Here is a 72,089-nt window from a genome sequence, read left to right on the forward strand (position 1 = left end):
AGGCAAAAGAACGTAACTAAGGACTTTTCCCAAGGAACGCTTTGAGATCTTTATGTCAATTTGTGGTGTGACTTACCCACTTTTCAATTAAGGATTCTTAATTAAAGGAAAACAAGCTTATTTATAGGTTTGAATCAGTGTTATAGAACAATAGGTTTTCGACTGGGATCCGCAGCCCACCCGCATCAGAAACGTGTGGTCTGTGTTTACGTGAAAAACTGCAGACTCTAGGGCCTCACACCAACGAGACCTCCGGGGATTGGAGCCCAGGAAGGAGGTTCTGTAATCTCCACAGCTGATTCTCAGGCACTCTAAATGTAAGAACTGCCCTTTAATATTTTTAGATAAGGGGATTGTTACAAAATGACAAGAGGGTAAATCATTCTTTTAAACTTAGACTTCAAGCGTTAGACAGTGAGGTGAGCTCTTCGTGACAGTTTGTCTTTCCTATTCTTCCCCACTCAGCCTAGGGACTCGTGCAGAAATTGGAGACAAAGTAGGGGAAGAAAAACGTATTTCTTTACACACAGTTTGCTTTAATAGCCACCGAAAAGATTGTTTCATTTCCTCTCACTGACCCTGTCCACCAGTTATGTTGGCCTTTAACGTATCGCTGTAGCAGCATGTATAAATATATATCATACATTTACTCACACATACACACCTTCGAAAGCACTGTGAAGACACAGACTAGGCTTTAGCACAACTGGGGGCCGCTCACATGTCACTTAAAAATGATCCCTGGTTCATTTACACAAGACTCAACAGGCTTGGTGTGGCCAGTAGCCCCCAAGTCCCAGGGAGAAGTTAGGATGACAAAATCGGACAGTATATTTAGAGTGAGGTCAGCACACTTCTTGGATATCATAAAAGAATAGAAATAGGAGGTCTAGGCTAAGCACGAGGCGGCATCTGGGAGTCGCTGCTCTCACCACGTGGATTCAAAGGACTCAGGTGTTGCGGTGCAGACCGACGCCCAGCCTGACCGTGACCCGGCTGCGCTGGCCCCGGGTCAGGTCGTCGGGCCCCTGCCCACACTGTCCCGCAGGGCACCGCTGCTCAGTCCTGAGCTCCTCGATCTGCCGTGGAGCTCCAGCGTGGGGACCGCATGCTCCATCGCTGGGAAGCAGGTCCTATTTCCCCTGAGTTGACCCTCAGGATGAGGCGAGAAGTGTGCTGTTGCTGGTGCCCAAGCCCCCCAGAAGCGGTGCCACAGGGTCCTCTACAAACTGTGCCTGTTTTGCTCCGTGCTGGGCCCGGTGGACCTTGCCTGGTTATTCCTCAACTGCAGGAGAGGCCCTCTGCCTTTCGCCCTGCCCCACCAGGCCACGTCTCTGACACCTTCCAGACCCTCCAGCAGGTGTGGAGGAGTGGGGCCCAGATCCTCCTCAGCAGACAGGGAGCTGTGAAGAAGGGGGGCAGCCCATCCTTCCTGTAGTTTTAAGGACCTCTGGTGGCTTCGCTTCTTGCCTCTGATGGCTCCTGGTAGGCAAGGGTCACAGGACTGGAGTGCATGACAGAGCCCTTAGGGATTTCACCTGGAGGCCAAAAATACCACAGTCAAAGTAAGAGTCCATTATCAGGCACTGCTGGGGGCTAACTGAGGCTGGAGAGAGATCTGAGTGGTGACAGAAGCCAGGAGCACGGTGAGAGCCTGTCACGAGGATGAGCTGAGGGGACGAGCTGAGGTCTGGAGGAGCAACTGGGGCCACCAGGTTGGAGAAGAAGCTTCCCACCACCTCCTGTGGTCTTATCTCTGCTCAAAGCCACTGCACACCAGGTGGCCGGATCCTACCACTCCCTCTTCAGGGGCCAGTTCACTCTCCAATTTACTCTGAAGCAAAAGGATGGCTTTTGTGATTTCCCAGGAAAAGAAGTGCTTAGTATGAAACGTGCATACAGACATTGTCTTTTGTAGGAAGGAGAGAACATTTTCTAGGGTGAGAATAGCTATGGGAGTTTGGGGTTGCTGGTTCTGGGTAGCTCTGTTCTCTCCACCTTCTCTCTTTGCTTCTCCAATTGGTGACTCGTGTGGCCAGGGAGGAAAGGGGCCTGGGTGCGACCACCCACCTCTGGAAACATGATTGTGCTGAGCTGAAGCCTCTGGCTTTTGTGACTTCCCAGGAAAAGCCGTGCTTAGTATGAAACATACACACACAGACATGGTCTTTTGTAGGAAGGAGAGAACGTTTTCTATAGTGAGAATAGCTATTGGAGTTTGGGGTTTATTTTGCTCAAGAGTTCATTGAGAGTCTTCATTCTGTGTGTTTATACTTTTCCAAAAAGTTAGAAACTGTTGAGCCTTTATTTCTTCAAATATTTTTCTACCCCAGTCTCTCATCTCTTTTTGAGACAACAATTTTGGATATACTATATTATTTAACATCGTCCCACAAGTCACTAAAATTTTTTTTTCAGTCTTTTTTTTTCTTTGATTCATTTTGGATAAATTCTTTTTCTATGTCTTCAAATTTAAATGAAAATTTCTTCTGCAGTCTCTAATCTGCTATTAACCATATCCAGTAATATTTTTATTTCAGATATTTTGTCATCTCTAGGAATTCCATTTATACTTATATCTTCCATTTCTCTCCTTATGCTCATATTTCTTTTCATTTTTGACCATATAAGCATAATTATAATATATGTTTTCATATTTTTGCCTAACCCCATCATCTCTTTCATTTCTGAGTTTGTTTCTGTTGTCATATTTTCCTGTCCTATGTATAATACTTTTGGTTATGGGTCATATTTCCCTGTCCTATGTATAATACTTTTTATTAGAAGCTGGACATTATGAATTATACATTGTTGGTTACTGAATTTTGTTTTTAAAGATTGTTGAACTTTATTTTCCCCAGAAGTTGTTACTTGTGTTCAGTATGATTCTTTTGAGGCTTGTTTTAAAATTCATTCAGGGCAAGTCTATAGTAGTCTTTGCTCGAGGGCTGACTTGGACCCCCTTCTAAGGCATGGCCTTTTTGATGTCTCTATTGGATGCCCTGTATACTCAGTGAGATTTCTCCATTTTTCCACTCTGGCTGTAGTGATCTCCAGCACAGTGTGATCTCTAGGAATTATTTGTCTTCTTCCTAGTCACTGTTCTTTGCCTGGAATCGGTTCTTGCCCAGCCTCATGGAGGTTTACCCTACCATACACAGATTTATATTCAGCTATTGATTCATGGGGTGCATTATGTATATTTCAGTAACTCTTCTCTGTATGTCTCCCTCCTCAGTTACTCTGTGCAAAAATTCAAGATTTCTTGAACTGTGTTTATTTTCTTTAACTCAGCAATTTTCCCGCACTTTGTTGTTGTCGTTGTCGTTCCTACCCTGTGCCATATTCCAGAAATTGTCTGCAAGAAGAAAGTTTAGGTGTGGTAGGATTCACCTTGTTTGTTTTCTTTCAGGGGTCACAGTTCAGAGCTTCTATTGTCCAATGTCTGAAAACTCTTTTTCTATATTTTGTCCAGTTTTCTTTTTTTTAAAGAGTCACAGATTTATTTATTTATTTATGGCTGCGTTGGGTCTTTGTTGTTGCGTGTGGGCTTTCTCTAGTTGCGGCGAGCAGGGGCCGCTTTTCGTTGTGGTGCACGGGCTTCTCATTGCAGTGGCTTCTCTTTGTTGTGGAGCATGGCCTCTAGGTGTGCGGGCTTCAGTAGTTGTGTCACACGGGCTCAGTAGTTGTGGCTTACGGGCTTAGCTGCTCCGTGGCACGTGGGATCTTCCTGGACTAGGGCTCGAACCTGTGTCCCTTGCATTGGCAGGCAGATTTTTAACCACTGTGCCACCAGGGAAGCCCCTCTCTTGTCTCCTTAAACTAGCTTGTGTTCATCTGCCTTAGATGATGGAGGATTCACAAGTAGTAGAAAGCATGAGCCTCTGTTCCTGTGGCTCAGTGAGGCAGGGTGTTGTCTGGTTCCAGTGGAGTTACAATGAAGAAGCCTCTCTATCCTCCTTTCCTTAAGCTTTCCCAGTCTTGGGTGTGGAAAGAACTCAGTTGCTCCAGTTCAGCAACCCCTCAGCTCATTCTGCTTCACTAGTTGAACCAGCTTTTAAAATTTTTACAGCAGCATATTACTCCATTGTGTGGTTGTACCATAATTTTCCAGCCCATATCCTAGGTATGAATATTTAGGTAGGTTCAGTATTTTGCAATTAAAAATACTGCTCAAGGGTTTCCTTGGTGGCGCAGTGGTTGAGAGTCCACCTGCCGATGCAGGAGACACGGGTTTGTGCCCCGGTATGGGAAGATCCCACATGCCGCGGAGCGGCTGGGCCCGTGAGCCATGGCCGCTGAGCCTGCGCGTCCAGAGCCTGTGCTCCGCAACGGGAGACGCCACAACAGTGAGAGGCCCGCATACCGCAAAAAAAATTAATAATAATAATAATGCTCAAATAGGTCATGTGTATTTATCTTTTCTTAGTAGACATAGATCTTCAGGGTAAATTTATATAAGTGGGATTAATGAGTCAAAGAGTAAATGAATATGTAGTTTTGTTAGCTATTCCCCTATAGGGGAATTTGTATTCCCACTAGCAATATAATAATAGTGCCTATTTAGTTATATCTCTCTAAAAAAGCTTGTTGTCAAACATTTGAATTTTTGCCAATCTGATAAGTGAGAAATGACTTATAAGTGGAGTTTTGAGTTTCACTAATCATAAGTGAAGTATAATAAAATTCTGGTTAATTGTCTGCTCATATCTTTTGTCCATTTTTTTGTCATTTCTACCCTGATTTTTAAAAATTTATTTATTTTTGACTGCATTGGGTCTTCGTTGCTGCACACAGGCTTTCTCTAGTTGCAGTAAGTGGGGGCTACTCTTCATTGTGGTGTGCGGGCTTCTCACTGCGGTGGCTTCTCTTGTTGTGGAGCACGGGCTCTAGGCACACGTGCTTCAGTAGTTGTGGCATGTGAGCTCAGTAGTTGTGGCTCGCGGGCTCTAGAGTGCAGGCTCAGTAGCTGTGGTGCACGGGCTTATTTGCTCCACAGGATGTGGGATCTTCCCAGACCAGGGATCGAACCCGTGTTCCCTGCATTGGCAGATGGATTCTTAACCACTGCACCACCAGGGAAGTCCCCAGGGGTATTTTAAAGTTTTCCTTGTATACGTTTTACTCATTTCATGTTGATTTTATTCTTGAATATTTTATTTTTATTGTTGCAATTTTATTTTATTTTTTATTAAAGTATAGTTGATTACAGTATTGTGTTAGTTTCAGGTGTAGAGCAAAGTGATTCAGTTATGTATATATATTTTTTCAGATAATTTTCCATCATAGGTTATTACAGCATATTGGATATAGTTCCCTGTGCTATACAATAAATCCTTGTTGCTTATCTACTTTATGTATAGTAGTTTTTATATGTAAATCCCATACCCCTAATTTATCTCTCCCCTCTCTCCCTTTCCCCTTTAGTAGCCATAGGTTTGTTTTCTGTCTGTAACTCTGCTTCTCTTTTGTATATGGACTCATTTGTATTAGTTTTTACATATAAATATTTTTCCACATATAAGTGATATCATATAATATTTGTCTTTCTGTGTCTGACTTACTTCATTTAGTAGGATAGTCTCTAGGTCCATCTCTGTTCCTGCAAATGGTAATATTTCATTCTTTTTTATGGCTGAGTAATATTACATTGTGTGATGTATATATTACATCTTCCTGAACCACTCATCTGTTGATGGGCACTTGGGTTTTTTTCCATGTATTGGCTATTGTAAATAATGCCTCAATGAACACTGGGGTGTGTGTATCTTTTCAAATTAGAGTTTTCATCTTTTCTGGATCTATGCCCAGGAGTGGGATTGCTGGATCATATGGTAACTCTACATATAGTTTGTAAGGAATCTCCATGCTGTTTTCCATAGTGTCTGCACCAAGTCACATTCCCACCAGCACTGTAGGGGGGTTCTCTTTTTTCCACATCCTCTCCAGCATTTATTATTTGTAAACTTTTTGATGATGGCTATTCTGACTGGTGTGAGGAGATAACTCATTGTGGTTTTGATCTGCATTTCTCTAATTTAGTGATGTTGAGCATCTTTTCGTGCACCTGTTGGCCATCTGTTGTCTTCTTTGGAGAAATGTCTGTTTAGGTCTTCTGCTCATTTTTTCATTGAATTGTTTGTTTTTGATATTGAGTTGTATGAGCTGTTTGTATATTTTGGAAATTAAGCCCTTGTCAGTCACATCGTTTGCAAATATTTTCTCCCAGTCCATAGGTTATCCTTTTGTTTTGTTTATGGTTTCCTTTGCTGTGCAAAAGTTTTTAAGTTTGATTAGGTCCCACTTGTTTATATTTGCTTTTATTTCTATTGCTTTGGTAGACTGACCTAAGAAAACTTTGGTACAATTTATGCCCTAGAGTATTTTGCATGTGTTCTTTTCTAAGACTGTTATGGTGTCATGTCTTATGTATAAGTCTTTAAGACATTTTGAGTTTATTTTTGTGTGTTGCATGAGGGTGTGTTCTAACTTCATTGATTTACATGTAGCTGTCCAGCTTTCCCAACACCACTTGCTGAAGAGATTTTCATTTCCCCATTGTATATTCTTGCCTCCTTTGTCAAAGATTAATTGACCATAGGTGTGTGGGTTTATTTCTGGGCTCTCTATTCTGTCCCATTGATCCATATGTCTGTTTTTGTGCCAAAAATACTACACTGTTTTGATTACTGTCACTTTATAGTATTGTCTGAAGTCTGGAAGGGTTATACCTTCTGCTTTGTTCTTTTTCCTCAGGATTGCTTTGGCAATTCTGGGTCTTTTATGGTTTCGTATAAATTTTAAGATTATTTGTTCTAGTTCTGTGAAAAATGTCATGGTATTTTGATAGGGATCACATTAAATCTGTAGATTGCTTTGGGTAGTATGGCCATTTTAACAATATTAATTCTTCCAACGAAGAGCATAGGCTATCTTTCCATTTCTTTGAATCATATGCAATTTCCTTTACAAGTGTTTTATAGTTCTCAGCACATAAGACTTTCACCTCCTTGGTCAGGCTTATGCCTAAGTATTTTTTAATGTGATTTTACTTATTTATTTATTTTTGGCTTTGTTGGGTCTTTGTTGCTGTGTGTGGGCTTTCTCCAGTTACGGCAAGTGCGGGCTACTCTTTGTTGTGGTGCGTGGGCTTCTCATTGTGGTGGCTTCTCTTGTTGCAGAACATGGGCTCTAGGCGCGTGAGCTTCAGTAGTTGTGGTGCATGGGCTCAGTAGTTGTGGTGCATGGGCTCAGTAGTTGTGGCGCATGGGCTTAGTTGCTCCGCGGCATGTGGGATCTTCCTGGACCAGGTATTGAATCTGTGTCCCCTGCATTGGCAAGTGGATTCTTAACCACTGAGCAACCAGGGAAGTCCCTGATGTGATTTTAAAAGGGATTTTTTTTTACTTTCTCTTTCTGATATTTCATTGTTAGTGTAAAGAAATGCAACAGATTTCTGTAGTTAATCTTGTATCCTGCTATCTTGCTGAATTCTTTCATCAGTTCTAGTAGATTTTGTGTGGAGTCTTCAGGGTTTTCTATATATAGTATCATGTCATCTGCATATAATGACAAATTTTACCTCTTCCCTTCCATTTTGGATAACTTTTATTTCTTTTTCTTGTCTGATTGCTGTGGCTAGGACTTTCAGTCCTCTGTTGAATAGAAGTGGTAAAAGTGGGAATCCTTCTCTCATTCCAGATTTTAGCAGGAAGGTTTTCAGTTTTTCATCAGTGAGTATTATGTTGGCTGTGAGTTTGTCATAAATATCTTTTATTATGTTGAGATATATCCCCTCTATACCTACCTTGGTAAGAGTTTTTATCTGGAATGGATGTTGAATTTTGTCAAATATTTTTTCTGCATCTATTGAGATGGTTTTTATCTTTTGTTTTGTTGATGTGTTGTATCACACTGATTGATTTGCATATGTTGAAACATCCTTGTGACCCTCTGATTCATCCAGCTTCATCGTGGTAAATAATCTATTTTATGTGTTGTTGGATTTGGTTTCCTAAACGTTTTGTTGAGAATTTTTGCATCTATATTCATCAAAGATATTGGCCTGTAATTTTCTTCTTTGGTATTGTCTTTGTGTAATTTTGGTATCAGGGTGATGGTAGCTTCATAGGATGACTTTGGGAGTGTTCCCTCCTCTTCAGTCTTTTGGAAGAGTTTGAGAAAGATTGCCTAAGTTCTTCCTCGTATGTTTGGTATAATTACCTAGTGAAGCCATCTCGTCCTGGACTTTTGTTTGCAGGGAGGTTTTTTTGTGTTTTGTTTTTTGTTTTTATTACAGATTCTATTTCACTTCTATTGATTGGTCTGTTTAAATTGTCTGTTTCTTCTTGATTCAATTTTGGTGGGCTTCATTCTAGAATCTTGTCAATTTCTTCTAGGTTGTCAAATTTGTTGGCATCTAATTGTTCAGAGTATTTTTTTTTTGTATTTCTGCGGTATCAGTTGTTATTTCTCCTCTTTCTAAAAGTTTTTTTTTTTTAATATTTACTTATTTGGCTGCACCAGGTCTTAGTTGTGGCACAAAGGATCTTTGTTGCCACATGCAAGATCTTCATTGTAGTATGTGGGATCTTTAGTTGCGGCATGTGGGATCCTTTAGTGTGTCATGCAAACTCTTAGTTGCTGCATTTGGGATCTAGTTCCCTGACCAGGGATCAAACCTGGGCCGTGTGCATTGGGAGTGTAGAGTTTTAGCCACTGGACTACCAGGGAAGTCCCAGTATTCCTCATCTTTAATTTCTCATTTTGTTTATTTGGGTTCTCTTTCTTTTCTTCTTGGTGAGCCTGGCCAGAAGTTTGTCAATTTTGTTTACCCTTTCAAAGAACCAATTCTTGGTTTATTGATTATTTTTCTACTATTTTTTAAATCTCTATTTTATTTATTTCCTCTCTGATCTTCATTATTTCCTTCCTTCTGCTGACTTTAGTTTTTGTTTGTTCTTCTAATTCTTTTAGGTGGTAGCAAAGTATAACCCCAAGTCCTGTTTCATTCACTTCTCAGGTTATATAAGCGTGGCGTTCATATTAATTCTTTGATTACACCACAGAGATGGTACACCCTCTGCCAACGGCAACCTGATAAGATTAATAGTATCCAAACCATGTCAGTGATGGGCTTTGGCATATGCCAACCCTACCAAAACATGCATGATCGAGCACAGGTTAGTGGACAAGTTGTGTTTGCTGTCCGTTATGTCCCTGCTCTGTTGGGTCACAGCAGGACACTAGCTGGCAGCATCTAGTGAGTCAGATATGGAGCTTGAGTAAAAGTTGTGACCATGGGTGAAAATTTGTACAGACTTCTTCTTGAGTACATGGACTTAGACTTTTGGGCTCATGTTAGGATTACATCAGTGTCCTAGGATAGAAAATCACTGCACTAGGATGGAAGAGGCTATAATCTTAAGAACCCCCTTCTGCTGTGGTTGACAAGAGCCCAAAGCCAACTCATGACCTAACCCCACAAAGCTGGGTCTTAGGTTTGAAAAATGAGCACAACTGTTGCAGACATGTATTCCTGAGACAGTTATAACACTGACGCAAGGGAGATCTCCCAACTCTATCCCTTCAAACTACTCAAAATTGGCATGCACAATAAATATTCATAATCAAAGAGTTTTAACAATAAGAGAGTGCTTCTGGAAGGCCTATGATACACAGTAACTTATCATGAGGATAAAATAGCTACCCTATAATTGTGTTGTTAAAATTAAATGAAATAATTTTTTACAAGGAACAAAACACAAATTTGAATGTCCAGGATATTGTGAAGGAACAAAAACGTTAAGTTGGGAATGTGCCTGGTGATCACCTAAGTATCTACATCTTACCAGTGGAGACACAAGAAATCAGGAATTATCTCTCATTGTTGAGGTCCCATTGTAACCTCATTTGCTCGGGGAATCCTCAGGCAAATGTTCCATAGTGTTTTTCTCATATGTGTGGCCATAGATACGGATTCTGAAGGTAAATAGAAAACACACACTGACACACAGAGTATGGGATGTCTACTCAATGGTGGGGTCATGGGGTCATGGATAGCCAGCTTTGATAGATTGTATTACTGTTCCCAACTATTCACTTTCTCCCCTGTAAAATGACTGTACATCCAGCCCTTAGGTAATAGACTTCAGTGCCTCCCAATATGCAGGGTCCATATGATTTGCTTTGGTCAGTGGAATGCAAGTGGATGTGATGTACTCAATGTGAGCTAAAGCTTTAACTGTGCTTGCTTAGATTGTCCCTACCTTTTGCCAAGAGAGCTACAGAAACCAAACAGGGGCTGTGCTGGTTAAACTCTTTGCTAATCTTTCCATGTCAGTACAATAAATTCACCTCATTCAAAATAAATTTTTAAAAATATACTTAAAAAATATGTATATATTAATCTAGGGATTCCAAATCCCCTGGCCGCTGACCGGTAGTGGTCCATGGCCTGTTAGGAACTGGGCCGCACAGCAGGAGATGAACAGCAGGTGAGCAAGTGAAGCTTCATCTGCTGCTCCCCATCACTCACATTACAGCCTGACCCATGCCCCCCATCCGTGGAAAAATTGTCTTCCACGAAATCGGTCCCTGGTGCCAAAAAGGTTGGGGGCCACTGTATTAGTCTATAGTATGGTGTCCCATAATAGAGTCCTTGCCCATCTTGATGAACATTTATGAAGTTATTTCAAATTTTTCACTATTAATGCCACCTGATAACTTGAACTCATTGTGCCAGGCCATGTGCTGAGCACTTTACATGTATATTATTTTCTTTGTTCCTCACAACAATATACAGGGTAGGTAATATTCTATTCCTCATTTTACAGATAAGAAAACTGAGCCACAAAAATATTAAGTTGCCTGAGTTCAGAAAAGTAGTTAGTGGTAGAGTCCACATAGTCCAGCTCCAGCACCTAAGTTATACCCCCAACAATGCTACAATAAACATCTTTGTTTATACACATGTAACTATTTCTGCAGGAAATCCTGGAAGGGAATTGGTGGTAAAAGGAACTCACAGACTTGTAGCACATGAAGGCTTAATCAATTTATCTTCCATCCACAGTAGATGAGCATGCCCACTTCCACCACTTCTCCAGTTCTGAATATGACCAGTCTTTTTGTTTTGTTTTCCAATCTGATGAGGAAAAGATATCACATTACCTAAAATTTCTTTGGTTACATGTCTGATTGAAGATCATTTTATAAACTAATTGGCTGTTTTTAGCTCCTTCTATTTGAATGGCCTGTTCATATCATTTGCTTATCTTTCTATTGTCTTACTTGTCTTTTTTTAATAGTTGTGTGAAGCTCTTCACACATTTTGAATTTTAATCTTTTGTTGAATTCCTTATTTAGTATTATTTATATACAGAAGTTTTGAATTTGTATGTGTAAGACTTTTCCTTCACTGTTCTTGGATTTTCGTGTCTTACTTATAAATACCTTCCTTTTCTCCCAGATTATACAAATATTCTCTTATATTTTCTCCTAGTAGTTCTCTAGTTTTGTTTTTTATATCTATCTCTGGAATTTGATACAATGCAGAGTCAGGATCTAACCTTACCTTTTTCCCCAAATAGATAACAAACATTATTTATTGATAATTCGTACTTTCTTACAATGATTAAAAGTAACATCTTTATTGCAAACTAAATTCCTTTATGTACATGAGGTTATCTTTTTACACAACTATACCACACTTTCAATCACTATACTGCTAGTTTGTTTTTAAATATTTCTTTTCAATGTTTGTCTTTTAATTTTTTGACACATTTTCTTTTCCAGTATTCAATATAAATTTGAGAATCAACTCATCAAAGTCCATAAAAATTCAACTGAAATTTTGATTGGATTGCCTTGACATTACCAATCAATGTTGGGAGACTGGCAAACTTAATAATTTGTACAATACTAAGATTTCCTACCTGGGAACAAGATATTTATTCAAGTCATATTTTATGTCTTTTAGTCAGCTTTTATTGTTTTCTTCAAATAGGTCTTGCATATTACTTTTTTGTTTATTCTTAGGAAATGTTTAGTTTTTCCTGCTATAGGTTTTATCCGTTTTTGTTTTTTTATAATTTTTATTTGAGCTGCTACTTTTTCCATTGCACCTGCAAAGATAGGGACTCTTTTTTTTTTGGCTGCACTGCACAACTTGTGGGATTTTAGTTCCTTAACCAGGGATCGAACCCAGGCCCTCAGCAGTGAGAGTGTGGAGTCCTAACCACCAGACCGTCAGGGAATTCCAGGGACTCTTTTTCATTTATTATTATTTTGTTTGGCTGCATTGGGTCTTCGTTGCTGTGTGCTGGCTTTCTCTAGTTGTGGTGAGTGGGGGGCTACTTTTCATTGAGGTGTGCAGGCTCCTCATTGCAGTGGCTTCTCTTGTTGTGGAGCGTGGGCTCTAGGCGCGTGGGCTTCAGTACTTGCAGCTCGCAGGCTCAGTAGTTGTGGCTCGAGGTCTCTAGAGTGCAGACTCAGTAGTTGTGGCACACGGGCTTAGTTGCTCCGCAGCATATGCGGTCTTCCCAGACCAGGGATTGAACCCTTGTCCCCTGCACTGGCAGGCGGATTCTTAACCACTGCACCACAGGGGAAGCCCCCTTTCCTGCTATTGTTAATGGGATCTTTTATTCTCTTACTTTTTTAACTGGTATATAGGAAAAAACATCAAGTTGTGTATGTTGATCTTATATTCTGCCCCTTTATTGAACTGTCTTTTTAGTACAAATAGTTATTTAGTTGATTCTTCTAGATTTTTAAAATTTCCACTTATAAAAAATGTTACTGCATGTTACTGTGACCTTTAGTAAATGGCTTAAAAGGTAAAATAAATGTGTTTTCAGAGTAAGAATGAGTCAGTAATGCCTAACAGAATGACAGATAACCATTAAAATATACTGGCATATATGGGGCCAGAGAGGATAAATAGCAACTATCTTATTTTGTTGCACTACCAGCCATAAAATTGTAGGCTATGTGGACTTTCAGTTTGACCCAAGATGATGAGTCTAAACTCTCATGTTACCGAACCCAGGTCTGACTGCTTGCTGCTTGAAAGCCAATTCTTGAGAGACAAGTGTTGGTAGGAAAGGAAAGGTTGCTTTATTTCAGAGCCCAGCAACCGGGGGAGAGGGTGGGCTCCTGTCGGAGAACCAACTCCCGACTGCTGCTCAGGGGAAGGGGCTTTTAAAGGGGAGTTTCAGGGCTGTATAGGCAGAGGGAGGGAGCAGAACAGCACAGTCAGCTCTGACAGTCATCTTGAAACTGGTAATGTGGTGGTCTGATCAGTGTCACCTTGGTTGTTTTAAGTACAGTTAATCTTTAGTTCCAGAGTTTGCTCCCATTTCTTTGAGACCAGTTCTCGGAACTGTGGCAGCTTATGTCATGGCTTCAATTTGGTCATCATGTAGTCATCCTCCTCCACCTGGTGGGGGCTTTGGTATCTGCAAAACAGCTCACAGGACATGGCTCAGAATATTATCTATAGCCCTTAAGGAGGAACTAAAGGTCCTTGACTGTGCTTAATGATTAAACTATTATTATTTGGTCTCCTTTGACTGTTTTCCTTGGTTTCTGCATTTCCTCACTTCTCTGATCAAACCTATTCTTTGGCTAAAGATTTTCCACAGACAAAAGGCAGGCTGAGGACAGGGAGTGGGGCAAGGACCATAGGGTCCTGCTCCGTTTCACTAATACATCTCAACTTATTTATCTATTAATTATTTTAAAGTTTACACACAGCAAATTCACTCTTTTTTTTTTTCGTTTACTGCTTTATGAGTTTTAATAATGCAGAGATCCTTATAACCACCACCACAAGCAAGATAAAGAACAATTCTAACACTCCTTAATCAGTCTCTCAACCCACCCCTAATCCCCAGAAACCATTGATCTGTTTGCCATTACTACAGTTTTATCTTTTCCCGAATGTCATATAAATGGAAATATACATTATGTTACATTTTGAGACTGGCTTCTTCCACTTAGCATAATGCATTTCAGATTCATCCATGTTGTTTGTGTATTAATAGCTTATTCCTTTTTACTGATGAGTAGCACTCTGTTGTATGAATACACCACGGTTGTCTATCTATTCATCTGTTGAAGGCCATTTTGGGTTGTTTTCAGTTTTTGACAGTTACGAATAGTACTGCTATGAACCTTAATGTACAAGTTTTTGTGTGGACATGTGTTTTCATTTCTCTAGACTAAATACATAGAAGTAGGATTGCTGGGTCACATAGGTATTTGTTTAACTTTATTAGAAACTATCAACATGTTTTCCAGGATGATTATTCCAATTTGCATTCTCACAAGCAATGTAGGAGAGTTCCAGTTGCTATAGATCTTTACCAGCACTGGGTATTGTCATTATTTTTTATTTTAGCCATTCTAATAGGTGTGCAAGAGTTTCCCATTTGGTTTTCATTTTCATTTCCATAATGACTAATGGGTTCATGTGTTTTTTGCCATCTATATATCTCCTCTGGTGAAGTGTCTGTTCAAATCTTTTGCCCTTTTTTTTTTTTTTTTCTCCCGTTGCGGAGCACAGGCTCCGGACGTGCAAGCTCAATGGCCATGGCTCACGGGCCCAGCCGCTCCACGGCATGTGGGATCTTCCCAGACCGGGGCACGAACCCGTGTCCCCTCCATCGGCAGGCGGACTCTCAACCACTGCGCCACCAGGGAAGCCCCTCCCCTTTTTTTAAATTGTATTTTTTTTTCAAGTTTTAAGAGTTCTTTATATATTCTTGGTAAACGTTCTTTCTCAGATTTATGATTAGTAAACTTTTCTCCCAGCCCATGGCTTGTCTTTTCATTCTCTTAATGTCTTTTGAGAAGAAGAAGATTCAAGTTTCAACAAAGTCTAATTTATAAATTTGTTCTGCTATGGATTATGCTTTTGGTTTTGTATTAAGAAATTTTTGCCCCACCCAATGTCATGAAAATTTTCTCCTATAATTTCTTCGAAGAGTTTTATAGTTTTACATCTTACACTTAGGTCTATTGTCCATTTTAAATTCATTTTCTATGTGGTGTGAGATATAGGTCAAGGTTCACTTTTTTTTTTGCATATGGATGTCTAATTTTTCCAGGATCATTTGTGCAGAAGACTGTCCTTTCTCCATTGAATTGCCTCTATATCTTCATTAAAAATCAATAGACTGAATTTATGAAGGTCTATTCTGTTCTACTGATCTATGTGTCTATCCTTTCACCAATACCACCGTCTTCTTTACTGTAGCTTTATGATATATCTCAATGTGTAGGGTGTCTTCCAACTGTGTTCTTGCTTTTCAAAATTGTTTTAGATACTTCAGTTTCTTCACATTTCCATATAAACTTTAGAATTATCTTTTCTATATTTGCAAAGAATTCTGCTGGGATTTTAATAGGGATTACATTAAATCTTTATATCATCTTAGGGAGAATTGACATCTTAACTATACTGAATTTTTCAATCAATGAAAAGGGTATGTCTCACCATTCATTTAGGTCTTCTTTGTTTTATTTCATCAACATTTTTTGATTTTCAAAATAAAGATCCTGCATATCCTATTATAATTATACCTAGTGCTTCAATTATGAAGAGCTATTGGTACCATTTTTAACTTTTGGATTCCAATTGTTTATTACAAATATATAGAAATGCAAGTTAATTTTTGTATGTTGACCTTTTTTATACTGTGACCTTGCTAATCACTTGTAAGTTCTAGTAGCTTTTTGTGTAGATTCCTTGGAATCCTCTACATGGACAAATGTGTTCTCTGCAAGTAGGGACATTTCTTCCTTTCCAGTTTAAATACCTCTCATTTCTTTTCCTTTTTAAAAAATATTTATCTATCTATCTATCTATTTCTTTATTTGGCTCTTCCGGATCTCAGCCGTGGCACACAGGATCCTTGTTGCCGCATGAGGGATCTTCATCGCCATGTGTGGGATCTTTAGTTGAGGCATGCGGGATCTAGTACCCTGAACAGGGATCGAACCCGGGCCCCCTGCATTGGGAGTGCAGAGTGAGCCACAAGCACTGGACCACCAGAGAAGTCCCAGTTCTTTTTCTTATTACACCATCTAGGATTTTTTGTACATTTATGTCTATAAATTAGAATTCGTATTTTGTAGAATATTAAGTAAGAATCAAGCTCTGTGGGGTTTTTTCCGCCTAACACCATTTATTGATAAGCTGTATTTTCCAAGTGCTTTGCAGTGACAGCTTCATCATAAATCAAATGTCTTTGTGTGCATGAACCAGTTTCTGGATTCTCTGTGGTGCCTTATTTCACCTACTTGACTATTCTTAAACCAATACAACACAGTTGTAGCTTAGTACAGCAAGTCTTCCACCTTGTTTTTTTAACAAAAAGAATTACTGAAAAAAATTTTTTGATTCCATTTTTTTAGACTTTTTAAATTTTAGAGCAGTTTTAGCTTCAAAGTTAAACTGATGGGAGGTACAGAGACTTCCCATGTACTCCCAGCCCCACACAGGCATAGCCTACCACATCATCAGCATCCCCCACCAGAGTGTTACATTTGTTACAATCAAAGAACCTACACTGACACATCATTATCTCCCAAAGTCCATACTTTACATTAGGGCTCACTCTTGGTGTTGTATATTCTATGGGCTTGAACAAATATAATATAATAACATAAATCCACCATTATATTGTCATACAGAGTATTTTTACTGCCCTAAAAATCCTCTTTGCTTCACCAATTCATCCCTCCCTCCCCTCAAACCCCTGGCAACCAGTGATCATTTTACTGTCTTCATAGTTTTGCCTTTCCCAGAATGTTAGCCAGAATCATGTACTTTGTAGCTGTATTAGTCAGGGTTCTCCAGAGAAACAGAACTAATAGGATATATATACACATATATAGATAGATAGATAGTAAGAGACTTATTATGAGGGATTTGTTCACTGATTATGAATCTGAGAAATCTCCTGATCTGCCATATGCAAGCTGGAGCACAGGAAAGCCAGTGGTGTAGTTCCAATCCCAGTTTGAAAGCCTGAGAACCAAGGAAGCCAATGGTTTAAGTCATAGTCCAGTCCAAAAGCCCAAGAACCAGGAGTGACCATGTGTGAGGGCAAGAGAAGATGGATGTCCTAGCTCAAGTAGAGAGCAAATTTGTCCTTCCCTCACCTTTTGGTTTTATTCAGGATGTTAATGGATTGGGTAATGCCCACCCACATAGGTAAAGAGTGATCTTCTTTACTCAGTCTGCCAATTCAAATGCTAATCTCGTCGAGAAACACCCTCGAAGACACACTCAGAAATAATGTTTTACCAGCTATCTGGGCATACCTTAGCCCAGTCAAGTTGACACTTAAAATTAGCCATCACAGTAGCCTTTTCATTTTAGTTTCTTTCACTTAGTAACATGCATTTAAGTTTCCTCCATGTCTTTTTATGGTTTGGTAGTTCATTTCTTCTTAACACTGAATAATATTCTGCTGTCCAGATGTACCACAGTTTATTTATCCATTTGCCTACTGAAAGACATCCAAATTGCTTCCAAGTTTTGGCAATTACAAATAAAGCTGCTATAGGGACTTCCCTGGTGGTCCAGTGGTTAAGACTCCATGCTCCCAATGCAGGGGGCATGGGTTCAATCCCTGGTCAGGGAACTAAGATCCCACATACAGCAACTAAGCCCATGCACCACATCTACTGAGTCTGTGCACTCTAGAGCCTGCGCGCCGCAACTAGAGAAGCCCACATGCCACAACAAAGAGCCCAAGTGCTGCAACGAAGACAGCGCAGCCAAAATAAATAAATAATTGAAAAATGAAAAACAAACAAACAAATAAAGCTGGTATAAACATCTGTATCAACAAAAGACTCCAAATAGCCAAAACAACCTTGAGAAAAAAGAACAAAGCTGGAGGCATTACACGTCCTGATTTCAAACTACATTAAAAACCTATAGTAATCAAAGCAGTATGATACAAGCATAAGAAACAGACACATAGACCAATGGAAGAGAGTGGACAGCCCAGAAATAAATGCATACATATACAGTTAACTAATCTTTGACATGGGTGCCAAGAATATAAAATGGGAAAAGGATAGTATCTTCAATAAATGGTGTTGGGAAAACTAGATATCCACATTGCAAAAGAATGAAATTAGACCCCTATCTTATACCACTCACAGAACTAACCTGAAATGGATTCAAGACTGAAATGTAAGACCAGAAATGATAAAACTCTTTGGAAAAAACATAGGGAAAAGCTCCTTGACATTGGTGTTGGCAATGATTTTTTTAGGTCATCCAAAATCGCAAGCAACAAAAGCAAAAATAAACAGCTGGGACTACATCAAACCGAAAAGCTTCTGTACAGCAAAGGAAACAAGGAAATGAGAAGACAACCTACAGAATGGGAGAAAATATTTGCAAATCATATATCTGATAAGGGGTTGATATCTAAAATATAAACTCATGTAACTCAATAGGAATAAAACAAATAATCTGATTAAAAAATGGGCAAAGGACGTGAATAGATATCTTTCCAAATAAAATATACAAATGGCCAACAGATAGATAAAAAGGTGCTCAACGTCAATAATTATCAGGGAAATGCAAATCAAAAGTATGATGAGATATCACCTCATACCTGCTAGAATGGCTATTATCAAAAGAAATACATGTAAGAAATAAGAAATGTTGGCAAGAATGTGGCATATAGAGAACTCTTGTACATTGTTGGTGGGAATGTAATTTCATACCGCTATTATAGAAAACAGATTGGAGGTTCCTCAAGAAATTAAATATAGAACTACAGTAAGATCCAGAAATCCCACTTCTGTGTATGTGTCTGAAGGAAGCAAAATCAGCACCTGGAAGAGATATGTGCACTTCCATATTCATTACAGCATTATTCACGATAGTCAAGATATGAAAACAGCCTAAGTGTCCACCAAAAGATGAATGGATAATGAAACTATGTTATATGCACATACAATAGAATATTATTCAGCCATAAAAAGGGAATGCTGTCATTTGTGACAACATAGGTGAACCTAGAAGGCATTATGCTAGGTGAAGTAAACCAGAAGGGAAAGACAAGTACTGTATGCTATCACATAAAGTAGGATGTGGAATTATTATATGTGGAATCTGAAAAAAGAAAAAAGCTGAACTCATGAAAACAGAGTAGATCAGTGGTTACCAAGGGCTAGAAGGTAGGGAAAATGAGGAGATGTTGGTCAGAGGGTATAAAATTTCAGTTATAAGATGAATAAGTTCTGAGAATCTAATGTACAGCATGGTGACTATAGTTAATAATGCTGTATTGGATACTTGAAATTTGCTAAGGAAGTAAATGTTAAGCTTTCTCACCACACACACACAAAAGGTAACTGTGTTAGGTGATGGGTGTGTTAATTAACTTGATTATGGTAATCATTTCACAATGTAAAAATGTAGCAAATCATTGTGGTGTACACTTTAAATATATATAACTTTATCAATTATACCTCAAGCTGGGTGGTGGGGCGTGGAAATCTGAGTGCAGGTTTATGTATGGACATAAGTTTTCAACTCCTTTGGGTAAATACCAAGACTCACGATTGCTGGATGGCTGGATGTATGGTAAGAGTATGTATAGTTTGTAAGCAACCTCCAAAGTGTCTGTACCATTTTGCATTCCCACCAGCAATGAAAGAGTATCTGTTGCACCATAGCCTTGCCAGCATTTGGTGTCATCAGTGTTCTTGGTCTTTGGCCATTCTCATAGGTGTGTAGCGTTACCTCATTGTCACTTTAATTTGCACTTGCCTGATGACATATGATGTGGAACATCTTTTCATATGCTTTTCAGTCGTGAGTCTTAGAATTTGCCATCTGTATATCTTCTTTGGTGAGCCTTGTTCTTTTTCAGGTGCCTTGGCTAAGATTTTAAAATCAGCTACACACACACAGACACACGTGTACACACACTACACATAGAGATTCTGATTGGCATTGCATTGAATCTGAAGACTAAATTGCGGTGACCTGACATCCTTGCCGTATTGACTCATAACACACAAACATGGTATTTCACTCCATTAATTTAGGTCTCTTTAATTTCTTCCAATATTATTTCTCACTTTCTGCATAGAGGACTTGTATATCTTTTTTTAGGTTTATTTCCAGGAATTTGATATCTTGATATGGTATCAATGGTAAAATTTTCACTTCATACTCTTTTTAAAAGACTATTTGCTGTCTAAAACAATAATACTGTCAATGTATTATGGGGTTCATAACATTTGAAGTAACATATATGACAATGATAACACAAATTTCAGGAAAGATAAATAAAATTATAATTATACTGTTGTAAGGCTCTTACATTGTATGTGAAGCAATTAAGTACTAATTCAAGATAGGGCTTCCCTGGTGGCACAGTGGTCAAGATGCAGGGGACACGGGTTCGTGCCCCGGTCTGGGAAGATCCCACATGCCGTGGAGCGGCTGGGCCCGTGAGCCATGGCCACTGGGCCTGCGTGTCCAGAGCCTGTGCTCCGCAACGGGAGAGAACACAACAGTGAGAGGCCCGCGTACCGCCAAAAAAAAAAAAAAAGACAGTAATAAATTAAATGTGTATATTGTAATCATTAGAGTACTAAATATATAAGAAATATATGTTAAAAGACAATAAAAGAGGAAAAGTGGAGAACTAAAACATAGTTGACTAACCTGAAATAAACCTGGAAAGCAGGAACAAAGAAAGAAGTAACATATGGAACAAATTAAAAAACAAATATTGTATACTTAAAGCTAACTATATCAGTAATCACAAAAAATTAAATGGACTAAAAACTCTTTAAAAGAAAAAGATTGTCAGACTGTTTTTTATAAAACAACCAACAGTATCCTGCCTGCAAGAGATACACTTAAACATAATTGATTTAAATATAAGTAACTGGAAATAAAACATGGGAAAAGATAGTCCGTGAAAACAGTAACCATATGAAAACTGATATGGCTATATTATTAATGGTCAAAGGAGGTGTTGAGGAAGAAGTAACAGAGAATAAAAGGAAATTCATAATAATTAGAAGATCAGTTCCATAGGAGAAATACATAATCCTAAATGTATATGCACCTAATAATATAACTTCAAAATTTATGAAGCAAAAAGTTGACAGAACTGTACGGGAAAGACAAATATAGAATTAGAGTTGGAGATTTTAACATGTTTCCTCAGTAATCAATAGACAAGCAGGCAAAATATTAGTAAGGATAAAGAACATTTGAGCAACAATACTAAGCCACTTAACTGACACTTGTAGAAAACTGTACTCAACAGCTGTAGGTTGCTCCATCTTTTCAAGTGCTTATGGAACAATGAACAAAATATATGCTGAGCCATAAAACTAATAATCAATTTCAAAGGATTAAAATTATACAAATTATATCTGTTCTTTAACCACAGAAAAATTAAACCAGAAATCAATAACAATAAGATATCTGTTATCAAACCAAAATGTGGGTCCACTCGCCTGGTGGGTTGTGGTGAGGGAAAGTGCAGCATTTATTGTAAGGCACCATATAAGGAACCCGGGACAACTAGTGCTCAAAAAGCCTGACCTCCCCAATGGGTTTCAGCAAGGCATTTTTAAAGGTAAGGTAAGGGAGGGGCATCCCAGTGTATGTGATGAGCTCCTGCTGAATTCTCTGATTGGTTGATGGTGAGGTAACAGGGCGGTGTCACAGGGGTTAACATTATCAATCCTCAGGCTCCAGTAGGTCTGCAGGCTATGTGCTCACAGTCATCAAGTAGTTAATTTCATCCATTTGGTGGGGGGTTTAGCATTTATAAAACAACTCAGGAACTGTGTGTCAGATACAGTCATCTAAGTAAAATACTTCAGAGGAGCTAAAGCAGAGGATATAGAGAAGAGGTCTGTTAGGGGAAGGACCCATAGGATCCTGTTGGTTACATATCTAGAAAATCCCAAATCATCTGGAAATTAAGTAACTTACTTCTAAGTAACTGATTCATCAAGGATGAAATTACAATAGAAATTAGAAACTATTTTGAAAGTAACAGTAATGAAAATACAGCATATCAAAATTTGTGAGAGGCAGCTATAGCAGCTCTTAGATGGAAATTTGATGAATTAAGTATATATCTCAACAAGGTACAAAAAGAGAAGGTAGAAAGAAAGAAATAAAATTAGAGATTTATGAAATAGAAAAGAGATAAACAGAGAAAGCCAGGGACTTCCCTGGTGGCACAGTGGTTAAGAATCTGCCTGCCAGTGCCGGGGACAGAGGTTGGATCCCTGGTCCGGGAAGATCCCACATGGTGCGGAGCAACTAAGCCAGTGTGCCACAACTATTGAGCCTGCACTCTAGAGCCCGCGAGTCACAACTACTGATGCCCTCATGCCTAGAGCCCATGCTCTGCAACACGAGAAGCCACCACAATGAGAAGCAAGTGCACCACAATGAAGAGTAGCCCCCACTCTCCACAACTAGAGAAAGCCCGTGCACAGCAAGAAAGACCCAATGCAGCCAAAAATAAATAAATTTTTAAAAAAAACAGAGAAAGTCAATGAAGCCAAAAGATGGTTCTTTGAAAAGATTAATAAAATTGACAGAATTGATCAAGGAAAAGAGTAAGAGAGAAAACAGATATACCTAATATCAAGGATGACAGAGGCAACATCACTATAGATGCCACATACATGAAAAAAATAATATGAGGATTCATGAACAACTTTATGTCAATAAAGTTGACAACCTAGAAGAAATGGGCAACTTTTTAGGAAAACACAACTTAACAGAAATTTTGAATAATCCTGTATTTTTAATGAAATTAAATCCATAATTTATAACATTGCAACAACAAAAACACCAGATCCAGATGGCTACCCTGGTAAATTCTACCAAACTTTTAAGGAAAAATATAAACAATTCTACACAAAATCTTTCAGAGAGGCCAGCATAACCTTGATACAAAAATCTATCAAGGACATTACAAGAAAAAAAAAATTACAGAGTAGTATCCCTTAAGAATACAGGTGGAAAAAAAATCCAAATGACATAGCTGGCTTAACACTTAAAAATTCATTCAATATAATTTTAACAATGTGATCATTTTAAAAGATACAGAAAAAGCATTTTATAAAATTCAAAACCCATTCATAATAAAAACTTAGTTGACTAAGAATAGAGAGAAACTTCGTCAATTTGATAAGATTATTTACCTAGGGCTTCCCTGGTGGCGCAGTGGCTGAGAGTCCACCTGCCGATGCAGGGGACATGGGTTTGTGCCCCGGTCCGGGAAGATCCCACATGCCGCGGAGCGGCTAGGCCCATGAGCCATGGCCGCTGACCCTGCGCGTCTGGAGCCTGTGCTCTGCAACGGGAGAGGCCACAACAGTGAGAGGCCCGTGTACCGCAAAAAAAAAAAAAAAAAAAAAAAAAGATTATTTACCTAAAACATACAAATAATATCACACTTAATGGTGACATAGTGTATGCTTTGCCCTAACAAGACAAGGAGATCTGTTATCACCACTTCTATTCAACATTGTATTTTCAACATTGTATTGGAGTTCCTGCCAGTGCAATAAGGAGAGAACAAAAAATGTAAAAATTGGAAAGGAAATAGTAAAACTGTCTTTATTCATAAATGACATGATTGTGTACATAGAATATCCAAGGAATGTACAAACTACTAGAAGTAATAAGTGAATTAAGCAAGGCCATGTGATACAAAGTCAATATACAAGTATCAGCTGTATTTCTTTATACTTGCAGCAAACAATTGAAATATGAAAATGTAAAAATAATACCACTTACAATAGGATTTAAAACATAACAAGGTACACAGGACTAAATAAAATGCATAAGATTCTACAGTGAAAATCATAAAACAAGGAGAAATCAAAGAAGACCTAATGAAAGAAGAAAGAGCCTATTTCACAGAGGAAGATTTAATTGTTATGATGTCACTTCTCCCCAGATGGTCTATACATTCAATGCAATCCTAATCAAAATCCCAGCAGGGTTTTTTGGTAGAAATTGATAGGCTAATTTAAAAATTTAAATGTAATTGCAAAAAAACCTAGAATCATCAAAATCATCTTTAAAATAAGCATAAAGATGAAAGATTTATGCTACAAATTTTCAAATTGATTTTACTATCAAGGTAAGTAATTAATACACTATGGTATAGGCATAAGGATAAACAAATAGACCAATGGAACAGAATAGAGTCCAGATATAGGCTCACACATATACTGTTACTTGACCAATGGAAAAGACACCAGTGCAATTCTACGGGAAAGAAAGACCTTAGAATAAATGGTGTTGGAAGAACACAGCATCCAGATAGAAAAAAAATAAACCTTGACTCTTACACTCATACCACTCACAAAAGTTAATTTCAAATGGATTGCAGGGGACTTCCCTGGTGGTCCAGTGGTAAGGAATGGCCTTCCAATTCAGGGGATGCGGGTTTGATCCCTGGTCAGGGAACTAAGATCCCACATGCTGTGGAGCAACTACACTCGAATGCCACAACTACTGTGCTCGCAGGCCTCAATGAGAGAGCCTGCGTGCCTCAGACTACAGAGTCCACACACCCTGGAGCCCAAGCACCACAACTGGAGAGAGAAAACCCACATGCCACAACTAAAGAGAAGCTCGCATGCCACAACAAACAGCCTGTGCTGCAAGGAAAAGATCCCACATGCCTCAATGAAGATCCCGCATGCCAAAGCTAAGACCAGATGCAGCCAAAAAATAAAGAAAATAAATTTTAAAAAAATGGATTGCAGATCTAAATGTGAAATCTAAGTTATAAATCTTCTAGCTGGAAACACAGGAGACTATATGAGCATGGCGTGGCAAAGATTTCTTATAAAAGAGCAAAAAGTACTAACCATAAAGGAAGAAAAGATAAAATAGATTTCATCCAAATTTAAAACTTCTGCTCATCAAAAAACACAATTAAGAAAGTGAGGGACTTCCATGGTTGTGCAGTGGTTAAGAATCCGCCTGCCAATGCAGAGGACACAGGTTCCTGCCCTGGTCTGGGAAGATCCCACATGCTGCAGAGCAGCTAAGCCCGTGCGCCACAACTACTGAGCCTGTGCTCTAGAGGCCGCAAGCCACAATCACTGAGCCTATGTGCCACAACTACTGAGGCTACATGCCTAGAGCCTGTGCTCCTCAACAAGAGAAGCCACCGCAATAAGAAGCCCACACACTGCAATGAAGAGAAGCCCCTGCTCGCTGCAACTAGAAAAAGCCCGCGCACAGCAACGAAGACCAAACACAGCCAAAAATAAATAAATATACATTTTGAAATACATCTGCAACGAATTTGTAACCAGATAGTACAAAGAACTCTTAAAACTCAATAATAAGACCACTCAGCTTTCAAAAACGGGCAAAACATTTTCACAAACACTTTGCAAAGAAAATATACAAATGGCCAAGAAATTAAATGGAAAGACGTTCAGCATCATTAGTCATCAGGAAAATTCAAATCAAAAACACCATGAGAGGGGCTTCCCTGGTGGCGCAGTGGTTGAGAGTCCGCCTGCCGATGCAGGGTACACGGGTTCGTGCCCTGGTCCGGTAAGATCCCACATGCCGCGGAGCAGCTGGGCCCGTGAGCCATGGCCGCTGAGCCTGCGCGTCCAGAGCCTGTGCTCCGCAGCGGGAGAGGCCATAGCAGTGAGAGGCCTGCGTACCGAAAAAAAAAAAAACACACCATGAGATAATACCACACACCACAAGAATGACGAACAGTACCAAGTGCTGAGAGGATATGAAGCTACTGGAGCTTTTATATATTGCAGGTGAGTGTATAAAATGGCACCTCTTTTGAAAACTTTTTGGCAGTTGCAACTAAAGTTAAACATAAACCTACCCTATGACCAAGCAATTGCACTCTTAGGCACACAAGAAAAATGAGAGCAGACGTCCACAAAAAAAGACTTGTTCAAGAATAAAACACCTTCATTACACCAAAAAGTGGAAATAACCCAAATATTCATCAATAGGAGAATGGATAAACAAATTATAGATTCATACAAATAAAAAGAGCAACCTGATACACGCAACTACCTGGATAAATCTTAAAATCACTACATTGTGTAACGATTCCAAGCACAGAGAGTATATACTATATAATTGTATTTATATGAAGTTTGAGAACAAATAAAAGCATCAGATGTTAACTAGACTTATTTTGGTTTTCATTTCACAATATACAAATATTCAGATGCACAAGTATTGTACACCTGAAACTAATATGTTACATGTCAATTATACCTCAGTAATAAAAAACAAACAAAAACAAAAGGAAACAATGTTTACCTCTGGAGGTGGATATTGGCTGGGAAAGTGCACAAGAAAACTCTCTGTATGACGCCTCTGCTCCACATCCATCATTACAGTCATTCTACCTCTGAACCATACCTAGAATCATCTCCTTCTCATGATCTCCCCTGTCCTCACCCTAGGACAAGTCTCAACTGTCTCTGATGTGCAGGCCACAAGAAGGACCCTGTGCCTGAAGACTGAATGGGAGGACAAGAGCCCCCAGAGACTCATCAGATATGAGTGCTGTTCTTCTCAATGTGAATGAGCCATTACCACAAAACTTCCATTCGAATGATCCAGAATTTTAACTGATTTTCTTTTGAGCTTCATTTGGTTTTTACAATATTTCCAGTGCCTTAACCATAAAAAATGACATTGGTTCTATGGGAAAATGTATTCTGATTTTCAACAATTGTTAAAATTGATTAACTTTTTAGAACCCAGTCATTTCTTCATTGGAGATTTTCCTCTTGTTTTTATGGTATTTTTAAGTATCTCTAAATCTTTTTAATGGGTTTATATTCTGTATTTCCAATCATCTTTGAAAATCACGAGGGGCAGGCTCTTCCATTACTTGTGTTTGTGTGTTAGAGCATGGCATGCAGCACTGGATGCACAGGAAGCACAGCTGAAATGGAGCAGGACCCTATGGTCCTCCCCCCACCCCCCATGTCCTCTGCCTGCCTTTTGTCCGTAGAAGAACTTTAGTCAAAGTTGAGCCTGTATATACTCACTTGCAAATTTGCAGTTAGCCTAAACAGAGAGAAAATTTGAGTCAAGGTTTAAAACACTTTACAAGTAATTTTAAAACAACATAAAACATATTTGCCAAGTTTAAAAGTAATTAATTACAAAACACAATTAAAGTAGTGGAGCAGGGCTTCCCTGGTGGCACAGTGGATGAGAAGCTGCCTGCCAATACAGGGGACACGGGTTTGATCCCTGGTCTCGGAAGATCCCACAGGCCGCGGAGCAACTAAGCCCTGTGTGCTACAACCACTGAGCCTGTGCTCTAGAGCCCGCAAGCCACATCTACTGAGCCCATGTGCTGCAACTCCTGAAGCCAACGTGCCTAGAGCCAGTGCTCCACTACAAGGGAAGCCACAGCAATGAGAACTCTGCGCACCGCAACAAGGAGTAGCCCCAACTCATGGCAGCTAGAGAAAGCCCATGTGCAGAGACAAAGACCCAACACAGCCAAAAATAAATAAATAAAATAAATAAGTTTATTAAAAAAAAGTAGTATTAAATAGTAGAGCATTAAAATTACATTTTAAAATACTAAGTTTTAAAAGTACTTCTTGTATTGTTCTGAAATTCTAAAACCGATTCAGTAGGGAGACATTAATATTCAGTTTATAAAAGTATTCATCAGTTTTCCTATAACTAGGCATCTCTAGTACATTCAGAATTATCCAGTTTACAAGTAATTCATTTATAAGTTAAACTTCCAATAGGTAAAATGGTTGCATTAAAACACTTTTCAGAATTTTATTTTTAAAAGTACTATTATACTATAAGTTCACATTTATAACTGAAAACTTTTATGAAAGTTATCAGTCTAAAAAGTTACAGGTCCAAAGAATATTGATACTAATATTAATTAGGGTTGTCTTAACTGCTGTAAAAAGCAAAATTAAAAATCCTATAGCATAAACAAAATAACAATTGACTTATCTCTCATGTAACAGTCCAAGATTAATAGATCCAGATTAGAAGATCCAGTCATTTAGGGCCCCAATCTGATAGTGGACCTACTTCAATACATAGTTCCCAAACATCTCTCTGTTATCATTATTCTAGGCTACAGGAAACAAGAGTGGGCAGAAGTCCAGGGAAAACCATTGCCTTTTAAATGGGTTAGACAGAACTTAGTGAGAACTTAATCATATGGCCACGTGCAGCTGCAAGGGAAACTGGGAAATACTGTTGCTATTTGGGCAGCCCCATCCCAGCTACAGTCCTATAATTCTGTAATAGGAGGAAAACAGATTTTAATGAAGAGTTAGCATTGTCTGACACCCCTCTAGCCACAAGAATTCTGTGTTCATCCTTCTCCTGATATGCTCATCACCACCCCAAGGGAGACAACTCCAAATTCCATCCAGGTGCTACATCCAGCTCAGATTCTGGGATCTCTGGGTGACTTGCAATCATCTCGCTCAGACTCAAATTGGCTTTTTGTGGTCCAGCAGCTCATTAACTCAAAGGAAGTCACTAACTTCTCCAACAGCCAATAAACCATGGTCTAATAGAAACAGGATGATTATATGAGAACTTCTTGTTCTTTAGTATTCAGTGGCCCTTCTGCTGCCATAAATCTTGGGGAGAGATAAGACAAGAGGTTAATATTTTTGAAATCTTAAGGGAGAGGCATTTAGTCAACTGGAAAAAAAAACCCTGCTTTTTCTTTCTACGAGAAAGTAGCATTAGACAGAAGAAAAGATATTTGGTGACAAAAGACATTCTATTTCATGGTATTTGATGGTGAGGACACTAGTTAAATAAGGGATTTCTGGAGAAAAGTGAGAAGAGAATCCAGAACAAAAGTAAATAGTAGCTCTTTTTTTTAAAGAAAAATACAAACTTTTTGATTAGCTTGTCTTAAGATGACTATTGAGAGATTAATGACATTTTGATAATAAGAACCATATCAAAAAGACAGAACCACATCAAAACACAAAAACACTTTAATTACTGGGAAATATATATAACTCCATCCTTAAGCTAATTTCCCTTTATTCTCTCATTAGGCTATGTTGATGTCATGTGTTCCCCACTGTGTGTGTGTTTACGTGTGTGTGTGTGTGTGTGTGTGTTCATATAATTCAGACCATATTTTGAACAGGAGACTTCCTGATGGAGCCAAATGATTTCCCAAACAAATGATCTATTTTTAAATATATTTTAAAGTAGTTGAAATAAGGCAAAAGCTAAAAGCAGTTCAACTAAAGTGTGAACTGTAAAGGCAGGAGTTAGGCAAAGAGAGGGGATGCAATAGCTGAGAAATGGACAAAGGACTTGTGGCTAAAAAAGATGTAAAAATCTCCTCATAAAGGAGCAGTACATATAGTGATTGAAGCCAGACTGCCAGGTGTAACTTCCTGCCTTTCCACTTACTTGCAAAAGAAGTAGTTGATAGCACGTTCTTCTTGGGATTGCTGAGAGGATTACATGTGTCCATTCCCATTGTATCTTTTGTACCATATAACGTAAACCCTTGAGAAATAGTGATTGGTCTGGAAAGGATACTTTTGGGGTGATGTTAGTAAGTCAAAACCCAGTGCTGGAATTATTGGCATCAAATCATCTTCAGCAAGGTTGACTCAGGGAGTAGTATGAGGTGCACAAAGATGCATGGCATCTGTCACAACCCAGCTCTCCCAGAACCCCTTACACCTGTCAAAATAGACTCCTGGGTTGAATAAGCCCCGATTCTGACCCAGTGTATGAAATCCTATATCCATTACATTGGTCTTTTCCGAATAATTTGAAATTTTTGTTACATTTTAAAAGTGTAATCACACGGGTAGCTGTGTGTTTGTAATCACACAGATAGCTGTGTGAGGGAAGTTCTTTTTTACAATATTTTTATTTTTTTGAAATTATCTGTTTGTGTATCAGTCTTCTCTCCTAAACTATAAGCTCCTCTAAGCAGGAAACTTAATCTCCTCACTCCCCACTGTACCCCAGCGCCCAGCTCAGTGCATGGGTATTTTAAAGTAAATTTCTTCCCGTAGCACGGAAGCAAAGATCCGATTTGTGGGGTTGGGGTTTGGCTTGGAGATGTGGACGAGGGGCCGGGATGTGTTCTGACAGATCTTCTGAAAGACAGATGTCCTCCGCTTAAGCTTTTGGAGCAAGACTTGCTTCGGGGTTGTTGGTGACAGTTTCCCTTCACCAGTAGGAGTCTGTCACTATAAGACAACACCAGGAAGTTAAAAGTGAATGGGAAGGGCGGGTGATGGAGATTCCGGCCCCTAGGGTCTCCCCTGAGAGTAGCTGAGAGTGCGGGCAACTGCAGGTGAAAAACAGAGAGGGCATAGGGTTAATTTTTTCTGCCCAGAGCAGGTTTGGCCCACGTTTTCTCCCCTCTGTGGGGTAATGGGTGCTGCGGAGTGGGTGGTGTGTTGGCTGAAAGGAGGTGGAGCTGAACAGCCCCTCCACATTGGCTATTGCTGCTGTTTGTACTTTGTTGCTTTACATTTCTTTGCAAAGAGCTGAAAGTGCAGTGCCCTCCAGATCGCAGCTGAAGGATCTGCCAGTGTTGGGGCAAAGGCAGCGAGGTCGGGCACCGCAGCAGAGCTCTCAGCTCTGGGTCTTCCAGGCACAGGGCTCACCCATCCAAGGTGTAGTAGTTCCCGGTGGTCCACGAGGACACTGGAATCTGGGTTCCCCAAAGGCACCTGCTGCTGCAGAATTTATCTAAATGCCACGTTCAAGCTCTTCTTAGAAAGGTATTAACTGATGTGTGCTTTCTGTCTTTTGTCATCCTTTCTTTAGGACAGGTTACACTGACACAGCCCGGTGACGATCTCTGGAGACCATGACCAAGAAAAGAATCGCTGTGATTGGGGGAGGAGCGAGTGGGCTCACGTCTATCAAGTGCTGCCTGGAAGAAGGCTTGGAGCCCGTCTGCTTTGAAGGGACTGATGACATCGGAGGGCTGTGGAGGTTTCAGGTAAATCTGGTTCCTTAATACTTGGAACTCTCGCCGTAACTAGGTGCATAAGATATTTTACCTCGTGTCAGGAAGTATAATGGGCTTCACAGTGATTAGACCTGCCAGACTTCAACCTGCTGACCTCCTCTCAGCAGCCATCACCTCAGGTTCTTTGCAGGCCCTCTTTCCCTATGCTGGCAGCAAAATGGGACGCAGGTATCACTCATTTTTTCCTTCACTGATGTCTGTGAAAATGGCACAGAGGTCATTTTCATTTAGATCTTCCTTGATTTACAATGAGGTTACATCTTGATAAGCCCATCGTAAATTGAAAATATCCTGTTACAAATGTGTTTAATACACCTAATCTACCTAACACCATAGCTGAGCCTAGGCTACCTTAAACGTGCTCAGAACACTTACATTAGCCTACAGTCAGGCAAAATCATCTGACACAAAGCCTATTTTATAATAAAGTGTCGAATAGCTCATGTAATTTATTGAATGCTGTATTGAACATGAAAAACAGAATGGTTGTTTGGGCGCAGAATGGTTGTAAGTCTATCAGTTGTTTACCCTCCTGATCCTTCCAGCTGACTGGAAGCTGCCACTGCCCAGCATCACCAGAGTATGTTACAAAATATCGCTAACCCAGGAAAAGATCAAAATTCAAAATTCGAAGTGTGGTTTCTATGGAATGTGTATTGCTTTTGAACCATTGTAAAGTCAAAAAATCACAAGTTGGGCACTGTCTGTAATGAGTTTTGCCGCTATCCAGGAAAGGGTAACAATCTTGATGGGGGGGTGTAGCAGAATGGCAGACATGTAAAGTGGTTGCTCTTAGTCTGCGTTCATCGGTAAGTGATCTAGAATACTGCTAACAACTTCTTCCAGGAATCCCCCTTTTCAATCTCTTCTAACCTTACTGTTTTTTTTTCTTTTCTTTCTTACCTTCCTTCCTTCGTTGCTTCCTTCCTTCTTTAAACAATTCTCTAATGATTCTAGTGCTTGAATAGGATATAAAATCTGGCTGCCTTCCTTGCTTTGCACTTTTCCTTCACTTGAGAAATCAAAGCAGTAGTCCCGTCTTCAGAGAAGGGCAGAGGGCACCTGCAACTGGGTTTTCTTGTCCTTGCACAGACTCAGTTTTAAAGTTGAGCTGCTTTAATATGCACACCGAGCCCTGCAACTTGTTACTAACAGTTAAGGTATCTTCTTACTTAAATGATAGTTAAGCTTATTATACGTTAAAGAATATCACCCTCCTTAACTGATCTCCAAAGCAATATCCATTGGGTTTGCTTCTCAACTCACTTTTTAATCCAGTGTTTTAAGTGTATTAAGATGTCCAGATTTGTTTCATATTTCGCAAAACAAACACGGTGCTGGTCAGCTACTTAGAAGTGGTTCCATTCGTTCATAGCATTCCTTAGTAGAACAGCAGTACAGTTGTTTTGCATCTGGGCTCCGTCTTGGGGACTAACTCTATTTGACAATCGTCCCTATTCGGATCTGGGTGGATACTCCTTAGCACACCATGCATGCCTCGGTCATAGTCAGTCTTGGGCATGGCTGAAAAGACTGTTAATAAATATTTTGTAATCAATAGGAAATTTTACTTTTGAAATCCAGCCACAGCATGGTGTAGACGTTAAGAGCACATCTGGGTTCAAATCCTACTGTGACCTTGGGGAAAACCATTAACCCTCTCTGTACCTCTGTGTTGTCATCTTTAAGAAGGAGATAATACTGGCACCCACTTCATAGAGTTACTGTGGGGATTAAGTGAATGAATACTTATGTCATCACTAATAACAGTGGCACAATAATTGCTAAACATCAGTTATTATTCAGTAGGCCTAGAGTGTGGCCCACACATTTGGTGTCTGGTAAGCATCCTAGCCAGGTCTGGCAACTACTGACCAGGCATGAAATTAGTGAAGGGTCCACCATCCTACCTGATTATCAGGTTTTATTTCCAAAGTGGTTTAAACTTCTTCTCTGTTAAAGACCCAATTTGGAGTGTTTTCTGATTATACTCTTGGCAAAATTTCAGCACCTTATAAACTGCTTTCTTGAAAATAAATAAGCTATATTTCATCATAATGCTCTGACTACTGTTAAGACAGACCACATCTGTGTCTATTACATTATATACAACATACATATATTTTACATATATTATAAATGCACACACAAACACCACTATATTTCTAGAGCCACGGGGGATGCCTGGCATATATTAGGCACCAAATATATTTATGTTTTATAAATTAATCCTAGAGAAGCAAAATATCTTGGGTGGCTGCTTAGAATGCTTGTGGAAATAGAGACCTTCATTCTCACATATTCCACAGTTACACAGTTGTGGAGCCTGAGGTATTATAAACATCCATTAATTGCAGATTAAGCATGTTTTACATGCTGATGCTGGTTTCCTCAAGAATTGCCTCAGATCTGCTTTTCTGTGACCCCCTTGCTTGTTATTTGGAGCCTTCCTCTCCCCCATCCTACCCCCCCTAAATTTTCTGTAATTCATTGGGGGTTTCATATATAGGATCGTCCCAAGCACTTTGGAATTCCACCATTGCTACCGGGTGTCCAGTAAGCCACTGGCAACTCAGGGCTTCCATTTTCTCTTTCTTGTAACAGGTCTCAGGGACTCAATATAAATTTCTTTCTTCTTGATCTCCTCATTAAAGCTAGACCAGACTGATGGTGAAAAGTCGGTAGAAATGTGAGACATATCACTTTAATTTTCATACTGCAATATTACTTTATGAACGAAATAGCTTAAAATGATAAATCCCTTATGAAATGCTGAGGGGAAATAATTTTTAATATTCTTTAGTCAATCTGAATTTTAAAAATCCTTAAAGCATACCAAAGCAGTGCTTCTCCAACTTTAATGTGCACATGAATCCCTGGAGCTTTTGCTGAAGTGTACATTCCGATTCGTTAATCTGGGGTGGTGCCAAGATTCTATATTTCAGGTAAAGCCCCAGGTGATGTTGATGCTGGTGATCTGATAACTAGAGTTCACGTAGTGAGGTTCTAAAGTGTATATGTGATACAAAGGTACCATATGGATATAATATAATATAAAATGGGCATATTTATAACATTTTAATTTAAAATATGAAATTAAGTAATAAACACCCTTAGTTGAATAGGCGTTCTTAATTCTTAAATATCAACCACCTCCCCCAAAAAAGACAACTGAATGGATACAAAAATACTTAAAAGAGGGCAACTGTAGAGCAGTGGCTATCAGCTTTAGCTGCAACACTGAACAATCACCTGGGGAACTTTAACAAACTTTAACAAATACTGATATCAGTCCATCCAGATTCTGGTTTTATTGGCCTGGGGTGTCAATAAAGGTCTCCACTAGTTATTTCTAATGCACAGCCAACATGGAAACCTTTGCCCTTCAGCTTCTACCCCAGCTTTCCCAGGTGATAAATGAGGATCACATTGCGTGTTGAAAACAAAATCGATAACAGTTCATTGAACAAACATTTCTGAAGCTCAGACTTTGTTAGATGGTGTGGAGACACAGAGTTATATAACCTCCTGCCACTGCCCTCAGGCATTCTGCAGTTTAGCTAAGGATGTGTGGAGAAAAGACTTCTGAGGTGGATGGGATAAACTCTGGTGCCCTGAGCTTTCCGGGGCCACCACACGACCTCTTACCAGCAGATCTCAACCTTGTCTACACATTAGAGAAGGAGCAATTAAAACAGGGTCCCTGGGCTTCCCTGGTGGCGCAGTGGTTGAGAGTCTGCCTGCTGATGCAGGAGACACGGGTTCGTGCCCCGGTCTGGGAAGATCCCACATGCCGCAGAGCGGCTGGGCCCGTGAGCCATGGCCGTTGAGCCTGCGCATCCGGAGCCTGTGCTCCGCAGCGGGAGAGGCCACAACAGTGAGAGGCCCGCATACCGGGGGGGGGGAGGGGGGGGAGGGGGGGGGGGGGGGAAAAAAAACAGGGTCTCTGGGAGTAAGGACCAGGCATTAGTATTTTAGCGTTCCCCAGATGAGTCCAGTGTGAGTACAACAGTCCTAAGACAGCTTCTGTCCCACAGGATTCTGAGAGTCTGTCAAAGGAACTGTTCTCACTCCTCCCACTGAAGGGGAGTCATTTTTCTCCTTTCTTCTGCCCTTACTATTGCCTCCAGTCCCTTCAGTTCCAATTACACTACCCTACGTCCCTTGTTCTCTCTTTTCTCATATGAACTTCCTACTCAATGCGAGTCATGTGCTTAGGCAGGAAATAGAATCAAGATACATCTCTAGAGGACAGATTATTCGCCGATGGTAGGAAATACTAAAATGCAGGAGCAGAAGCTTCTTTTAACACTCACTGACCCAGTACTGCTCTGCCCTCACTCTCTTTTGTAAAGCGGTGAGTTGACAGTGATGAACCCTACGTAGGATCCAATCAGGTGTTTAGAAGGGCTTGAAGGTTTTTGTTGACACACAATAACACTTTGTTGTCTTAGTTGCTTGAAAAAGAATACAAATATATGATTATTGTCACAGGGGTAAGATCTGTGATTCATTTAGCTCAGTGAACCCAACACACCTGGGGTGGAAAGCATGACTCTACTCCTTGTACTAAACTTTGAACCCTTGGAAAACAGGGACAGACTTGTATTTTTTAGCATTAATATAGTGTTTTTATTACAGAGAGACTTTAGAAATATCTACTGAATGAATGAATGAAGTAAAATTTGATAGTTAGGAATGTGTCTACCCCTGTCCCCTCAAACATCTTGGTTCCAAAAGGACCCTACCACTCATTAATTTAATTTTTTTTTTAAAAAAAGTTCTATGTACAAACAACATGTTTAAATAAACTTTGAATTTTAGAACTGTGTTAGATTTACAGAATCATTAGGAAGATAGTACAGAGTTCCCATATACCCCATGCCCAGATATTATTAACATCTTACATTAGTATGATACATTTGTCCTAATTAATGAACCAGTATTGATACATTATTACTAGTTGAAGTCCATGCTTTATTCAGATTTACTTAGGTTTTTTCCTAACGGCCATTTCCTGTTCCAGGTGTTCCCATCCAGAGCACCACAATGCATGTAGTTGTCATGTCTCCTTAGGCTCCTCTTGGATGTGACAATTTCTCAGACTTTCCTTGTTTTTGATGACCCTGACAGTTTTGAGGATTACTGGTTAGGTATTTTATAAAATGTCCCTCAACTGGGATTTGTCTGATGTTTTCATCATGGTTAGACTGGGGTTATGAATTTTGGGGAGGAAGGCCTTAGAGGTAGGGTGCTGTTCTCATCACATCGTATCAATGGTACACACTATCAAACTTATCACACCGATTGATGTTAACCTTGATGACCTGGCTTGAGATGGTGTTTATCAGGGTTTGCCACTTTAAAGTTGCTCCTTTTTTTCTCCCTTGTCATACTATACTCTTTGCAAGAAAGTCACTAGTCACAGTCCACACGTAAGGACAAAGTTGGCTATTCTAGGCCTTTTTTCTTTCCACATAAATTTTAGAATCAGTTTGTCAATATCTACAAAATAGCTAGCTGGGATGTTGATTGGGATTGTGTTGAATCTACAGATCAAGTTGGGAAAACTGACATCTTAACAATACTGTCTTCCAATCTATGAGCACAGCATATCTTTCCATTTATTTATTTATGTTTTTCTTCTTCTGTGTTTTATGGTATCTGCATATAAGTTTCATACATATTTTGTTAGATTTTTACCTAAGCACTTCATTTGGGGGGAGTGTTATTATAAATGGTACTGGTTTTTTAATTTCAAAGTCCAATTTTTCATTTCTGGTATATAGGAAAGTAAGTGACTTTTGTATATTAACCTTGTATCTTTCAACCCTGCTATAATTGCTTATTAGTTCCAGGAATTTTTATTTTTAAATCTTTGAGATTTTCTACACAGTCATATCATCTGTGAAGAAAAATCATTTTATTTATTCCTTCCCAATCTGTATACTTTTATTTCCATTTTTTATCTTATTACATGAGTTAGGATTTCTAGTGCAGTGTTGAATAGAAGTTGTAAGAGGATTCTTTACCTTGTTCTCAATTTTATGGGAGGGAAATTGTCCATTTTCTCACTATTAAGTATGCTGTTAGCTGCAGGTATTTTGCAGATGTTCATTATTAAATTGAAGATGTTTCCCTCTATTCCTAGTTTGTTGAAGTTTTTTATCATCAAGGTGTAGTATAAACAACACTTCTACAAAAATAAAAGAAATACTTCTACCTCCTTAATAAATCAATTTGTTTTTCCTACTTTGAAGTTTTATTGATTTAAAATAAATAAAATATACTCATATAACAGGGGAGAGATTATACAATGTATAATTATATAGACATGGATAGACATAGGTATACAATTGCCCTAGGCATACATAATATTATATATTTGGTGATTAGAATTGACCTTAATTTTATAATATTACTTTTTCCACTTAAAGTTATATCATAGACCATTTTCAGTGTTCCTCTACAGATTTCAAAATCATAGTTTTAAGTATCTCCAAATTCAATCTCTATAATTCACTCATTAATTCATTTCAAAGCATTTATTAAGCATCCAGTATATATGAGGTACTGTTTTGATGACAGAGATGCAAAAAATTAGACACAAATCCTACTTTCGGGTACCTCACAGTCATAGAAACAAATGCAGAATATTGTGTGTTCTAATTTGCCTTGATGGCAATCTGAGCAGAGAGTTTTGGCAGCTTGGAGGTTGAATGCGGCATTTGACTCAGTGGAGAGAACAAGAAATACTTCATCAAAGAAATGACATTTGATGTGACTCTTGAATTATAGATAGGAATTTTCCAAATGAAGAAGCAGTACTATACTGTTACAAAAGTTTAAAGTTGTGAAAGAGTCTGGAATGTTTCAACAAAAATTTAATGACTCAGAAGCTTGAAATTAACTGAGGAGAGCACTCAATGAAGATAAAAAGATAGACTGGGATAGATTGTGAAATATGCTGAGTTTCAAAATAAGAAATTTGCTTTTCCAAATGGAATCAGTAGAGCCCATTAAGCAGTGGGTTGACAGGATCTGCTTTGAATTTAGCAGGATACTTAAGGAGTGGTGTGGAAGGTAAATTCTGCATCATATTGAGATACCATAATTTACTAAACCCTTTTCCTATTGGGGGAGGGGGGCATTTTAAGTGTTTTCTAATTAATAGATATTTTAAATACTATAAAATGAATATATCTATGCATTTGATTTTATATTATTTTGCAATTTTCCTTACAGCAAATTTTTGTGAATAAGATAAAAATATCTTATTCGACTGTTTTTGCAATAAATTTTGATGTATTTCATTAGTTTGTTTTGCATTTTGTGAAAATTATTTCCTTTTTCTATATGTACCTTTCTCAGTATAATTCAATGTACATCTATTAAATATCTACTAAGTGTTATTTATAATTTTATATGCTGTGGGAAAGATCATGAATACAAGTCAAGGGGCCTACAATCTAGTCGGGGAGATAAAGAATAGACTCCAAGACATTATGGAGGTCTTTGAATCCTAAGCTGAAAAATATAAACTAGAGAAAATGGGGCAGCATCTAAAATTTTAATTAGGGCAGAGATACAACCATACCCTAGAAAGAACATTTTGGTTGAAATAGGTAGGATAGATTAGAAGAGACCTGTGGAAACATTATTAGCAGCCAAAGGGAATGAGATCTTGAAGTATGGGGCAGAGAAATGGGAATGATCTATTCAGGATTCTGAAATTGAAAAATTCTTCTCTAAAAATGGGAGGAAAATCATCTCTAATGTGGGCAAAACCAATGAACACTCTCCTTTGTGGCCATTTAATGTTCAGTAACATCCATACATCTTTTTCTGGAATACAAAGAGAAGAGGGGGTCCAAATTGGTTAAGGTAATTTTCCATAATCAAAACAATTTTTAAAAATTCTGGTAGAGTTGAAAAGTCTTCTCTGTTTTCAGATGCATCTGAATCACTTGAGGGTTTTGCTAAAAGGCAGATTCCGATTCAGTAGGTCTGGGATGGGGCCTGAGAGTCTGCATTTCTACCAGTCTCCCAAGTGATGTCCCTACAGCTAGTCCACAGATCATACTTTAGGTAGCAAGGATCTGGAGCAGTGGTTCTCAAATTACAGTGTATTTTGTGGGGCATTAAATTGTTCTGAGACCAATGCCAATGTGTGTGTATGTGCGTGGGCAGGGGGTGGTGCGCAGATACCAGCAAACAATTCTCAAACACTAGCAGGATGTTCAAGAATTCAACTCAGTTCTGATGCTTACCTACCCAGATATAACATCAGATTCCACGAATTGAGGGCTCAGTCCTACAGGACTGCCCCCTCGAACCCACTTCAGACACCAGTCATAAGCCCTGGTTATTACCTGGGCTTCTGAACAACCACCTACAGATTGGAGGTTCCAATGACCCCCTGCTGGGATTTGGACTTCAGTTGCCATTCTCAAGTCCAGGTTGTTACCTATACTTCTGACCAACTGAGTATAAATCAGAAATTCCCATGAACCCCTCCCCCATTGGGTTTGATTAATTTGCTAGAGCAGCTACAGAATACAGGAAACCCATTTACTCACTAGGCAACTGGTTTGTTATAAAAGAATATAATTTAGGAACAGGCAAATGAAAGAGATACATAGGGAAAAGGACACTGAGCTTCCATGCCCTCTCCAGGCACACCACTCTCCCCTAGTCTCTTCAGTTCACCATCCTGGGAGCTCCCTGAACCCCACTCTTGGGTTTTTATGGAGACTTTATGACATAGGCATGATTGATGAAATCATTGGGCATTGACTATTGATTCAACTTCCAGCCCCTGTTGCCTCCCCAGAGGTCAGGGGATAGGCAACTGAAAGTTACAACCCTCTAATCACAGTGTTTGCTCCATTGGTAACCAGCCCACAACCTTAGTTGCTTTCTAAAGGTCACCATTTTAACATAACAAAAGACACTTGGTATCACTCTCAACAGTTAGGAAATTAGGAGAGTATTGGGAGCTCTGAGCCAGGAACTGTGGAAAAAGACCATATATGAGAATATATTTTGACCATCAGGATAACCAGATATATATTTCTTATAAATCACAATATTGCAGCATTTAGCTTATTTCATTTTTATGTTATAAATAATGCTGTCATTCACATCCTTTAACATAAATCTTTGTCTACAATGCTGAATCTTTCTTTAAACGGCTAAGTTGCAAGGGTTTCATATACTTGTCACATTGCTGTCCAGAAAACACTGTACTAAGATCTCATTTCACCTCATTTTTGCTAACACTGAGTAATTGTCTTTGTATTTAGTAAAAACGAGGTAAAATGGGAACACATAGTGGACAGGATGTAAGTTAGTACAGTGTTTCCTGGAGGACAATGTGGCAAGTGCATGAAACCCTTGAAACTTCCCAAGGCTTTGAAATATATATACTATTTAAAAGACTATTACTCAGATGGGCAGTTCTCACTTGGAGTCTTATGTCATAGCAATAAGGTGACAGCTGAGACTGGATGTGTGCTATGACCTCCCTGCTCACATATTTAGAACGTCAGCTGGGATAACTAGACCTTCTGGGGGCTGGCTGCACATCTCTCTATCCCAAACATGCTCTTCATGTGGCTAGCTCAGGCTTCCTCACAGGATGGTGGTCTCAGGGTAGCTAGACTTCTTACGTGGCTGCTGACTTCCACCACAGCAAGCTAGAATCTAAGAGACTCAAGCAGAAACTGCAAGACTACTTATCACTTAGTCTTGGAAGCCATTCAGTATCATCCCAACTGCATGCTGTTGGTCAAAAGCAAGTCATAAAGACAACTTAGATTCAAGGGGAAGAGACTGCACGAGGGCACAAATACTGGGAGATGTGAAGGGCTGTGGAGAGGGGACTTTTTTCTTTTTTCTTTCGCTGTACGCGGGCCTCTCACTGTTGTGGTCTCTCCCGTTGCGGAGCACAGGCTCCGGACATGGAGGCCCAGTGGCCATGGCTCATGGGCCCAGCTGCTCCGCGGCATGTGGGATCTTCCCGGACCGGGGCACGAACCTGTGTCCCCTGCATCGGCAGGCAGACTCTCAACCATTGCGCCACCAGGGAAGCCCGGGACTTTTTAAATTGGCATTTCTTTCAGAAAACATTTTCAAATGTTTGTTGGCTGTTTATAAACCATGACCTTAATTCTCAAGTTGCTATGAATGCTTCTTATTTACTGCAGGAAGAACCTGAAGAAGGAAGGGCCAGTATTTACAAGTCAGTGGTCATCAACACTTCTAAGGAGATGATGTGCTTCAGTGACTATCCCATCCCAGATCACTATCCTAACTTCATGCACAACTCCCAGGTCCTGGAGTATTTCAGGATGTATGCCAAAGAATTTGACCTTCTAAAGTACATTCGATTTAAGGTAGGGAATTTCGTGGGTATCTCTGTGTTCTGAGTTGTTTGTCAAGTAAATGAATAACTGGTCTTATTTACCAGTGCTTAGATTGGTTTGATATGCTCATGTATCTATCCTATCCAGACAGATTCTACTCTATGTCTTCTCTATGTCTGAAAATATACATGGAAAGGTCCCTCTTCTATGTATTTTGACTGCAGATCCAGGAAGCCCCCTTCATTTCATTGCCTTCATTCTATATCATTTGATTACAATAAAACAATGAGGGGAACTGACAGGTATGGGAACTTTAAAACCTTCTGTTTCCACAACTTGCTGCTTAGCCCTTTTATACTTTCTGAAGTACTTTCCAGTGCATTATTTATGTGACCACAACAACCCAGTGAAGTAGGTATTGAAAAGTTATGAGGGAACAAATAAGTTAAGTCTGGCGTAGAGCGAGGAACACTGAATTGGGAAGCAAAACCTTGAGTTCTAGTCTTTGCTCTACCACTAATCAACTTGTGACTTCAGACAAGTAAGTTCCTCAACGCTGATGTGTCTTCAGTTTATTTGTAAAACAAGATGACTGTACTAGATCACTTCACTGGTTCCTTCCTGCTGTAAAGTCTTCTGTGATACTCCTATCATTCTAAACCACGACCATAAAAGAATCAATACTTCTGACAGCTGGCAAAAAGCCCAAATCTTCTACCTTCTGAGCATTCTACTAAATCATGACTCTTTCTCTTTAACAACAAAATTAAAATGGCAATATCCAGTGACGACTTCCAAAGTCAATCATTTACAGCCTAGTGGTCCTTCACTTCTTTAAACACTTATTGAGGAGATTTTTTACCATACTAAACAGTGAAGACACAAAAACAAAAAAAAGTAGTGAATTCACAGTCTAGTTATAGAGATAGAAAAATGAAGAGAAATTTCATTGTAAATATAATTATTAAAAATGAAGAGTTAGTGATAAATGCCACAGAAATCTATACATTGCAGCTCAGAGGAGGGTTGCTTAACCCATCAGGGCATCAGGCATCAGGCACCAGGAAGGTTTTCTTAGAGGAGATAATCCCAAGCTAAATGTTGAAGGGTGAGTATCTCCAAATGAAGAAAGAATAAAAGGATGATACAGGCAGAAGCACTGGATAAAAGTAAGAACATGATACTTATAGAAGATAAGTAATAGTATAGAAGAACAATAAATAGTATAGAAGAACTGTGTAAAAGTAAGAACATGACCGAGAAGAACAATAAATAGTATAGGATGGCTTGGGTATACAAGAGTGGGATCTATATTAGTCGACCAAGACATTATGGTCATAAACCCAGAAGCACATAGAACACATTCTTAATGTTTCCTTAACCTGGGTAGAGTAACCCATATTTATTATTATTTTTTAAAGCTAAAAATTGTGCCACTGACTATCCCACCTCACACCTTCTTTCTTTATAGTTACTTGTAAAATGGGCATTTATGGGAGTCAGAGAGGTTCATTTACAGAAAATATGAGCCACTGAGATGTTTCTCTACTCTGTTAGGAAAGGGAGCCCTCTAGCTCAGTCACAAGTTTAAGGCCAGACAGTGAGAACGGGACTTGAGGTAAGAAGGCATCAGAGGGTCTCAGGATGTCTCGGGGTATGGGGAGGAATAGGCATTTCGTGCATGGAGTGTCTCAGAAGCACAAGAGAAGCCCAAACTTTATTCAAGTATCACATTGCCCTTGGTATGGTCCACGAGAACTAGTAATTTGCACTTTTCTAGAAGCAGAGGAAAGTGCAACATTAGTCTGCCAACTCTGTTTTATTTAGCTTGCCTCATGGAAGTTTTCTCACTCTGACCACAGCCCCAAACAAAAAAGTTCTGATTTGTGGAGTATGAAAGTCAAATACCCCTGCATGAGGTCTGTTATGTGGTAGCAGCCCTTTGTTTACCCTCTGCAAGGAGAGTCCTGTCAGGGAAGATGTCCACTATTTAGGCTGTGGTTATAGTGCCCTGTGGCTACCCCTTTTCTTTTCAGACCACCGTGTGCAGTGTGAAGAAGCAGCCTGATTTCTCCACTTCAGGCCAATGGGAGGTGGTCACGGTATCTGAAGGGAAAAAGGAGGTGAATGTCTTCGATGGAGTTATGGTTTGCACTGGCCATCACACCAATGCTCACTTACCCTTGGAAAGCTTCCCTGGTAAGTAGCCTACAAGGAAGGAAGACACTGGAACTATGCCTGTGACCTGATCCCTAAAAAATGGGAGGAATGTGGTCTGAGTGATTCCTATCTTGGGATGAAATAAAGCTTATCCTGATTCTGCATATTCTTCTGAAAGGTGATGGGGTAACTTGTATTAACGCTATTTAGGAGGTAGAGATACCAGTAATTGGGGGGACTACAGGAAAATTACAAGGCTCTATATTTAGTTTTACAATAATTTTAGTTTTTTAAGGATAAAAGTTGATCTGCATTAGATTGAATGAGGGAATTTTTCTTTTTTAATTTTTATTGGAGTATAGTTGATTTATAATGTTGTGTTAGTTTCTGCTGTACAGCAAAGTGAGTCAGTTATTCATATAAATATATCCACTCGTTTTTAGATTCTCTTCTCATATAGGTCATTACAGAGTACTGAGAAGAGTTCCCTGTGCTATACAGTAGGTATTTATCAGTTACCTATTTTATATATAGTAGTGTATATATGTCAATCCCAGTCTACCAGTTAATCCCTCCCCCACACCTTTCCCCCCTGGTAACCGTAAGTTTGTTTTCTACATCTGTGAGTCTATTTCTGTTTTTTAAATAAGTTCATTTGTACCATTTTTTTTAGATTCCACATATAAGCGATATCATATGATATTTGTCTTTCTCTGACTTACTTCACTCAGTATGACAATCTCTAGGTCCATCCATGTTGCTGCAAATGACATTATTTCATTCTTTTTTATGGCTGAGTAATATTCCATTGTATATATTTACCACATCTTCTTTAACCTGAATGAGGGCTTTTTTAGCAATCGAGGAAATAAACAGAAATATTGAGTTTCTAAGGAAGAAAAGAAAGTTTAAAGAACGAGTTTAATTACAGTCTTTGGCCTGGATTTTCATTCTGAGAGGAAAAAAGCACTCTGTGTATAGTTTAGTGTATATAAGAACATATATACTCCAATTAGAATGGAAGTAGGTATTTACAGATGATGAAAAGAGGGGGTGAGGGATGGGCAAAATAGGTGAAGGGGATTAAGAGACAGAAGCTACCAGTTACAAAATAAATCAGTCACAGGGCTGTAATATGCAGCACAAGGAATATAATCAAAAGACTGTAATATCATAATAACTTTGTATGTTGCATAATCTATATAATTATCAAGTTACTATGTTGTACATCAGAAACTGATATAATATTATAAGTCAACTACACTTCAATTAAAAAAAAAATAAAGAGGGTGAAAAGACAAAAAAGAATGGAGGTTTTCTGAAGCAGTTTGGATTTGTGAGTCCACAGGTCTAAAACACTAACAGATCCTGAGTTCAGCAGACTACTTATGATAAGGAAATCACAAGGTTCCACTCTGAGGTGATGGGAAAAGAAAACAGGCAAAATATTCAGAAAGGCAAGAATGCACCTGAGTAAAAGGAGAACATACAGAGAATATATGCATAAACTCTACACACTGCAAAAAAAATGAATGATTTAACAAATGATATCAGATAAACCATCACCCAGTAATAATTTTCCCTTCTCTTGCAGGAATTGAGAAGTTCAAAGGACAGTACTTCCATAGTCGAGATTATAAGAATCCAGAGAGTTTCACTGGAAAGAGAGTCATTATAATTGGCATTGGGAATTCTGGAAGCGATCTGGCTGTGGAAGTTAGCCACACAGCCAAGCAGGTTTGAATTAGTAAATTATTTACTTTGATTCACCAAGGAAGCTGCAGGTGGACCCAACAGAGTGTATGGATACCTGCACACAGCCCATCAGTGCCAATGGCAAATGCAGGGCTTGGTTTCACTGCCTCAGTTGGCAACATTTTGATTGATGATGTGATGGAGCCAAGGTTACAAGTTAGATTCCCGTCATTCACTTGGCCTCACACTAAGGAATTTGGTCATGATCACAAACTGTGCTCATAATCTCACTCAGCTGTCTCTTCAGAGTGTGCCTCTGGCTCTGAAGAAGACCAGGTGATTGCTGGGAGAGCTTGTTAGAATGCAGCATTCAGAGTGTGGATCACCTGTTGGCCAGCAGAAGTGCTATGCTCTTATCTGAAGGAAAATGTACTCAGTCATGGAAAGCTTTTAACTCATAGGATGTTTGGGGAATTTTCCTCTTCATTCTTCTTCACTCCCCAAATGGAAAAAAGAAGCAGCCTAATCCTCCTAAAGACAACATGGATATCAGTATGAAAAGCATCCACATTGTAGCACATGCAAGCAGCTCTCCCCAGCCTTTGCATACAATTAGGTAACACAGAATAACATTTACTCTAAAGGAATTTCTATGTTCTTGACGTTTTTTGGCTTCCTAGTTTGTTTTTTGTATCATAACTTTTTAAAAAAAATAAATTTATTTATTTTAGTATTTATTTATTTATTTATTTTGGCTGTGTTGGGTCTTTGTTGCTGCGCACGGGCTTTCTCTCTAGTTGCAGTGAGCGGGGGCTACTCTTCGTTGCAGTGTGCAGGCTTCTCATTTCGGTGTCTTCTCTTGTTGCGGAGCACGGGCTCTAGCCGCATGGGCTTCAGTAGTTGTGGCACGTGGGCTCAGTAGTTTTGGCCCACGGACTTGGTTGCTCCGTGGCATGTGGGATATTCCTGGACTAGGGCTCGAACCCGTGTCCCCTACACTGGCAGGCAGATTCTTAAACACTGGGCCACCAGGGAAGCCCTGTATCATAACTTTTGAACTGGGAAAAAAGTATCTTCATTATAAATTCCTAGAAACAGACATCATTAATATATTTTGTTATGCATGTCTTTATTGAATCATAATTTTGTTGGCAATAGGTAAATGCCTGGTTGTTCTTCAGTAACTTTAATTAAGCTGTGCTTCTCCACAAATTGTTTTTAAATTATTTTTAAAAATAGAAGTTTAATGCCACAACTTTGTTAAATGAACTTTACCCACAAACTCCATTCAATAACACTTCCCAGGTCTATCCCCATCTATCCCCACAAAACTGATTTCATACATTACTCCATGAATTAATTCAGCAAGCATTTATTAGGAAATAGGTATGTAAACAATAAAAGGTATGGGTGCTATGATAAAAGAATGTACCAGGTATGTGGTGGGGACCGAAGGCATGAGCTTTCTTTAACACCATTGGCTTGTTAAATGGTCAGTTATAGAGGAGCTGGGCCTTACAAGCATTGAGGAATTGTAAATTGCCAAAGTACAAGGCAGCAAGAGCAGGTGGAGGTAAGGTGGTTGTGTCTGAGAAAGATTTGTGACCTATGTATTTTTGTCACTACTTTACACATAGAGAACTTTTTAACTGAAACTCTGAGCATTTACATTACTCATAACCTATATTTAAAAAGTTATATAGACTGCATATAAAACCATTTGATTTCTAAGACCACACAGGCTCTTTCAATTGTGACATGTAAAAGTGCTTATTTATGATAGCGGTTATGGTCACCATCAGTGAGAATATATGTATGAAGTACATAATTAGCCCTCTATAGACAGGTCACCGTTTAACATGAAATGTTAGACAAAACACCATAAAACAATGTACTTATATAGCTTACAACCTGGAAAACTATCTCCAGAGAGTTTTATAATATAGAGAAAGTGATGCTTTTGCCAGGTAGTTGAATACCAAACTTTTATCAGCTCTGAATGTGGACTTTAGCCAGCAGATAACAGAAAAACGGACCAGCTCCCTTTGTGCTACTTGCAATCTTCAGTATTTCCCTTAAATAATCGATGAAACATTACTTAAGCACAGGCTTTGGTGTCAGACTTAGGTCGGAAATTCAGCTCTACCACTTAGTGCTATATGATCTCAAGCAAGTTATTTATCCTCTCCATTCTTCTCACCCATAAAAAGGACATAACAATACCTACCTCAAGAGGTTGTTGTATTAATTCAATAAAAATATAGATAAAGGACCTAGTACAGTGACTTATAGGTTACAATTCTCAATAAAAGGACGTGATGCTGATGATAGGTTGGGGACTAAAGGATGTATATGCTCTACCTCCCGCCTTGGAGAAAACACATTTGGAAAGATAAAAAATAAGAATACATAATGTTAAATATCAATATAAATACGTTTTTTGTAATAATGTAAACAATGTGAAAGGCAAAATAAAGACTGAAAGTTTTGGATTAATGATGTCCAGTTGCTTTCAGCTTTACTGTTCCACGATTTTAAATGAGTTGGACAGGTGACAAGTGCTAGAGAAGTTCAGAAGATGGAGAGAAAATTATCAGCCAGAACAGTCAGTGGTATCTTCATGGAGGAGGGAGACTTGATCTGGATCTGAAAAATGAATAGGCTTTGGAGAATTAAGCTTTTCAGGGAGGCGTAATGACATTAAACAGAAATGCACTGGTAGTTCAGAGCAAGACATAGTCTTGGTCAGTGACTACACCAATATAATTGTAAGCTTAGTGTTTGACAAGAAAATGGCAGGAAATTTAAAAATAAATATATTACCAGGGAATAAAAAGCCAGACTAATGAGTCTGAACTCATCTTGAAGAAACTGGGTTCCCATTCCTTCAGAGAAATGAGTCAGAGAATGGCAAAAACAAACATTTTTTTCCCCATGCCTCAGGTTTTCCTCAGCACAAGAAGAGGGGCTTGGATCTTCAATCGTGTCGGAGACTATGGATATCCTTTTGATGTGTTGTTGACTTCTCGATTTCAATATTTTATGAAGAAGATTTGTGGTCAATCAATAGCAAATACATTTTTGGAAAAAAAGATGAACCAAAGGTTTGATCATGAAATGTTTGGCCTGAAGCCTAAACACAGGTATGTTCCCAGGCTGGGAGGTGGGCAGTAACAGCCAAGGCAAAGAATAAGGACTGTTCACATAGGCTAATAGTAGGGTTACCTCTATGCTTACATTAAGCAAGTCCACAGAATCTGAGATTAGATTTCTACGTTTCCCCCACAGAAGTCCAAGATCTACTGGTCTGTAATTTTCAGGCTGTAATTCTCCTTGGCATTAACCATTTTATCATTCCCCGAGGTACCAGTTCTTTTTACGTGATGCCCAATAGCAACAACAAAATGGTAATAGAGGGCAGGGCATCATTCATTCATTTATCCAACAAACTGAGCATTTGTTATGAGCCAAGCATTATACTGGCATGAGAATACCGAGACTAAAGACCTAATAGTAATACTAATAGTAATAATAACACCCTACCTTTTTGAGGACTTAATATAAGACAAGCACAGTGCTAAATGAGTTATGCGCATTATCTCATTTAATCCTCACAACAGCCCTATAGGTTGGTACTATTTTGATCTCCATTTTGCAAATATAAAAATTGACACTTAGAGAACCTAATTTGCCCAAGATAACACAAGTAATAAATGACAAACTGGAGGAATGGATGTTTCCTTTAATACTCTAAGAAGAAGACAGACAATAGAATATGATAAAGAAATGCATGGAGTCCTATGAGAGTATGAAGGATAGAAGTCCTCACACAGCCTACAAGGTAGACTGTGATAGCATTTCCAAAGGCTGATTTTAAATGCTGTTTTCCCTTCTGACTTTTATTTTTCATAAATTTATTTATTTATTTTTGGCTGCATTGGGTCTTTGTTGCTGCACGTGGGCTTTCTCTACCTGTGGTGAACAGGTGCTACTCTTTGGTATGGTACTTGGGCTTATCGCGGTGGCTTCTCTTGCTGCAGAGCATGGGTTCTAGGTGCTCAGGCTTCAGTAGTTGTGGCATGCAGGTTCAGCAGTTGTGGCTCACGGGCTCCAGAGCGCAGGCTCAGTAGTTGTGGTGCACGTGCTTAGTTGCTCTGCAGCATATGGGATCTTCCCGGACCTGTGTCCCCTGTATTGGCAGGTGGATTCTTAACCACTGCGCCAACAGGGAGTCCAATGTTTAGGTTTACTTGCTATAGAATAGTAAGTACGATAAGCACCCATATATCCTTCACTTAGATTTGCCTATTATTCGCAGTTTACTATATTTGCTTTCTCTCTCTCCCTCTATCTGGAGATAGATAGATCCATACATATATGGCATCTATATATGCATACATATATTCATACATTTTTTTTTCTGAACCATTCGAGAGTAAGCTGCAGTCAGTAAGACATTTTACCCTACATTCTTTAGCATATATTGCCTAAGAAAAAGGGCATTCTTCTACATAAACATAATTATCACACTTAGTAAAGTTAACATTGATAAAAATACCATTACCTAATATATTGCATATTCAAATTTCCCAAACTGTTTCAATAATATTGTAGCTTTTTAAAATTTTTAGCCATGCCATGTGGCTTAAAGTGCAGAATCCTAACCATTGGGCTGCCAGGGAATTACCTGTAGCTTTTTTATTTTTAAATCCAAGATCCTGTCAGGTATTACACCATTGCATTTAGTTGTCATATTTCTTTAATCTCTCAGTCTGAAATAAATCTCTTTTTTTGACATGGATTTTTTTTAAAGAATTGAAGCCATTTGTTTTGCAGAAAGTCTCTAAATTTGGACTTTCATAGTAGTTCTTCCTCTATTATATTTAGGTTAAACAATTTTGGTGCGAATACTCATATGTTATGTTGTGCCTTCTTGGTGGATCACATCAAGAGCTGTATGATAGCAGCTTATTGCATATTAATGATGTAAAATTCGATCACTTGGATTAGGTGGTATCTACTAGGTTTCTTTACTGTAAAGATATTTTTCCTTTGAAATTAATCAGTGGGGGTGATATTTTGAGACTGTGCCTGCCAACAACATTTCAGGAATTTATTTCACCCAATTATGGAAACTGTAGCATCCATAACTTTGGTGATCACAAAATATATTGAGGTTATATGGAATAATAGAAGAGAGTCAAACAAATAGGGTAAGGAAGTAGCATTCTAATTATAAATACAAGGTCTTGGAATAGCAAAAAATACATTATGCTCTGAGAACTGCACATAGTTTGGTTTCGCTGGACTACAGGCAAAGATGGAAGAGTGACTGAGTACATCTCCTGGTTCACTGGGCAGATAAATGAAAATGTTTGTATGCTCTGCTAAATAAAAAGTTTAGAATGAAGACAGCCCAGAGCCACTGAAAGATTCTAAGCAGGTGAGTGACATAATAATAAATACATTGTGGAACAATCACTCCAAAAATGATGTAGAAGATAGATTGAAAGGGGATGGAGCAGGAAGCCCTAGAGACAGCTGTAATGGCCCAGGTGAAACAGCATAAGTAAAACTATTCTGGGGGTGTTAAGAGGAGAAAGTGTGGCCTTGGTGACTAGATGTAAGACTCACAGTTATGTGGCTTGGGCCACAAAATGTGGATGGTGGTACTGTTAGTGAACAGGAGTAAGTCTGGAGAGAAAGATGAAATGATGAGGTTGGAATGAGGACAGAATCTGTACCTAAAGGTTTGCATCAAAGAATTACTAAATGCAGCAAACCAGTAATACTGTTTAAACATATCTTGTTCCTAAGGAGAGGCCAGCTCTGTCTGAACATCATGGGCTGAGGATTCCCAGAGTTGTTAACACAGGATCCAAGGATTCGCACTGCTTTTAGAAAGGTCCAAGATTCTGCACCTTATCCTATGTTATTTCGAGGAAACACTACTTACCATGCCTAGAGTATCTCAAGGGAATTCATAAAAAAGCATTTGATATAAATCCTAAAATCCTAGGCTGTGTGACCTTAAGCAAGCCACTTAACTTCTTTAGGCCTCAGTTTCCTCCTCTATAGGACCTGGATAATGAAAACTGTCCTGCCTCCTTCGTTGGGTTTGCGTGAGACTCAAATACGTTAATGTATGTAAAAACAGTTTATAACTGTAAGTCACTATACACATGCAATTTATTATACCTTTTGGAAAATGATGGTCCAAGCCTGGCTCTTGGGCCTTTGAAGAGGAAGAGACTCAACAGAATGCTGATAGTCCAGTTCCGCAGATTTCTTGATATATGGATAGAAGCTACTAGACTGTGGACTTATCATATCACTGAGAGCATTATTAGTCCTTGAGAAACCATGCACGTACTCTTCAAATAAAACAATCCTTCCCTCACTTCTCCAACAGCTTTTCTTTCAATGCCATCCAGGGTCAAACTTCTTTTCTTTTTTTCCGGTACGCGGGCCTCTCACTGTTGTGGCCTCTCCCGTTGCAGAGCACAGGCTCTGGACACGCAGGCCCAGCGGCCATGGCTCACGGGCCCAGCCGCTCCGCGGCATGTGGGATCTTCCCAGACTGGGCCACAAACCCATGTGCCCTGCATCGGCAGGCGGACTCTCAACCACTGCGCCACCAGGGAAGCCCCAGGGTCCAACTTGTACTCTGAGATCCTTACCTTTATCAAGCTTGTATACATTAGACCTTTCCCAAACTTCATGAATAAAGGGACACTATTGGCAAATTGATTAACCACCTCAATCAAAATAGAATTTTATTTACATGGCAATGATCTCTCTCTCTCATGATCTCTCTCATTTTTCCTTCTTTATCATCTTTCACAGAGCTCTGAGTCAGCAACCAACCATAAATGATGATCTGCCAAATTGTATAATTTCTGGCTTGGTGAAGGTGAAAACAAATGTGAAGGAATTCACAGAGACAGCGGCCATATTTGAGGATGGCTCCAGAGAGGATGACATTGATGCTGTTATCTTTGCTACAGGCTATAGCTTTGCCTTTCCTTTTGTTGAAGATTCTGTCAAAGTAGTCAAAAACAAGATATCCCTGTATAAAAAGGTCTTCCCTCCTAACCTAGAAAAGCCAACTCTTGCAATCATAGGCTTGATCCAGCCCTTGGGTGCCATTATGCCCATTTCAGAGCTCCAAGGACGCTGGGTCACTCAAGTATTTAAAGGTAAGTGACCATGCAAGATGACTACCGAATTACTTAGTGGTTTGTTTAATTATGTTTATGTTCTTGCTTATAAATAGCTGAGACACTATGTATGATTGTAACAGTGCCTGGCACAAAATTAGTGCTCAAAAATTAATTTTTGAGGGAATATCAAGTAGTAACTTATAACCATGGACATATAGCAGAATCTACTAGGAAGTTTTCCAAAAATAGGCATGCTTTGCCTGGTGGTATTTATTTAATAAGTCTCAAGTGGTGCTTACATAAAATTGTTGAGAAAATGTTCCCCAGGTGATTCACACATGCACTCCAGATTAAAATCCACTCATCTAGATTTTAGACAACTGATACATATTTGTGAAGCAAAAGAATTTAATCTTCTTTCATTATACTTAGAGAAAGTCAAATATAGAAGTGCTGTGATTTCATTTCAGACAAAAATTAAGAGCTGGTTAAAGACTAGTCCAGAATGAAGAAGATTCAGCCACTCAAAGTCTTACTTTCTGCCCTTTATGTTCCCTCTTTCAGAAAGTTTTGGCTAGGAAAACATGAGAAAAAACTTTGGGGTTTGGGATAGCAGGCTCAATATGAATCAGCAGAATGATGTGGCTTCCAAAAGACTTAACTATATCTGGCATCATTAAAAACTATAATGTCCTGGAATTTACAACTGTTCTTCCCTGAACTGGTGAGACCACACCCACAGACATTTTAAAAGTGAAACTGGAGTACATTAAAAGGGGAGAGACAAGAGTGGTTAAGGGGTTTGAAAATGTGCCATTTGAAGTACAACTAAAGGAGCTGGAGAGGTTTGGCCTGGAGAGGATAAGATTTAGGGGAGATATGAAAGTTCCCCTCAGATACCTGAAGAGATGCCCCATGGCAGAAGGTTTTATATATTTGCTTAGCAACACTTCAAAGCGTTGAACCAGAACCAAGGAGTGAAATTTTGAGGGTTTGCACAATATTAGCTTAACATTAAAAATAAACTTTGGTCAGGCCAATAGGAAGTAGCTTCAAGCCTCAGAATAGGGAGAAATCAGATGACTTTTAAGGTTCCTTCTAACAAAGAAGTTCTTTGTACCATTACTAATGTTTAATTAAAACTATTCAAAGTTCTTGTTGAGGGACTTCCCTGGTGGTCCAGTGGCTAAGACTCCACATCCCCAATGCAGGGGGCCTGGGTTTGATCCCTGGTCAGGGAACTAGATCCCACATGCCGCAACTAAAGATCCAGCATGCTGCAAAGAGGATCCTGCGTGCCACATCTAAGACCTGGCACAGCCAAGTAAATAAATAAATATGTTTTAAAAGAGTTCTTATTGAAATTACAGATTCTTCTTCCCTCGTGAAGATCCTCATGGTAGCAGAGAAAAAAGAAGCAATGATGTTAGAGTTGATAGATAAAAATTTTTTCCAAATTTCCCCAAAGTTCTTTCATTTCTTTTTTTTTTTTTAATTTTTTGGCTGTGCCCTGGGGCATGTGGGAGTCATAGTTCCCCAACTAGGGATCGAACCCATGCCCCCTGCAGTGGAAGCATGGAGTCTTAACCACTGGACTGCCAGAGAAGTCCCAAAGTTCTTTCATTTCTTAATTCCTTTTAATTCTATCCAGTAGATCATGTACTCCTTGAGCACTGGACCAGCAATCCAATGCAAGTAACCCGTTAAGTTGGCTTAATTCCAGTCATATAAAGTGAATCTTTTAACTGGGTCAATTATGTAAGAGGAAAAAGTTGCATTAAAATAGGCCACAGCATCTTGTATACTTCGAACAACTGAGACTCTTTTCCAGGACCAAGTGAACCATTGAGAGGATTAGGGAAAATGAGTATTTGGAAGATTCTGCATTATGGCTATGGGATTAGGGGATCTTAGGGGAAATGCACAAAAAGCCCAGTTTCCTCTGCTAGCAAATCTTAGTGCTAATCCCTCTAGCTTTCTTCTAACACTTGGAAGGAAGGAATCATCAGAGAATTCCTATAACTTTATCAAGTTTCCAAAAGGAACCCTGAGGTTTTTGTTCTACTCTCTGCTTACCAAATCCTTGCTTTCTCATCTCTGAATTCTGCTTTCACTGTGCCAATTTTAAGACCTTAGAATCAGCTAGTTTCTCCCATTCTTTCAAACCTGCCCAACTCTGCCTGTCCTCTTCCCTGGCCTGTCCTTTACCACCAAGCCACATTTCCCTTCTTCCTTTGTTCTCTAGAATTACTATTCTCTTGTCAAGAAAATATTCCACGCTTTTATAGAACACTGAACCCACTTGCTTACCTTGACAGAAATCTAGTATTCTTTTGTCTCATTTGTAGCCCTCTCAAGAGCCCTTGCAAGTGTTCCACTTTCATTTAGTAACTTTCTTCCCTTGAAAACCATATGAAATGATACCAGTTCTCTGGATCACAAGGAAGCATTATGTCATAGCATGGCATTCAAGTTCCTCCACAAATTGGATACAGGCTGCTTTCTCAGGCCCATCTTTTGCAGCTCTTTACCATCCATCCTACAATTTTCTAGATGCACTGAATGACTTACCCACTATGCAGCAAACACAGCAGGTACTCTTGTACCTTATGTCTTTGCTTCTGTTGCTCTCTCTGCCTGGTATGCCTCCCCTTTACTCGTTATTTGTGTGGAAAAAGCCTGTTTATTTCCTCCCTCTCTGTAGTATATTGAAAGCTCTTTAAATAAAAGAATCATGTTTATTTGCCTTTGTCTTCCAAGTCTAGACCAGTGCCTAGCACATGGGAGGTAGCTAATACATCTCTATTCAGTGACTGCAAGTTTAGTTTTGGACGTTTTCTAAACTCTACAGTAGAAAGTTCTTATCTGAGGATCTCAGCTTATGAACTACCTTCTCAATTTCCAGTCATGGTAAAAGGCTGGACTGGACTGAAAGAGCAGAATGGCAGCCACACCTCCTTTCTCTTGTAACATAGTCTTTACATTTAAAGTGCAGGGACTAGTCAGGACTACATAAATACAATCTGACTTAGGCCTGAGAGCCGACTGAAAGACTTAGTTCCACAGAGTTACAATTCAGGCTCACCCCGTTTGAACCTTGTCTTGGAACACTTAGGAAATCTCTGAACTTCAGTTCCACACTGTTCTTCAACAACATTCGTCAGCTAACATTTACTGGCCTCTTAGTGTATGCCAGACCCTCTGCTAGGTGCTGGAGATGCAAATATGACCAAACAGAAAATTCCTATCTTTACGGAACTCAGAGTCAAGCAAGGGAGACAAGTAAACAGACATTTAATGTGTTCATTCATTCAGCAGGTATTTACTATATCCTAAACAAGTGTCCAATAACAATGTAGAGGAGCTGGCTATGGGAGCAGGAAGGAATAAGTACCCAATTCTCCCTACAACTGCAAATACACTGTAAAAAAGAAGAGTTTACTAAAAGGACAAGACCATCTTGACCATCTTGACCAGAGAAGAGAACAATTAGTAATATTTATGCAAAGTTAGAGAAAATGACAAAATAAACCAAGTCCTGAGAACTATAAGGAGTTCAGAATTCTGGAGAATAAAGTATTATAGGAATTAAAGAAAATGAAGCTGGAGATATTTATAGAGGCAAAACCAAGAAAAATCCTTAGGTGCCATGCAAGAAGTTCACATTCAATGTAGGCAATAGAAAACAATTGAAGGATTAACTGGCAGAGGCAGAGTCAAATCAGATTTGCAATTCAGAAGATGTGTTAGAGGGAAATGAAATGGGAAATAGGTCAGTTGCGAGCCTGTGACAAAAGTCCAAGAAAGCCGTAATGAGGGCTTTAAACTAAGGTAAAGGAATACAAGGAGACAAATTTGAATGAAATTTCATTGGTGAATTTGAAAAGATTTGGATGGAATGTATGTTGGAGATGAAAGCGAGAAAAAGAATCTGCTCAGGGCTGTGGCCATTGATGTAAACTGGTAATATAAGAGGAGGAGCAAGATAGGAAGGAGGGAAATACATATGGTAAAAATGACATGTGCCTGAACGAGGAAACACTGCAACAACAGTATCAATGAATTAAGAACTGCACCACCGGATACAGTACACATCTTTATATATTCCTATCTATTTACCTATCTAATTTATAGTGATTTTTTCTTTGGTTGGGTTTTTGTTTTGTTTTGTTTTTTGGATGAATTGGCTGTGTCACAGGCAAGAAATGACCTCCTCCTCCATGTTTCTACTTAAGAGAAGTAAAAATTACGGTGGTTCTACAAGAAATAATTTGGAAATCAACTCTCAAACTGTGTTTCATGAGCATCTTAAGACCTGTGATTAACTTCAAATGAAGCATTTCAGTGATTCCTCATTGACTTATGAACATACGTAATAATTCCCAAGGCTAAAATGAAAAGAACACATGGCAAAACACAAAAGGTTATTTCTTGAGTGTTGAATTTGTCTCATGTTTTAAGAGGGACACACCAGGATAGCTACTAGAGTGTGCCCAGAGAAGGGTAACCAATGTGGCAGAAAATGTGAAACCTGTTATATGGGGAACTGTTAAGGCTTTAAGGCTGATAATGAAAAGACTTAAAGAAGTTATGACGGTTGTTCTCAAATGGTTCAAACGCTGTCATTTGTTAATACTAGACTCCTTGGCCCTAGAAGGCAGAGCTAAGTCCACTGGTGCCAGTTGCATGGAGCCAGGTTCTGGGGTCAATGAAAAGAATAATGTTCCAGCAAGTAGAGCAGCCAAACAATTAAATCATCTCCTCAGGTGATGAGATCCCCATCACCAGAGATATTTAAGGAGGAATGAGATAACCACTTGAGAGTATTTGTAGAGAAGGATTGTATTAGGGAAGATATATTCCCATTCTAAAATTACACATTCCAGAATTTTGTGGAGTAACACTTTAGAGTTGGGTGTGGCTAAAGTTTTCTACATAGCATAGTGCCTGTAAATCCAGGCATAAAGCTAATCATTTAAATTGAGAGTTGTCTATGTCAACTTAAATACTATTCTACCTTTGTCTAGCCATGTCCTTGGTGTTAAATTCCTGCTACTGGAACTGTTCATTGGTGCTTAAATTTATCTGTTAAGATTGGGTATTATGAGTTGCCCTTGACCTTACCCCTCACTCTCAGTAAATAAAAATTTTAGAAGGTAAGGCTTATCTTCCATGGAACTGTAGGCATACAACAGGACTGAGAGTTTACTTTTACTTCCTTCTCCCTGTGGTATAAAGCCTCTTTGTTATTAAGAGTACAAGTACAGGTGTGTTTCCCATATTCCCCCCACCCTTTTACTTTGTACCTCATTTTCCGTATACTTTTAAGGCCATTTATCATTTCCTCATGTCCATATTTCATTTCCCAATTGAAAGACTATGTTAGGGAGGAGGCAGCTTTTGGTTGGAAAGCAGATTAGGAGAAATATCTTCCAAAGACAAAGTAGAAAAGAGTAAACTACTGAGGTTAATATGATTATATTCTGGTGGTGGTAGGGTAAGGTGATCAAGCGAAGGTGTAACCTCCTTGGTACAACTAGCCTGTATTCCTTTGAATTCTCCATAGCATGGTAATTGTTAATAGGATTAGTGTTCATACTGAGGTAATTTTAATTTTACACTTAAAATTTTGATTTTTCTCTTTAGGAATAAAGACATTGCCCTCACAAAATGAAATGATAAAAGAAATAGCTAAGGCTCGAGAGGATATGGCCAAAAGGTAAGAATTCTCCTAGGAAGATAGGTGGTTATTTTTTCCCACTTCTTTCTTAATAAGAGCAATGTTGTACTGTATTTATTGTCCTCGTGTCTGTTTAAGGATTTAGAGTATATTTTGAAGGAAAAGGAAATAATAGTTTGTGACAATAGAATAGAGAAATACCACCAAGTGGTTTGAATATGGATGGGAAAGGAGAGAAAAGCTTAAGAAAATTCTATGTTTAGGGCCTAAAAGAAAAGTCAGGTAGGAAAAAGCACATGGAGAGAAAACCAGGCATATTATTTTGGCAAGGATTACTTGAAGGGCTATTAGAGCTGCCAGAGAAAGGAAAGGCAGTGATGAATTTATGAAAGGTAGATATGGTTAAATTACAAATCTGCAGAGGCCACTTTGCTGGCTGTCATGTGACAACATACTCAGGTCACAGTGGCTTTTGGTATGAGTAATCTATAGGATCTGGGAAGGTGGTACCACCAGCCAGTATTTTAGTGCTTGGGTGGACACATTTAGCAATCTGAATTTCAGAACTTGTGCTTATTCACTTGGTGATCTTTATTTGAACAAAGTTGATGTTGATGATGTTCCTAAATTTTTGTGGAAAAGTCAGAGGCACAATCATCCCATGCCCAAAGACATGGTTTTCTTCAATTGATTATACCAGCATAACTCCCCCTTCTGCAAGGAGGAGAAAGAACTTTTTTATTTAACCCTGATACCCTTTCTAGGTGCTTTCCTATTTTCCTCCTTCCTTTCACTGCCAAACTTCTACAATATATAATCTACATTATATATATTGACTTGTAATTCTTTCCTCTTTGTTCTCAGCTTATCTATTTCTTCCACATCCTTCAAGGACTTATCATAGCTCGATTTTAACTACCCTCTTCTACATTTCTATTTAGGAGTCTAATACCACATGATTTACCAAAAGTCTTACATTCTTCTCTGTTTCATGTGTATCTATCTTATCTAGTCCAGTGGACTATAAGGCCCTTAAGGATAGAGACAGTGTCTTTCTTCACTATTTTCTACAGCTCCTAGCTCAATATTGAGCCAAGAGCAGATAGGAAGCATTGATTAATTGATGGAGTGACTGAATTGTTAATAAGCATGGCTTCTGTCTTCTCTGCTTCAGGTATGTGGACAGTCAACGCCATACCATTCAGGGAGACTATATAAATACCATGGATGAGCTTGCTGATCTGGTGGGCGTCAGGCCCAATCTGCTGTCCCTGGCCTTCACTGACCCCAAATTGGCATTACAGTTATTTTGGGGACCCTGTACTCCAATCCAGTATCGGCTACAGGGCCCTGGAAAGTGGGATGGAGCTCGAAAAGCTATCCTCACCACAGAAGATCGTATCAGGAAGCCGCTAATGACAAGAGTATTTGAAAGCAACAATTCCACAACTTCAACAATAACAGTGGCCAGGTTTATGCTGGCTGTGGCTTTCTTTGCTATAATTATGACCTATTTTTAGCTGTTCCATTGTCACTGTCCCAGTTTTCTTTGAAAGCTGGATCTGGAGATGCTTTCAGAACCTGACAAGACTGAACAACTCTCAGCTTCACATTGCCCAGAAAGCTACTTTTATTTCTCTTTCCAAAGCATTAATCCTTTTTTCCTCTTTTCCCTACAGTGAAATCTCAGCTTTTCATTTGTACTGACTTACCTTCCCTACTCTTATGACCCATCACTTTTTCCTTCCAGTAATTCCTGGACTGTGAGCTCAGGTACTCTGTTAGTCATCTTTGTTTGTCCTTAGTAGAGTTCCTGACATGTGGTAGGTGCTTTCTTTTTTTTTTTTGACATGTTTATTGGAGTATAAATGCTTTACAATATTGTGTTAATTTCTGCTGTACGACAAAGTGAGTCAGCTATATGTATACATATATCCCCATATCCCCTCCCTCTTCAGCTTCCCTCCCACCCTCCCTATCCCATCCCTCTAGGTCATCACAAAGCATTGAGCTGATCTCCCTGTGCTATGCAGCAGCTTCCCACTAGCCATCCATTTTACATTTGGTAGTGTATATACGTCAATGCTACTCTCTCACTTCATCCCAGCTTCCTCTTCCCTGCTGTGTCCTCAAGTCCATTCTCTAAGTCTGCATCTTTATTCCTGCCCTGCCCCTAGGTTCATCTGTACCGCTTTTTAAAATCGCATATATATGCATTAGCATACAGTATTTGTTTTTCTCTTTCTGACTTACTTCACTCTGTATGACAGATTCTAGGTCCATGCACCTCAGTACAAATAACTCAATTTCATTCCCTTTTATGGCTGAGTAATATTCCAATATATATACATGTGCCACATCTTCTTTATCCATTCATCTGTTAATGGACACTTAGGTTGGTTCCATGTCCTGGCTATTGCAAATAGTGCTGCAATGAACATTGTGGTACATGACTCTTTTTGAATTACGGTTTTCTCAGGGTATATGTCCAGTAGTGGGATTGCTGGGTCATATGGTAGCTCTATCTGTAGTTTTTTAAAGGAACCTCCATACTGTTCTCAATAGTGGATCTATCAATTTACATTCCCACCAACAGTGCAAGAGGGTTCCCTTTTCTCCACACCCTCTCCAGCATTTATTGTTAATAGATTTTTTGCTGATGGCCATTCTGACCAGTGTGAGGTGATACCTCATTTTGGTTTTGATTTGCATTTCTCTAATGATTAGTAACATTGAGCATATTTTCATGTATTTGTTAGCTATCTGTATGTCTTCTTTGGAGAAATATCTATCTGGGTCTTCTGCCCATTTTTGGATTCGGTTGTTTGTTTTTATGATATTGAGCTGCATGAGCTGATTGTATATTTGGGAGATTAATCCTTTGTCAGTTGCTTCGTTTGCAAATATTTTCTCCCATTCTGAGGTTGTCTTTTCATCTTGTTTACGGTTTTCTTTGCTGTGCAAAAGCTTTTAAGTTTCATTAGGTCCCATTTGTTTATTTTTGTTTTTATTTCCCTTATTCTAGGAGGTGGGTCAAAAAGGATCTTGCTGTGATTTATGTCAGAGTGTTCTCCCTATGTTTTCCTCTATGCGTTTTATAGTGTCTGGCCTTACATTTAGGTCTTTAATTCATTTTCAGTTTATTTCTGTATCTGGAGTTAGGGTGTGTTCTAATTTCATTCTTTTACATGTAGCTGTCCAGTTTTCCCAGCACCCCTTATTGAAGAGGCTGTGTTTTCTCCATTGTATATTCTTGTCTCCTTTATCAAAGACAAGGTGACCCTATGTGCATGGGTCTATCTCTGGGCTTTCTATCCTGTTCTATTGATCTATATTTCTGTTTTGGTGCCAGTACCATACTATCTTGATTACTGTAGCTTTGTAGTATAGTCTGAAGTCAGGGAGCCTGATTCCTCCAGGTCCGTTTTTCTTTCTCAAGATTGCTTTGGCTATTTGGGTTATTTTGTGTTTCCATACAAAATTGTGGAATTTTTTGTTCTAGTTCTATGAAAAATGCCACTGGTAATTTGATAAGGATTGCATTGAATCTGTAGATTGCTTTGGGTAGTATAGTCATTTTCACAATATTGATTCTTCCAATCCAGGAGCATGGTATACCTCTCCATCTGTTTATGTTATCTTTGATTTCTTTCATCAGTGTTTTATAGTTTTCTGAGTACAGGACTTTTGCCTCCTGAGGTAGGTTTATTCCTGGTATTTTATTTTTTTTGCTGCGATGGTAAATCGGATTGTTTCCTCAATTTCTCTTTCTGATCTTTTGTTGTTAGTGTATAGGAGTGTAAGAGATTTCTGTGCATTAATTTTGTATCCTGCAACCTTACCAAATTCATTGATTAGCTCTAGTAGTTTTCAGGTGACATCCTTAGAATTTTCTATATATAGTATCATGTCATCAGCAAACAGTCACAGTTTTACTTCTTTTCCAATTTGTATGCCTTTTATTTCTTTTTCTTCTCTGATTGCTGTGGCTAGGACTCCCAATACTATGTTGAATAATAGTGGCAAGAGTGGACTTCTTTGTCTTGTTCCTGATCTTAGAGGAAATGCTTTCAGTTTTTCACCATTGAGAATGATGTCTTCTGTGGGTTTGTCATATATGGCCTTTATTATGTTGAGGTAGTTTCCCTCCATGCCCACTTTCTGGAGTTTTTATCATAAATGGGTGTTGAATTCTGCCAAAAGCTTTTTCTGCATTTATTGAGATAATCATATGGTTTTTATTCCTTAATTTGTTAATATGGTGTATCACATTGATTGTTTTGTGTATATTGAAGAATCCTTACATCCCTGGGATAAATCCCACTTGATCATGGTGTATGATTCTTTTAATGTGCTGTTGGATTCTGTTTGTTAATATTTTGTTGAGGATTTTTGCATCTATGTTCATCAGTAATATTGGTCTCTAATTTTCTTTTTTTGTGATATGTTTGTTTGGTTTTGGTATCAGGGTGATGGCGGCCCTCATAGAATAATTTGGGAGTGTTCCTCCCTCCACAATTTTTTGGAAGAGTTTGAAAAGGATAGGTGTTAACTCTTCTCTAAGTGTTTTAGAGAATTCGCCTGTGAAGCCATCTGTTCCTAGACTTTTGTTTGTTGGAATATTTTTAATTACAGTTTCAATTTCATAACCTGTATTTTGTCTGTTTATGTTTTCTTATTCTTCCTGGTTCAATCTTGGGAAGTTGTACTTTTCCAGGAATTTGTCCATTTCTTCCAGGTTGTCCATTTTATTGGCATAGAGTTGCTTGTAGTAGTCTCTTATAATCTTTTATATTTCTGTGGTGTCAGTTGTAATCTCTCCCTTTTCATTTCTAATTTTATTGATTTGAGTCCTCTCCCTTTTTTTCTTGATAAGTCTGGCTAAAGGTTTAACAGTTTTGTTTATCTTCTCAAAGAACCAGTTTTTAGTTTTATTGATCTTTGCTATTGTTTTCTTTGTTTCTATTTCATTTATTTTTGCTCTGATCTTATGATTTCTTTCCTTCTGCTAATTTTGGGTTTTCTTTGTTCTTTTTCTAGTTGCTTTAGGTGTAAGGTTAGATTGTTTATTTGAGATTTTTCTTGTTTCTTGAGGTGAGCTTGAATTGCTATGAACTTCCCTCTTACAACTGCTTAAGCTGTGTCCCATAGGTTTTGGATCATTGTGTTTTCGTTGTCATTTGTTTCTAAGTATTTTTTTATTTCTTCTTTGATTTCTTCATTGATCTCTTGGTTATTTAGCAGCACACTGTTTAGCCTCCATGTATTTGTGTTTTACTGTTCTTTTTCCTGTAATTGATTTCTAATCTCATAGCATTGTGGTCAGAAAACATGCTTGATATGATCTCAATTTTCCAAGTCTTGATTAGTGATCTATTCTGGAGATCATTCCATGTGCACCTCAGAAGAAAGTGTATTTTTCCACTTTCAGGTGGAATGTCCTAAAAATATCAATTAGGTCTCTTTGGTCTATTGTGTCTTTTAAAACTTGTGTTTCCTTATTTATTTTCTCTCTGGATGATCTGCCTATTGGTGTAAGTGGGTGTTAAAATCCCCCACTACTATTGTGTTACTGTTGATTTCCCTTTATGGCTGTTAATATTTGCCTTATGTATTGAGGTACTCCTATGTTGGGTGCATAAATATTTATAGTTGTTACATTTTCTTCTTGGATTGATCCCTTGATCATGATGTAGTGTCCTTCCTTATCTCTTGTAACAGTCTTTATTTTAAAACAATTTTATCTTATATAAGTATTGCTACTCCAGCTTTCTTTTGATTTCCATTGGCATGCAATATATTTTTCCATCCCCTCACTTTCAGTCTATATGTGTCCCTAGATCTGAAGTGGGTTTCTTGTAGACAGCATATATAAGGGTCTTGTTTTTGTATCCATTCAGCCAGTCTGTCTTTTGGTTGGAGCACTTAATCCATTTACATCCAGGGTTATTATCAATATGTATGTTCCTATTACCATTTTCTTAATTGATTTGGGTTTGTTTTTGTGGGTCTTTTTCTTCTCCAGTGTCTCCGCTTAGAGAAGTTCCTTTAGCATTTTGTTGTAAAGGTGGTTTGATGGTGCTGAATTCCCTTAGCTTTTGCTTGTCTGTAAAGCTTTTGATTTCTCTGTCAAATCTGAATGAGATCCTTGCCAGGTAGACTAATCTTGGTTGTCAGTTTTTCTCTTTCATCACTTTAAATATGTCCTACCACTCCCTTTTGGCTTGCAGAGTTTCTGCTGAAAGATCATCTGTTAATCTTATGGGGATTCCTTTGTATGTTATTTGTTGATTTTCCCATGTTGCTTTTAATATTTTTTCTTTGTATTTAATTTTTAATAGTTTGATTAATATGTGTGTCCGCGTGTTTCTTTTTGGGTTCATCCTGTACGGGACTCTCTGCACTTCCTGGACTTGATTGACTATTTCCTTTCCCGTGTTATGGAAGTTTTTGACTATAATCTATTCAAATATTTTCTCACATTATTTTTCTCTTCTTCTTCTGGGACCCCTCTAATTCAAATGTTGGTGTGTTTAATATGGTCCCAGAGGTCTCTGAGACTGTTGTCAGTTCTTTTCATTCTTTTTTCTGCTCCCTGCTGTTATTTCCACCATTTTATCTTCCAGCTCACTTACCCGTTCTTCTGCCTCAGTTATTCTGCTATTGATTCCTTCTAGAGTATTTTTAATTTCAGTTATTGTATTGTTCATCACTGTTTATTTGCTCTATAGTTCTTCTAGATCCTTGTTAAATGTTTCTTGTATTTTCTCCATTATGTTTCTGAGATTTTGGATCATCTTAACTATCATTGCTCTGAACTCTTTTTCAGGTAGGTTGCCTATTTCATCTTCATTTATTTGGTCTTGTAGGTTTTTACCTTGCTACTTTGTCTGCAACATATCTTTTGTTGTATTTTTTTTTTATGGGTGGGGTGTATTCCAGTCTCACTGGTTGTTTGGCCTGCAGCATCCAGCATTGGAGTTTGCAGGCAGTTGGATAGAGCTGGGTCTTGGTGCCAAGATGAGGACCTTTGGAAGGTCTCACTCTGATTAATATTCCCTGGGGTCTGAGGATCCTTGTTAGTTCAGTGGTTTGGATTCAGAGCTCCCACCACAGGAGCTCAGGCCCAACCTCCGGCCTGGGAACCAAGATCCCGCAAAACATGTGGCATGGTTAAAAAAAAAAAAAAGAGAGAGAAAAGAAGGAACAGTAGAGTAACAATGAATAAAAAACAAAATAAAATTAGAAAGATAAAAAATGTATTAGGAAAAATAAAAATATAATTGAAACAACTGCAACAAGGTAAAACAAAACCACAACAGAAAAAAGAAAGAAAATAAAGGGGGGGAACAAGCCAAAAGGAGCAGAACATTAACAAAGTATAAAGAATAAAATAAAATAAGAAAAATAAAAGATTTATTAGAAAAAATAAAAATATAAATGAATCAACAACAAGGTAAAACAGAACTCCAATCTAACAGAGGAAAAAGAAAAAGAAAAAAAAAGCCTTGGCTATGGGGGTCAGAGTTTAGGCAGGGGTGTAACTTAGGCAGTGGTGGGGGTGACTTTTGAGCATGGGGCAGGGCCTAGTCAGGGTTACGTTCAAGCGTGGGGCGGAGCCCTGCTTAGGACGTGCCCATGAAATGGGAGAGGTAGCACCTCCAAAGGAGGGCCCTTGGAATGTGGAGTTCTGGAGTTCGGAGGTACAGCCGTGGGTGAGGGTGTGTGGATGGGGTTTAGGCCCAGCGTGGTTGGAGGGGCTCTCAGAGGGGCTCTCCAAGTGTAGAGGTAGGGCCCTGTGTGGGGTGTAGGGGCAGGGCTCGGGCTCTGTGCGGCAGCAGGGAGGCTCCGAGGGAAGAGAATTAGGCCAGGGAGCTCCCCGGTGCCCAAGTGCACAGGGAAAACACTGGCCAGGTTCCCTTCCATTCCTCCACACCCCCCCTCCCTGGGTCTCCCTGAGGCTCTCCCCAATCCCCACTTGACCCCTAACTGTGGGTGGGTCCCACTGGGTGTAGGACTCCTCCCCTCCCCCAGCCACCCCTTAGGGGTGCCGGTTCTGTAGGTCTGGCCTTTACTTTTCCTCCCCTTTCCCTCCCTCCCACTCCCTCAGGACCCGCATGGCTGGAGGGGGCCTCAGTGTGCAGAGGATCAGGCCTGGGATCTCAGCAGGCTCCTGGGAGCCCAAGTGGGCAGGGGAAACCTGGGCACGCTTCCTTTTGCTCCTCTGCCCTCCCAATGACCAATTTTCCCCTGCAGGAGTGGGATCCCTTCCCTTCCCCCAGCCGCCCCTCAGGAGTGCCAGTCCCGTCCCGCCTCCACTTCTCCTCCCCCCTCACACGCCACATGCCCCACATCCTACCCGGTGGCTGGGGGTTCCTCCCATCCCCTTAGGTGTCCATGGTCCCCCACCAGTACCTGGTAGGTGCCTTAGTTGTGCAGAGACGCGAATTCTGCGTCCTCCTAGTCTGTCATCTTGACTCTGCCCTTGTGGTAGGTGCTTAATAAATGTTTGCTGTCATTTATCAAATAATATGGTGGGGAGCATAAGCCAATATCTACATAAGAAATGGGTGACTCCATGTAACTGTGCTTCTGACAGTATTTGGTTTTTTACTGGAAGTTTAATCTTTTATTTGTTTTTAATATTGTAACTAAATGTATTTTTCCTGAGAGATAAGGGAAATAATGGATTTATAACAGTTGTATATATCTAGGATAAGATATACAGATACTTAAACACTTTGTTTCATTAGCTGTTCACTAGGGTGTCTGATACCTTGTCATTTTCACTCTTTTCCTCTAAGCAAAACATCTCTATTTTCTCAATGAAGAAACTACCTTCAAATTTCTAGGCTCATGGATCATTCTAAAATCTACCAGCTGCCAACATGTTCAACTTAGCTGGAAAACTTGGGATTTTAAATGAGCTGTCCAGTCTTTTTTGATCTCTTAGTTCCCATATTAGGCTACAAGACTTTATCTTAGAACTGTGATAAGTAGTCATCAACTGCTGGTGTGGCCTACAAATGCGATTGGATTTTCTCCTCCCAACTCCTACTTTCTCCCCTCCTCACCCTCCCACACAGAGAGTCTAAGTAATAAGTATTCAAAGAAGTCAGTTATGTAATAAATTAGGATTGATAACAACTACATATAGGGGTATTCTGCTTATAATAGTTCTTCTTATGTCACACACTGTAGTTATGAAAAACAAAGCAAATGAAATGAAAACCAGGGCCTCCAGTTTATGTCCAAGTGCTGCTGTTGATTCTGTTTTCCCATCCCTAGAAGTTTTGCTCTCTTCTTGTCTGTCAGAGTAGTTAACTAAATGTTAGATGTCTGGCACACCTAATTTCATGAAGAAAGGAACTGGATGTACCAGCCAACTGTGTTCATAAATAAGCTGTGGTGTAATACATTTGGGATTGCTACCTATTGCTTAACCAAAAAATAAATTTGAACAACTGGAAGAACAACATTAGAAATCATTATCTTTCCCAATGTACAATAAATAAGAGAACCAGAAATGTGAGAACTACAACTTCCTCCTAATCATGTAACTATGTGTACAATTCCCTGCTATTTCACCTAATTTCACCTGTGGAAATGCTTTTTGAGAATTAGAAGGTCTTTTTTCTTCCATAATCCTTGCGATACTGGGGATTTATCCTCTATTGAAATGGACCTAGTATCTTTTAATCTGCAGACTCTTCCAATTCAAAGGTAAATTGAAAGCTGCTTCTTTTTCATTTCCTTCTTTTAACAAATAAATTTGCCTCTTTCAGCATTTAAGTCGTTGAATTAGTCCTTTGATAATGTAATTCCTAGTTATCAGCAATAAGTACCCCAGTTTCCTCTTTAAATAAAAAGCATGTAATTCTAAATTCACTGATGCTCTCATTTTACTTATAATATGAAAGGTTACCAAAAAAAAAAAAATCATTGGTTAAATTCTAATCCAAGCTAAAAGTAGGATGTGAATAGGAAAGTGAAATCAAAAGAATTCAAGATACAAAGCCCTAGCTACTGGTGAATATGTATTAATATTCATCAATTTACCATATCTTGCTTTTGTAATTATATTAAAAGGTTGTATCATTTTCCCAATTTTATTATACAGAAAAATGCTTTCTTGTAGTGCCAGAAAGTAAGGAAGGGCTCAAAAAGCAAACTGATGGTGGGGTATGTCACAGGGACACAGGAACCAACAGAAAGTGGTCCCAATGGCCAAAGCTGGAACAATTTGAACAGCAATATAAATAGCCTAGCATTGGATTATAATATAAAGTATAAAAAATACCCATCAGTCCATAATGGTATAAATAAGTGATTGAATAATAAGTGGGGTAGAATAGAGAAAAATCCCATATGGAAGAATTTCAAACAATTTACCTGAATACTCTGCCCTCCAGGAGTTGGAGCATAACTCCCCATTCCTTAAGTGTAGGCTGCATAGAGTGACTTCCTTCCAAAGAGCAGTAAAGGGAGAAAAATAACTTTACAGTGGAGAAATCTGACAAACACTACCTCAGCTGGGTGATCAAAATTAACATCAATAGTAAAGTCATGTGGATAGTATGTACTCTTGATATGATGTGATGAGAAGGGTACTTTGCTTCTGTGGACTTCCTCCCTAAAACCATGACCCAGTCTAACCATGAGGAAAAAATCTGACAAACCTAGATTCAGGAATATCTTACAAAATACCTGACCATCTCAAAACTGAAGCTCATCAAAAAAAAAGGGAGGTCTGAGAAATTGTCATAATACAGAGAAGCCTAAGGAGACCTGATGTCTAAATGTAATGTATTTTGGATGGGATCTTGGAACATAGAAAGACATTAAGTAAAAATGGAAGAAATATTAATAAAGTATGGATTATGGTTAATAACAAGGTACTGATTGGTTTATTGGTTGTGACAAATGTAGCACTGTAACGTAAGATGTTACCAATAAAATAAATTGTGTGTGGGATACACAGGAACTCTGTACTAACTTCCCAAGTTTTTCTTAAATCTAAAACTATTCTAAAATTTTAAAATTATTTTTTTAAAAAAGAAATGTATTCTTTTGGTTCAGGATTTGACCCAGAGTCATAGTCTGGTGGAATTTTCTCAGAGGAAGAAGAATATTGGATAGTACCATTCATTTAAATTGCTATCTTTTCCCTTGATTACTCTACAAATTACGTTCTTCTAATAAAGCATACTATTACGTACTATAGCAATTTTGTTCCTTTGTTGAGTAAGTATAGACTACAGTTGTAGAGAGGAGAAAATAGTAATATGAGGTCAAAAGACACATTTTCTTGAAATACTTAGGTAAGTTCTTTCTTATAGCTGAGCACATTAAGCCAATAGTCTCCACTAGCAAAAAAAAAAAAAAACTTGTATATTAATAACAAGTACATTCATAAATGAAATAATTTTACTCAATACTGGATCTGTGCATGGTTACTTTTGTCAGTAGTAATATAATGTATAATACTATACAAACATCCTCCAGGCTGTCTACTTGGAATTTCCCAAAGTGCTGTTTTTCCATGCTTCTACACACATTCTCATGCTGTACCCTCCTCTTGTTACATTTTCCACTTGCCCAACCTATTTCACCTTCAAGATTCACATAATCTGTTACCTATTTCAGAAATCTCCAGGATGAAATAGGTGACCTATCTTTATGCTTCACACTGCACCTGGTATATTGCTCAATTATATTTGGTGACAATCATTGTCACACTATAGAATATCAATTGTTTCTCTCACCTAGTTCCTCCTTGAAACAGTAAACTCTTTTGATGAAGATACTTTGTAATTTGTATGTTCCTAGTGCCTAATATAGTACCTGAAACACAGTAAGACCTCAGTAAATTAATGATTAATTACATGAATAAGTTAAACATGGGAGATAAAAGTATGGATGAGTTTTTAAAGGAGTAAATAAAATAGTGAATAATACTTCACTATTTTATTAAAAAGTGATTAAGAAGATTATGGGGTGCTTAACATTTTGAAATGTCTGTGGGGCAAGCATGTTCTTCCAGAAAATAATCTGGGATAGATCATTGCTCTGAGTTAGTATGTCATCTCTAATATTGTTTGGTTTGAAACACAAGTGACATGTCCTATCCATATCTTATTTCCTCAATCAAACACAGGATTTTAAAAGGCAATATCTTAGCGCGGGAACAAAGGTGGGGTGCGTGTCTTCCTCGATCCTCCTTGCTGCCTTGGTCCTCACTGCTGTTTCTCCCTGCTTTCTCAAATTCCCCAGCTTCTTTAAAGCACCCACTACCTCTCCTGTTTGAAATTATTTACGGACCTCCCGTTTACTCCTCTTCATTCAGTGAAGATTTTAGCACCAAGTTTTCCCCCTCTCTCTATATATAACTACTCCTGTACTTAATTTTTCCAGCAGTTTTGTAAATCTCAATTTTTTATTGATATGTAATTGACATATAACATTATATTAGTTTCAGGTGTACAATATAATGATTTCTATATATATTATGAAATGATCACCACAGTAAATCTAGTTTACATCTATGGCCACAAATAGTTAACAAATTTTTTTCTTATGATGAGAACTTTAAAGATCTACTCTCTTAGCAACTTTCAAATATACAGTACAGTATTGTTAACTGTAGTCACCATGCTGTACATTATATCCCCAGGACTTGTTTATCTTATAACTGGAAGTATTTACCTTTTGACCCCCTTCACCCATTTTGCCCACCCCCCGCCTCTGCCGACCACCAATCTGTTCTGTGCATCTATGAATTCAGGTACTTTGTTCTGTTTTTTAGATTCCACATAGAAGTGAGATCATACAATATTTCCCTTTCTCTGTCTTATTTACTTCACCTAGCATAATGCCTTCAAGGTCCACCCATGTTGCTGCAAAGGCAGGATTTCCTTCATTTCTTTGCTGAATAATATACCATTTGGTATATACACCACATATTCTTTATCTATTTCTCCACTGATAGACACTTAGGTTGTTTCCATGTTTTGGCTATTGTGAATAATGCTGCCATGAACATGGATGTGCAGCATTATTCTGTAGTTCACATCTGTGTAGGTAATACTTTCACCAATCCAATGTATTAGTTAGGATTAGATTCCACTGCATATAATAGAAAAACCCAAAGTAACAATGGATTAAACAAGGTTTAAGTTTATTCCCCTCTCATATGAAAAACTCTAGAGGAAGATAGTCCTGAAGTGGTGTAACAGTTCCACAGCATCTCTCTCTGCTCCACTATCAGCATATGGCTTCTACCTTATGGTCCAAGATGGCTGCTGGAGCTCCAGCCAATATATGGACATTCTACACAGAAGGAAAAAGAAATATAGAAGAAGGCCACAACCCTTTTAAGGAAAATTACGAGAAGTCCCATATAACATTTCCACTTATATCTCATTGGAAGTATTTAGTCACATATATCTAGCTACCAGGGAGCCTAGGAAATGTGTCTTTATACAGAGAGGCAGTGTGTCCAGGTAAAATCAAGGCTCTTGTTATTAAGGAGGACGGGAGAATAAGTATGAGTGTTGAGGTAGGCCTTTATCACCTGGCCTCTCACTTCAGTAACCTTCTCATTCCAATGATTTTATAATCTACCTATGTCATTACCACCAAAATCTCGATTTCAAGCAACCCACTCTCCAAAACCGTCTCTTATCTTTTCAGCACATTCACTCCATTACTCTAACTCCACAGTTTTTTTGTTATTTTTTTTCTTTTTTGCGGTATGCGGGCCTCTCACTGTTGTGGCCTCTCCCATTGCGGCGCACAGGCTCCGGAGGCGCAGGCTCAGCGGCCATGGCTCACAGACCAAGCCACTCTGCGGCATGTTGGATCTTCCCAGACCGGGGCACGAACCCGTGTCCCCTGCATCAGCAGGTGGACTCTCAACCACTGTGCCACCAGGGAAGCCCCTCCA

The 72,089-nt window shown here is 38.9% G+C and overlaps 1 protein-coding gene across 2 annotated transcripts; it reads left to right on the top strand.

Moving 5' to 3' along the window:
- The first annotated feature begins 30,876 nt into the window (after positions 1-30,876).
- Positions 30,877-59,696, top strand: LOC136119412 (flavin-containing monooxygenase 5-like). 2 transcript variants are annotated; one of them, XM_065872940.1, is made up of 8 exons: positions 30,877-31,049; positions 41,288-41,476; positions 43,483-43,645; positions 45,201-45,343; positions 48,245-48,444; positions 52,148-52,500; positions 58,111-58,183; positions 59,319-59,696. In XM_065872940.1, exons 1-8 carry the CDS (start codon positions 30,915-30,917, stop codon positions 59,662-59,664), a joined length of 1,602 nt encoding a protein of 533 aa, XP_065729012.1. In that variant the 5' UTR covers positions 30,877-30,914; the 3' UTR covers positions 59,665-59,696. The 2 variants fall into 2 exon arrangements, with proteins under 2 accessions (XP_065729012.1, XP_065729019.1); XM_065872947.1 differs by lacking the exons at positions 52,148-52,500; positions 59,319-59,696 and having other exon boundaries at positions 30,915-31,049; positions 58,111-58,138.
- The last annotated feature ends 12,393 nt before the right edge of the window (positions 59,697-72,089 follow it).

Source organism: Phocoena phocoena, chromosome 1, assembly GCF_963924675.1.
Source record: "Phocoena phocoena chromosome 1, mPhoPho1.1, whole genome shotgun sequence".
Classification (NCBI taxonomy): Eukaryota; Metazoa; Chordata; class Mammalia; order Artiodactyla; family Phocoenidae; genus Phocoena; species Phocoena phocoena.

Bases quoted from the DNA above. Each gene is read 5' to 3' on its own strand.
- LOC136119412 (XM_065872940.1), top strand. From the start codon at position 30,915: ATGACCAAGAAAAGAATCGCTGTGATTGGGGGAGGAGCGAGTGGGCTC. The intron at 43,646-45,200 runs GTAAGTAGCCTA...CTTCTCTTGCAG, and splicing joins ACCCTTGGAAAGCTTCCCTG to GAATTGAGAAGTTCAAAGGA. The intron at 52,501-58,110 runs GTAAGTGACCAT...TTTTCTCTTTAG, and splicing joins GGTCACTCAAGTATTTAAAG to GAATAAAGACATTGCCCTCA.